This window comes from Saimiri boliviensis, chromosome 10 (assembly GCF_048565385.1).
Source record: "Saimiri boliviensis isolate mSaiBol1 chromosome 10, mSaiBol1.pri, whole genome shotgun sequence".
Lineage (NCBI taxonomy): Eukaryota > Metazoa > Chordata > Mammalia > Primates > Cebidae > Saimiri > Saimiri boliviensis.
This window is the reverse complement of record NC_133458.1, coordinates 73,307,566-73,379,654: the sequence shown is the minus strand read 5'-3', so window position 1 is coordinate 73,379,654 and position 72,089 is coordinate 73,307,566. Positions and strand designations below refer to the sequence as shown.

The 72,089-nt window shown below is 37.4% G+C and overlaps 1 protein-coding gene across 4 annotated transcripts; it reads right to left on the bottom strand.

Annotated features, from left to right (window-relative positions):
- Nucleotides 1-37,317: 37,317 nt before the first annotated feature.
- On the bottom strand, nt 37,318-45,899 carry TAC1 (tachykinin precursor 1). 4 transcript variants are annotated; one of them, XM_003921239.2, is made up of 7 exons: nt 45,635-45,899; nt 45,094-45,225; nt 44,010-44,106; nt 43,512-43,556; nt 42,908-42,931; nt 41,390-41,443; nt 37,318-37,914 (listed from the first exon to the last, which is right to left on the bottom strand). In XM_003921239.2, exons 2-7 carry the CDS (start codon nt 45,214-45,216, stop codon nt 37,865-37,867), a joined length of 393 nt encoding a protein of 130 aa, XP_003921288.1. In that variant the 5' UTR covers nt 45,217-45,225; nt 45,635-45,899; the 3' UTR covers nt 37,318-37,864. The 4 variants fall into 4 exon arrangements, with proteins under 4 accessions (XP_003921288.1, XP_003921290.1, XP_003921289.1 ...); XM_003921241.3 differs by lacking the exon at nt 41,390-41,443; XM_003921240.3 differs by lacking the exon at nt 43,512-43,556.
- Between the last annotated feature and the right edge of the window lie 26,190 nt (nt 45,900-72,089).

Genomic DNA, 72,089 nt, shown 5'->3' with positions numbered 1-72,089 from the left:
AATTAATATAACTGATAGTGAAATTAATGACAAGGAGAAATGAATAATCACAGATAATGTTAATGAAAAAGACCAAAAGATTAAAAGAATTAGAGAAACTAGTAGGCATTAAGGACAGAAAAGTTCCAACATAAGAAAGGCAGACATCTTTTAAGTACAGAACACATGAAAGTAAAATAAGTATCAAAAATATGAGAAAATGTCCTTATAATAAAGAATAAAAATTCTGATTGAAAGTACATAATGAATTATAAGTAAATTTTATCCATAACAACATTAGCATATTCTAGTTATAATGTTGTATCTTAAGGATGAAAAACACTCTAATCATCCAGGCATAACGATTAAATTATCTACAAAGAGAAAAGAAAAGAAGTTGATTATCAGATTTCTCAATTGCACATTGCAAATTTGAGAGGCATTGGAGAAATCTATTCTGAGGGAAATAAGATGTAGCTCAAGGCTACATATTTGTCAAGCAGAAATGCAATCGTCAGATTTCTCAAGCATTGTTAGTAAAGTTCCTGAAGGAGCTGGGATTTGGGAACACCCTGATGATGGGCATTGGGCAGGGTTGGAGGAGAGTAAGGAGTCTTTCTAAGGAAGAGAAGAGATCATTGGCAAAGATGTCAAGGGCGATTCTTGAAGGTAGCAGGAAGACAATGATGACTAGAATTGAGAGCATGTCTTGGTAAGTGAGGGAGACATAGTTACACAGGTAAAGTAGGCCCAAAGCATGGAAGGTTCTTTAAAGGCAGGTTGAAAAATTATTTGTTTCAATGGGTTAAGATTGTGTCAATGGGCTGGGCACTGTGGCTCATGCCTGTAATCCCAGCACTTTGGGAGGCGGAGGTGGCCCCATCACGAGGTCAAGAGATCGAGATCATCCTGGCCAACATGGTGAAACTCCGTCTCTACTAAAAATACAAAAATTAGCTGGGCATGGCGGTGTGCACCTGGAGTCCCGGCTACTTGGGAGGCTGAGGCAGGAGAATCACTTGGACCTGAGAGGCAGATGTTGCAGTGAGCTGAGATTGTGCCACTGCCCTCTAGCCTGGCAACAGAGTAAGACTCTGTCTAAAAAAAAAAAAAAAAAAAAAAAATAGGACATTGGGTCAGTGGAAATTCCTGGGAGGTAGATGACATGTTAGTCATGTATCTCTGGTAGATAGCTATACCTATAGTTGCCATCTCCTGCAGATCTTAGGACTATGATCAATTACTGCTTAGATTATCACAATACCATAATACGACTGGGTGCCCAATAGATTATTTCCCTCAGTGCCTATGTAAACCAATGTAATTACAGTCCTGCTTGTAAATTTGGTGTGTAGATATATTTGTGGACTCTTTCAAGTCATTGGGTGAATTATTGTTCTGTCTTATGTGTGCTTTCTTAAATGCATCATCATTTCATATGTATTTTACTTACTGCTGCAGAATTCTATGTGACCCCTCAGTAACCAGAATATTAATTCATCTTCCTAAATGCTGACTTACTACCAAAGAGATGATTAAGCACTTGACTGTATGGATAAGTCAATTCTCAGTTGGCCAGCTATAATAAAGTCTTTTTGTATGAGTGGATTCCAGAACTTATTTTTTCCCATTATTAATGAGAATAAGTATCAAAACAGAAGAATGAAAAATTTATCCCTTTAATCAACGAATGTATACATAGATAACTTATTCTTCAGAAAGCTCTGTGACAAGATTCCTGCTTTTTTTTTTTTTTTTCTTTTTTTTTTGAGACAGAGTTTTGCTCTTGTTACCCAGGCTGGAGTGCAATGGCACGATCTCGGCTCACTGTAAAACCCCATCTCTACTAAAAATACAAGATTCCTGCTTTTAAGGAACTTGCTACCTAGTGTGTCCACAGCACAAAGAATAGGTAGTGAGGTGAGGAACAAAGGGTTATTGTAGATAGAGGAGGGGCTAGGTACTTCCAAGAGGTTGGAGGTTGCTGGACTGGGAAAAACAGCTGGGATTTTTATAAGCTCAGAGAAGGCTAAGGAGCAGACTAACAGGAACCAAATTTGGTGTCTGTGCAAATTGAGTAAAAAAGAAAAAAGTTACCCTAAATCCCTGGTGAGAGGCTGCTGCAGAGTCCAGGAGAAAGAGAATAACTGAAATAGAGTTGTAGCTGTGGAAATGGACAGATGGGACAGCTGCTAGCAGCAGATTCCACGTTTTGGTCTGTGTAATAAATGCATTTTTTACTGAGTTCAAAAAAGAGGCTTAAGATCATCATAGATGGAGCATTGTAATTGCAGGATGCAAAGCCATTATTTGCCATTTCTTTTATTTTCATGATGAAGGGAAGAATCAGAACACAGCTCTTTTATAGGAAGAACATAATTTTGAATAGTTTATACATATATATATGTGTGTGTGTGTGTGTGTGTGTGTGTGTGTGTGTGTAAAATCTCAAACTAGAAATTATAAAGTGATCCTGTTTCCTTCAATAATCTTATGAAATTTAGTTTTGGTATCTCTCCCTTACATAAGGCTCTGTAAGCCTCTAAGTTTTGTTTAAAATTTGGTGAGTGAGCAAGAACTTCTGTAGCTCATTAATCTCCATGCCTGTAATCTTCATAGCACAGTCTCAGAAATGTGCTGAATCCTGATATGCCTTTTGTTTCAGCTCAATGGAGCTCACAGCTGGGCCAATGCTGTGGCAAGCTGCTGAATTGCCTGGTTTCTATGGTAGGCAAAATTCTAAGATGATCTCCAACCCTTGAGTATAGAAAGAACCTGTAAATATGATGGGTTATCACTCCCATGATTAGGTAATGTAATATGGCACAGCTGGCCTTAAAAGAGGGTGATTACTCTGGGTAAACCAGACCTAACTAATCAAGTTGAGCCTTAAAAGAGACCGGGCTCTTCCTGGAGAGAGATTGGAAGTCTGGGAAATTTGAAGCATGAGAAGATTGAGTTTGAGACAGATTTGGCTTTGTTGATGGCTGTGGACCACGTGGCTAAGAGTGAGCAGCCTTTAGGAGTTCAGAGCATCCCCCAGGTGACAGCCAGCAAGGAAACACAGACTTCAGTCCTAAAACCACAAGGAACTGAATGCTGCCACAACCACATGAGCTTGGAAGAAGCCCTGAGCCCCAGGTGCAAGTACAGCTGACCAAGACCTTGACTGCAGCCTAGAGAGAACCTGAGCTGAGAACCCCTCCATGTTATGCTTGGGCTTCCAACCTATAGAATTGTGAGCTAAGAAATGAGAATTGTTTTCAGCCACTAAGTTGGTGGTAATTGATTATGTTGCAGTAGAAATGAAATCAAATTCTAAACCTGAAATTTGCCCAGGTTTAAAAAAAGCAAGTAAATGATATTCCCACAACTATAACAAAATAATGATCTTGGAAACTAAGAAGATGGCCTTGTCCTTGCTGCTCCAATGTCACTGAGGGGTGGCATGACTTCTCTGGATGTCAGCTTCCTGGGTCATAAATAAAGAAGTTAGGTAAGATGGTATCTAGTTTCTCAAGCCCCAGTAGTCTATGATCGTTTTCTGGCCACTTTACCTATAACTGACCAAAAAACACCACAAAAAAAACCAAAAAAAAAAAAAAAACCAAAAAAAAAAAAACAAAACAAAACAAAAAAACTATTCTGCTTACAACATTGAGTGGGGAGGAGGAAGTTCACAGCTGGAAATAATTCTGCAGGGCTTGCTGAAGATATGGTTTTATTTTTTTAATCCTACTTCCTAGAGATAGACATTGAAACCTATAGGGTCAATACTCTGAGCAAACAAAACCTGTACAGACGGCTTGGTCTTTCTTGGGAGATTTATGAATATAATATTTTGAAAGGTAAATGTGTCATGTTACAGGTCTGTTATCTCAAGAAGTTTCATCTTTACATCACTTTATTTAAAACGAAACAAAGCCGAATTGCACAAAACAAGAAAATAAAAACATGTCATTTGATCCAATGAAGATATGTTGTCTCTGCTTCATTGGCAGATAGAGTATGCAATTTATTTCTAGCGTAAGACCCTTTCCCTGTCACTGTGGGCATAAAAACATGTGGCATGCTCCACACACCAACTCAGTGCTGAGAATGAAGAATGATTAGATGATCATTGTGCCATTTCTAAAGCCAGGCATCCTGATCTTCAATAAACTGGTTTTGTGCTGCAACTTAATAGATGGTAATGATTAAACTGCTTAGTGATTCAAGTTTTCTATAAAGCCTGGCTGATATTCCACATTGTAAAATCTCTGTACTTGTCTCACTGTGATTTGGGACTCCTATTAACACAGAAATCTGAACAAGAGCCTTAGGATTTGTTTTGTTTTTTCTTCTTGTTGTATTTGAAAACCGATTATATTTTTCTCTTTTTTAAACTATAGAACTAATTCAGGTTCATTGTAGAGATACTAATCGTGCAGACAAGCCAAAAAATTCTATGGTCCTAATCAGAGAAAAATTATTGTTAAATTCTGGATATGCCTCCTTCTGTATTTAGAAAATAGACATTTATCTGAATGTCGTGAGGTTGAGCACATGCAGGGCCTGTCTGTGCCATGGTACTAAATTGCCACTGTTCCACCTTCCACTTTCCCTGGGCTATTTCCAGCAGTTTCTGGCGCAGAGCTCAAAATAACCTCATTCACCTTTCCCACCCACTTTTATTCAGCCATGTGCCACCCTAATCACTTTCCTCTTAAGCCAAGAGCTGACCTTCTTACCTGGTCCTTCCTCCCTCCTTTCAGTACCTCAAAGCTTTTTCCTGTTCTCCCCTCCCAGGGCTTTTCTCTGTTCACTGTATATTAAGAACATCAGCCCATGTCTGTAAATACTGACTTGTATCATTATTTTAAGTGGTTGCATATTAATTCTTCAGATGCCTGTAATGCGATTTGTTGAGGTAATCCTATATTGTAAAATAACTTTTAGTTTTCACTATAACAAAAACCACTGTCATAAATGTTTTCTTTGCAAATATTTGCTTTTTTTTTTTTTTTTTTTTTTTTTTTTTTTTTGAGACAGGGTCTTGCTATGTTGACCAGGCTGGCCTTGAACTCCTAGGCCCAAACATCCTCCTGCCTTAGCCTCTGCAGTAGCTGATGTAACCCAGAGTCCCTGATTTTTTGGGTACCACTCTGAAAAACTACTTCCTTATAACTGTTGCACCTGGAGTTCTTGTTTTAGAAAGTTCCAGGAAGAAGCTCGGGCTCTGCAAAAAAACAAAAACAAAAAAACACCTGGATGCAGAGTGGCCTGAATCTAAGAAGAATTTGGCAAACTCTCCTCTTCACCATAGTAAAAATGCCTCCCAGGGAGGAGCTCATTTGCCTCGTTCTATTCATGGGATTATGCCAGTGCTACATGCAATGACTCAGCTAACCAGCCTGTTAAAAATCCCGTTTTCACCTCTCTTCAGGGAGGAATTCCTTCAGGAATTTATCCCTAGTGTCCTTACTTGTTGCAAATGGTAAAATCTTGTGAATTAAATCCTCCTTGGTTGTAGTCATTTGACTGTCACTCACTGAACCCTCCCCTTGTGTGGGTCACACTGGGACTACTGGCACAGGCCACTGCGCCTGGCTGTACTTTCATCTTTGTCCAGTTATTTTCTTGGGATAGCATATTACATATAGAATTGCTGAGTAAACTTCTGTGATGGGTATTTGTCCTTTTTTGATAATTCAGCATCTACTCACTTTCTTGTTTGGAAACAAAACTAAGCACTCTGATTTTTCAGGGGTGCCACCATCCCCTCTTTGTGTGTAGTATTGATAGAATTACAACATAAATTGTCCTGTTCTTGCCAGTCCAGCTAGGCCAATCAGATTACCTATTTTTTTCTTGGTAGTAGTTCTTGAGGGCAGTGATGTAAGAAATTAAAAATGTTGGGGGTTCTTTTGTTCATTCATTCTTTTGTTTCCTGAGGATGCCCTGTCCAGTGTCATTTTTTTTTTCCTGGACTTGGTTTTCCATCTTTCCCTTTGATTCTGTGAACTATCCAACATCCTTCCAAAGAATTTATTTTTCACATAAGTTAGTCAAAGATAGTGTTTGTTAATTGTAACCCTAATAGAAACAAAGGAAACTAAAATTTTAAGATTTTACAATGTAAATCATCAAGCTGACTTTCCAAAATGTGTCACTTTATATTTTTAGCAACAGTATATTAAACTGTCCTTTCTCTCACTCCTTCCTTAAAACAGAATAGTTTAAAATATTTGGATGTTTTGCTGAACTGATGAACACTCTTTTACTTTACTGTGAATTTTTTACTTTATGTATAGATGCTGCTAGTCTTAACGATGGGACTATGTTGTGATACTCCATCATAAATAGAGGAGCATCCTAAATGTATGTCACTTTCACACCATGGCAAAGTAAAAAAATTTAAGCCAAATCATTTGTACATCATGGACCATTTATATTTATCTCTACCTTTAACAGACTTTTTGTATCCCAGGATTACAAAACTCTAAGTTCTTCTTTTTCAAAATAAGTTTTAAAAAATATTTAGATGGTGAATTTATTTGAAATTTTTTGGAATTTTGTTAGACGTAAGGCAGGGCTCTAATTCTTTTGGTGGTATTGTTGGCTAAGGTGTCTGTGCTTTTCTATCAGAAAGCCTGTGTAATTGCTTTTTATCTTTTAGTTTCTGTAACTTCTTGGTCTTCATGTTTCTTTATTGATTTTTTTCATAGGGAACTCTCTCTTTTGAGTTGTATCAATTTCTTGTCATTATGAACAGTGTTTTTACATACATTTTTATACATGCTTCCTGATTTATTTATATAAAATTTTCTCTAGGATATATTATTTTGGAGTAGGATTCCTGAGTTGTATTTTGTGTACATGTTTCACTTTACCAAGTAATGCAAAATTATTTTCCAAAGTGTTTATCCAATTTCCATATAATACCAGCTGCATAAAAGGATTCCTATTGATAGGTCTAGATTCAGGGCAGGAGCAAACATCATTCAAGCAGAGAATAAATGCAGGAGCTTGTGCTCATAAAATCACTGGAGTAACTGGGGAAACAAAAGTTAAGCCTGCCACTGGAATAGTGAATCCAAAAGCACAGTACCATAGCTGAAATGCAAGGGACAGAAGCTACCATTGCTGCACATTGCAACCCTGTCTCTAAATGCTCACACTTCTATGGCCTGGCTTGCAAGCAATAATGACATAAGAAAGATGGCCTCTGCTTCATTTTACCTTACAAAACTCGTTCAATACACCTATACTTAGAAAACTATACTTTTCCTTCTTGTTGTTTTTTCTCTACAGAAGAGGTTTTCTCTTCCTTTCTTTTCCATATACATGTATGTATATGTAGTATATGTATATAAACATATAAATATGACCCAATTCTTGGTTTTAGTTAGGATTGTATCTGGCCCATCTTCCTGCCCTATCAAGGAAGCCCAATGTTTACTCCACCACTTTCTACCCTCCACAATGTACAAAATATCTAAGCTAAAAAATTTTTAATCAAAACAACTGATTAATGGTTTTTTAAAGTTAATTTAGTTTAGCATGACCAGCATGAAAAATAAAATAATCGAGGACATAAATATAACAGTTTGTCATACATAGTGTATTCTTATAGTAAGGGTATTTTTTGACACCAATTATATACACACATGCAGTGCATATGTATGTATATGTATTAGTTTTCTATTACTGCCATAACAAATTACTACAAATTTAGTGGCTTAACATAAAAAGTAATGAATTAATGGCAATCGCAGCAACCTGGATGGAATTGGAGACTATTATCTAAGTAAACTAACTCAGGAACAGAAAATCAAGCATTGTATGTTCTCATTCATAACTGGGAGCTAAGCTATGAGAATGCAAAGGTATAAGAATGATACAATGGACTTTGGAGACTCAGGAGAAAGTGTGGGAGGGAAGTGAGGGATAAAAGACTACAAATTGGGTTCAGTGTATACTGCTTGGGTGATGGGTGCACCAGTATCTTACAAATCACCACTAAAGAACTTACTAATGTAACCAAATACCACCTGTTCCCCCAAAACCTATGGAAATAAAAAATAAAAATAAATTTTAAAAAATTTAGTGGCTTAAAATAGCACCCACTTATCCTACAGCTGTGTAGGCCAAAATTTCCAACTCCCATAAACACCAGCTGCATAAAAGACTTCCTGTCTGTGGGTACAGTGTTGTTCAGTGGAGTCCTCTGCTTAGAGTGCCGCAGTACTGAAATAGAAGTGCCAGGCAGGCTATATTCCTTTCTGGGAGTTCTAAGAATGACTCCACTTCCAAGATCACTCTGATTGTTTGTAGAATTCAGTTCCATGCGGTTGTTCTACTGAGGTCCTTATTTCCTTGCTGGCTGTCAGCTCAGGATATTCTAGCATCCAGAGCCCACCCGCAGTCCTTGGATCATGGCTCCTTTTCTCTGCCTTCAAAGCCAGCAATGGATGAGAATGAGATGAAGTGAGTCAATTAGAGTACAAAATTAAAAGAGGCATTCACTTATGTAAGTGCACGTGTAGGACTCTGAAAGTGAGTTCCTTTTTAAATTTCAAATCCTGGGTATCTAACTCACCTCACTTATGCCTGACCCCACTGCAGAGTGTGTGTGTGTGTGTGTGTGTGTGTGTGTGTGTGTGTGTGTGTGTATTGTGTCACCAAGAACATTTTCTTTGAGTCAAAAAGTTTGCAAGACATTACTCTAGGCCAGTGGTTCTGCATAAGTCACCCCAGAATGTTGTTAAACTGCAGATTCTGATGTGGTAGGTCTGGGGTAGGGCCTAAGATTCTGCATTTCTAACAATGCTGCTGATTCCTAGAATATACACTGAGGAAATTAACAAGCCCTCTAAATAATTCTAATATATGCTGTAATTTCAGAACCACTGTAGTTCTCTTAAAACACTAATTTCTGTGTCCAGCTTCCAAGTTATTGATATCGTGGGTTTAGGAAGAGACTTAGGAAGTTGTTAGAAATACAGTTTCCTAGGTGATGCTGCAGCTACTGGTCCAGGGAACATACTTTGAGAACCACTATAGTGCTCTGGACCTCTGGGCTCCGAACTTATCAGGCTGGAGTTCCTGCATTGCTATCAGCTTCACATGGCTTATTGCAATTTCTCAGCAGTACCTTTCATTGATTTAAAAGCGTATTTTAAAATATTCCTCTTTTAAAATAGTTTAAATGATTTGAGGCTATATGACTTTTGGGCTCTCTGGTATTCCATATTGGTAAAATTGAACAAAATACACATTGCTTTGACTTGATGGTTCAGCATTTGTCTTAATTCATCTTATTGAGGAGTTGCAGGGTTCATTTGAAATTTTTCTTGGTTAGAAAGCTAAGTTGTTTATTTTAGCTGTACACAGAATGCCTCTCTTCCCTCAAGTTCAGTAAGTTTCAGGGAGGTAAAATATAACAGGTGTAAACTGCAGACAGAACACAGAAGATGATAGCCCAAAATATGGTATCTTGGAATACTAAGTGTCTTAAGCTGAAAAATTAAGAAAGCTGCAGCAGCAGGAAGATCTCTTTGACCTTCTCATGCTCCCTTCTCTCCTCAAGCAAGCCGTAGAAACTAGAATACTTTTTTCCTTTTCTCCCCTGAAGTGGGCCATAAAACGAAGCTGACCTTCCCTTGAAGCAGGTTATAAGACCTTCATTCCAAAAGAGCCTTATTCCACAATGTCTTCCCTCTACCTGGATGAAAGGACCATCCTTATCTCTGAAGACACAGACACAGAAAAGAATCTGAACAAACAGTCCTTGCTGAGTTTCCCCCAGTTTATTATCGTTACATCATCTTTCTTTTTGCTAATCACGTTTTTTTACAACCATTAATTTTTTAAAATCAGACTTAGCATAAAATATACAAAGATATTCCTGTTTTTTTTTTTCTGGATCTTCATTTCTGAGGCTTCTGTGTCACATACAATTTATGTTAAATCAATTCATATGCTTTTATTAATCTATTTATGTTACAGGGGTCTCAGCCATGAACCTCCAGATGGTTAAGAAAAAGGTGATGCTTTTTCCCTCCTACACTGCCGTCTTTATCAGAAGTTCATGTCTTAATTTCTGTTGGTATTCCTGAAAACTAAATTTTTCTTTTTAGCTTCCCTGTCAAATAGATAGTAATCAGTAAATGCGCATTAAGTAAAATAGGGAAGGTGTTCAATAATTTTTAAAATTGCAGGGATTCTTAAGATAAAGAATATTTTATAACTCATCAATTATGAAACTCTAACATGAAACAACAGGTCAGTACATTGATAATTCTCAGGCATTCAATGTGTTGAACTTTAGGAGATGAAACTGCGTTCAAAGATTCCTCGTTCATCTCTATAATGCAGCACCTATCACCGACCCTGATAACTCACAGACACTCAATAAATGTGTAGCAAATGGATAATGTTTGGGTGAATGAACTAATGAATGACACAGAATAGAGCAGCAGTAGCGACTGGAATAAAATATTGGTGTATCTGAATCACACATGAGGTAGATCACAACAAATTTGTTAATAGTAAAAATTATAAGATTTTGAAATTGGAAAAGAATAAAAGTAAAAGTTAAGGTTAAAAAATAGAATTTTACCCGGGAGGTACGAGGCAGAAGGCCAGAACGGAATTACCAGCACAGCAGGAGTCGGTCACCACATTCATCCCAGTCTAGAAATCAGTCTCCTCAGAGACTGGCTAGCCAAGCGTCTAGACCCACAAGGTCCCCTAGCGGCAGCGGCTCTAGAAGTAGATCCTCCAGTAGTGATTCAATCAGCAGCAGCAGTAGTACCAGCAGTGACAGCAGTGATTCCAGCAGTAGCTCAAGTGATGATTCTCCAGCTCGATCAGTTCAGTCTGCAGCAGTCCCAGCACCCACTTCCCAGTTGCTTTCATCTCTGGAAAAAGATGAGCCCCGTAAAAGTTTTGGGATCAAGGTCCAGAATCTTCCAGTACGCTCTACAGATACAAGCCTTAAAGATGGCCTTTTCCATGAATTTAAGAAATTTGGAAAAGTAACTTCAGTGCAGATACATGGAGCTTCAGAAGAAAGGTATGGTCTGGTATTCTTTCGACAGCAAGAGGACCAAGAAAAAGCATTGACTGCATCAAAAGGAAAACTTTTCTTTGGCATGCAGATTGAAGTAACAGCATGGATAGGGCCAGAGACAGAAAGTGAAAATGAATTTCGCCCCTTGGATGAAAGGATAGATGAATTTCACCCCAAAGCAACAAGAACTCTCTTTATTGGCAACCTTGAAAAAACCACTACTTACCATGACCTTCGCAACATCTTCCAGTGCTTTGGAGAAATTGTGGATATTGATATTAAGAAAGTGAATGGAGTTCCTCAGTATGCATTCCTGCAATACTGTGATATTGCTAGTGTTTGTAAAGCTATTAAGAAGATGGATGGGGAATATCTTGGAAATAATCGCCTCAAGCTGGGTTTTGGGAAGAGCATGCCTACAAACTGCGTGTGGCTAGATGGGCTTTCTTCGAATGTGTCGGATCAGTATTTAACACGACATTTCTGCCGTTATGGGCCTGTGGTAAAGGTGGTGTTTGACCGCTTAAAAGGCATGGCCCTCGTTCTCTACAACGAAATCGAATATGCACAAGCAGCTGTGAAAGAGACCAAAGGGAGGAAAATCGGTGGGAATAAAATTACACAAAGGCTCAAAATAAAGGGATGGAGGAAGATCTACCAAGCAAATGGAGAGCAAAAAAAGGCAGGAGTTGCAATTCTCATCTCTGATAAAATAGACTTTAAAGCAACAAAGATCAAAAGAGACAAAGAAGGACATTACATAATGGTAAAAGGATCACTGCAACAAGAAGAGCTAACAATCCTAAATATATACGCACCCAATACAGGAGCACCCAGATACATAAGGCAAGTTCTTAATGACTTACAAAGAGACTTAGACTCCCACACAATAATAATGGGAGACTTTAACACCCCATTGTCAATATTAGACAGATCATCCAGACAGAAAATCAACAATGATATCCAGGACCTGAATACAGACCTGGAACAAGCAAACCTAATAGACATTTACAGAACTCTCCACCCCAAATCCATAGAATATACATTCTTCTCAGCACCACATCACACCTACTCTAAAATTGACCACATAATTGGCAATAAATCACTCCTCAGCAAATGCAAAAGAACAGAAATCATAACAAACAGTCTCTCAGACCACAGTGCAATCGAGTTAGAACTCAGAATGCAGAAACTAACTCAGAACCGCACAGCTTCATGGAAACTGAACAACTTGCTCTTGAATGTTGACTGGATAAACAATGAAATGAAGGCAGAAATAAAGATGTTCTTCGAAACCAATGAGAACAAAGACACAACATACCAGAATCTCTGGGACACATTTAAAGCAGTCTCTAGAGGAAAATATATAGCAATGAGTGCCCACATGAGAAGAAAGGAGAGATCTAAAATTGACACCCTATCATCAAAATTGAAAGAGCTAGAGGAGCAAGATCAAAAAAACTCAAAACCTAGCAGAAGACAGGAAATAACTAAGATCTGAGCAGAACTGAAGGAAATAGAGATACAAAAAACTCTTCAAAAAATCAATAAATCCAGGAGCTGGTTTTTTGAAAAGATCAACAAAATAGACAGACCATTAGCCAGATTAATAAAAAAGAAAAGAGAGAATAACCAAATTGATGCAATAAAAAATGATAAAGGGGATATCACCACAGATTCCACAGAAATCCAAACCATCATCAGAGATTATTACAAACAACTCTATGCACATAAACTAGTAAACCTGGAAGAAATGGATAAATTCCTGGACACCTGCATCCTCCCAAGCCTAAACCAGGAAGAAGCCGAAACCCTGAATAGACCAATAACATGGTCTGAAGTCGAGGCAGCAATAAAGAGCCTACCACCCCAAAAAAGCCCAGGTCCAGATGGGTTCACAGCGGAATTCTACCAGACATACAAAGAGGAGCTGATACCATTCCTTCTGAAACTATTCCAGACAATCCAAAAAGAGGGAATCCTTCCCAAATCATTTTACGAGACAAACATCATCCTGATACCAAAACCCGGCAGAGACTCAACAAGAAAAGAAAATTTCAGGCCAATACCATGATGAACATAGATGCAAAAATCTTCAATAAAATACTGGCAAACCGATTGCAACAGCATATCAAAAAGCTCATCCACCATGATCAAGTAGGATTCATCCCGGGGATGCAAGGCTGGTTCAACATACGCAAGTCCATAAACGTAATTCACCACATAAACAGAACCAAAGACAAAAACCACATGATTATCTCAATTGATGCAGAGAAGGCTTTTGACAAAATTCAACAACCCTTTATGCTAAAAACCCGCAATAAACTAGGTATTGACGGAACGTATCTCAAAACAATAAAAGCTATTTACGACAAACCAACAGCCAATATCATACTGAATGGGCAAAAACTGGAAGCATTCCCTTTGAAATCTGGCACTAGACAAGGGTGCCCTCTCTCACCACTCCTATTCAATATAGTACTGGAAGTTCTAGCCAGAGCAATCAGGCAAGAAAAAGAAATAAAGGGTATCCAAATTGGAAAGGAGGAAATCAAATTGTCTCTATTTGCAGATGACATGATTGTATATCTGGAAGACCCCATCATCTCAGCCCAAAATCTCCTGAAACTGATAAACAACTTCAGCAAAGTCTCAGGATACAAAATCAACGTGCAAAAATCACAAGCATTCCTATACACCAGTAATAGACTTCAAGAGAGCCAAATCAAGAACGAACTGCCATTCACAATTGCTACAAAGAGAATAAAGTACCTAGGAATACAACCAGCAAGGAACGTAAAGGACTTCTTCAAGGAGAACTACAAGCCACTGCTCAACAAAATAAGAGAGGATACAAACAGATGGAAAAACATTCCATGTTCATGGTTAGGAAGAATCAACATCGTGAAAATGGCCATACTGCCCAAAGTAATTTACAGGTTCAACGCTATTCCCATCAAGCTACCAATGACCTTCTTCACAGAACTGGAAAAAAACACCTTAAACTTCATATGGAACCAAAAGAGAGCCCGCATAGCCAAGTCAATTCTAAGCAAAAAGAACAAAGCAGGAGGCATCACACTACCGGACTTCAAACTATACTACAAGGCTACAGTAATCAAAACAGCATGGTACTGGTACCAAAACAGAGATATAGACCAATGGAACAGAACAGAGGCCTCACAGGAAATACAACATACCCACAACCATCTGATCTTCGACAAACCTGACAAAAACAAGCAACGGGGAAAGGACTCCCTGTTTAATAAATGGTGTTGGGAAAACTGGCTAGCCATGTGCAGAAAGCAGAAACAGGACCCCTTCCTGACACCTTACACCAAAATTAACTCCAGATGGATTAAAGACTTAAACATCAGACCTAATACCATAAAAACCTTAGAAGAAAATCTAGGCAAAACCATTCAGGACATAGGTGTAGGCAAGGACTTCATGACCAAAACGCCAAAAGCAATGGCAACAAAAGCCAAAATAGACAAATGGGACCTAATCAAACTCCACAGCTTCTGCACGGCAAAAGAAACAGTCAGTAGAGTGAATCGGCAACCAACAGAATTGGAAAAAATTTTTGCAGCCTACCCATCTGACAAGTGGCTGATATCCAGAATTTACAAAGAACTAAAGCAGATCTACAAGAAAAAAACAAACAAGCCCATTCAAAAATGGGCGAAGGATATGAACAGATACTTTACAAAAGAAGACATACAGGAGGCCAACAAACATATGAAAAAATGCTCATCATCACTGGTCATCAGAGAAATGCAAATCAAAACTACATTGAGATACCATCTCACACGAATTAGAATGGCGATCATTAAAAAATCGGGAAACAACAGATGCTGGAGAGGATGTGGAGAAATAGGAACACTTTTACACTGTTGGTGGGAATGTAAATTAATTCAACCATTGTGGAAGACAGTGTGGCGATTCCTCAAGGACCTGAAAATAGAAATCCCATTTGACCCAGCAATCCCATTACTGGGTATATATCCAAAGGATTATAAATCATTCTACTACAAGGACACGTGCACACGAATGTTCATTGCAGCACTGTTTACAATAGCAAAGACCTGGAACCAACCCAAATGCCCAACGATGATAGACTGGATAGGGAAAATGTGGTACATATACACCATGGAATATTATGCAGCCATCAAAAACGAAGAGTTCACGTCCTTTGTAGGGACATGGATGAACCTGGAAACCATCATTCTCAGCAAACTGACACAAGAGCAGAAAATCAAACACCGTATATTCTCACTCATAGGTGGGTGTTGAACAATGAGAACACATGGACACAGGGAGGGGAGCACTACACACTGGGGTCCGTTGGGGGGAAATTGGGGAGGGGCGGGGGGGTGGGGCGGTGGGAAGAGATAGCATGGGGAGAAATGACAGATACAGGTGAGGGGACGGAAGGCAGCAAACCACACTGCCAAGTGTGTACCTATGCAACAATCTTGCATGTTCATCACATGTACCCCAAAACCTAAAATGCAATAAAAAAAAAAGAATTTTAATTCACGTACGTTCTCTTATGTTTTTGAAAGCATAAGGTTTTTAAGGGTCACCCCATTAGGAATTGTTCATAATCTTCATAATCTTTTGTCTCTTCTGCAGCCCTCCATCTAGATATATATCTTGGGATTGCATTACACACGTTTTGTGAATATCGTGCATTGTGGTTCCATCATAATGTCCTTTTTGAGAACTACTGAAATATATCATCCAAATAATGTATTTAATAATTTTAAATAAAATAAATTATCTAATTATTTATAATTAAGGCTTATGGCATTAAATAAAATGATGTTTACATTAAACATTATTTTTTGCCTAATAATTTGTAATATAAATCACACAGGAAAACAGCTACAGTTTATTTAAACATGAGTAGTAATTATTAATCACATTACATAATTACAAATTATTACATAAATGATTTGCTCTTCCAAATAACATTTTCCTTAAGTTTAAATAGCTTCTAAAATATTTGAACAGTTATTTGCTTAGAAATTTTTCTTTCTGTTTCTTCTTCTTAAATCAAGACAATTACATCCACAAGCTTTTGAGAAATTTTTTATAAAGTTTTGGAAGAGTAAGGATATGTGATATTCTCTTCTATATTATTATAGCAATTTTGAGGAAAACCTTTACAATCTAAAAAGCAAAGTGAAAAGAAAAGTGAGATAGGCACATTGTTTTTCTTTCTTTCTTTTCTTTTCTTTTCTTTTTTTTTTTGAGACAGAGTCTTTCTCTGTTGCCAGATGCCAAGCTGGAGTGCAGTGGCGCGATCTCGGCTCACTGCAACCTCCACCTCTTGGGTTCAAGCAATTCTCCTGCCTCAGCCTCCCGAGTAGCTGGGACTACAGGTGTGTGCCAACATGCCCAGCTAATTTTTGTATTTTTAGTAGGGACGGGGTTTCACCATGATGGCCAGGATGGTCTCCATCTCTTGACCTTGTGATCTGCCCATGTTGGCCTCCCAAAGTGCTGGGATTACAGGCGTGAGCCACCGCGCCCGACCAGGCATGTTGTTTAATATACAACAAGCACTTTTTAATATTCTTTATACTATTGTTGGTTAATAGGACTTTTGAAGTTTTCCCCCCACCACCCCCACCCCCCTGTCACTGAAAACCAGGATTTGAAGTGACCCACAAGATTGATTCACTTTCTGGGTCAAATGCAAAGAGGATAGGGTATCTTAGACTATTACTGAATAATAGAAGACATATGTAGTTAATGTACAAAGCATACAAACAATATAGTCTATCCTGGACATTAACGGAAGTACACTGGCATGTCTTCACTGTGTATAACATTGGCACCATCAATAATACTTCACAATGATGTGATGAGATAAAGTATCTTAGCCATCTAGGAGTATAGATAAGAACTCTTTCTGAGTGATCTTTCACTATTAAAAACATAAGGTATTCTTTTGTTTGCTCTGTGGAATATGTCACTGCAGGGTGTTACATTAGAGATGCTCATCCACTCTGAACTTTTGCAAGGCTATTTTCTTGCAAAAAAAAACCTACATGTTTTCACCAATTTAAATAACTCTAGTCCTCTCTATATTCCTGTTTGCTATAAAATGACTCTTGAAAATGATAATTTCAGACTTCCAAGTTTTTCGTCTTATTTTATTGCAAGCTTTTATTGAATTGCTGGCAACTCAGAAGCTCCAGTATATGGTCACTTAGTACTTCAGCCCCATTGATCTTTCAAAAAGTATTCTATTACATGTTAGTGGGTAGTTGAAGATTTGTTTAAATAAAATTGGAAAGCAAGCCATCTAAACAAGTCTCCTTTCCCGTTTATATACTATGCCATTATGTAGAGCAAATATTCTGAGAATGTAATCGGAGTACCTCTTTAAGACATCCAGTAATAATGTTACTAAACTGATTTATTTGTATATTTAAGTAGAGAAAATATCAGGACTCTCAAATATCAAAGCCAGTTTTAAAAGATAAAAAATGTACCCATTGTGGATGTTTAGAGGATCTGATGCAAATTCTGAAGGCAACTTCTATGCATGTATTAAATAATGTTAGTGTCATAGAACTGAGCGCACAACACTCCAAGGCGACTTGTTTGAAATGAACAGCACCCTTTGATGGATGAACCATAGTTCAACAAATTTCCCCTAGTTCTTGGGACTGGCTTTGCCTTTATGTTCATGGATGTTTTCTTAATTTTGTGACAGGACAAGTGTGGAGAGGGAGGTTTAAGGCCATGCTGAGGTAATTATTGCTGAAAAGAACTGAATTTGGTCAAAATAAGACTCGCAAGCATGATCTTGATTTTGGGGGAATTGCCTTATGTATTTTCTGATGATCAGATTATTCCATTATCCAAGCCCAGGTCATGTGTCATCTCTTTTCTTATTCATTCATTTCCCCCGACCCCTATTCAATCAGCATGAGCACCTGCTATGGGTCAAGCACTATTCCAGGCACAAGGGATTACCAAAGAGAAAGAATACAATGATCTGTGCCATCACAGAGGTAATCTTACTTTAAAAAAAAATTCTCTTATGATAATTAACATAGTTTTGTTATTTGGGCATATTTTAATCTCCTATTAGATATGAGGTGTTTTGATGTCAGCCTCATGGTCGAATTCATGAATATTTTTCTCATTGCACTTAACACAAGATCTTACCACTATAAGACAATTGAAGTGTGATAGGTGAATAAATGATTAAATAAAGGATGAATGAATCAGTCTTTCTGGCCTATTATGTCTGAGCAATGCAATATAATTTTCACTCTTCTGAAATACTATGAAACAAGCTCAACCTTTGGATTAGAGTCATATAAAATTTGGTGGCACCAAAAAGTTATTTTAATAACATTTAAAAAGTCATCCAAATGAATTCATTTGAAAATTTAGAATGCATTTTTATAACCTAACATAACCAAATGAGAAAGGGGAGAAAGGCTGCAAATGTAGAATGATATATTTACCTAATAACCTTAACGCCTATTAAGAATAGGCCATTAGTGTATATTATAAAAGAATAGCATTTTATGAAATTGTGGTAGGGAAGTTTTTTATGCTTCCCTAAATATTTCTTTTTGCATAATAATAATGAACAAAGCTTAGAAATTATCTCTGCACTTTGGTTTATTTAGAAAAGTGTTTCCTTTCATGTATATAATTTATCAGTAATAAATTATACAGGTAAATATTTTTAAAAATTGAGATTAATATGAACAAAACTTAGGGAAGACGGGAAAGGAAATGTCTATTGGAAATGTCTTCCATTGAGGCATCTTCCTTCCTTTCTGAGATGTCATTTTGGGTTTGGCTTATTCCACTCTCTTCTTTAGCTTTTAATTTCTTCCTATACTTCCTGTCCCAACATTGTCATTTTATCTTTACTTTTTTATATACCTAAATTCTTTTGGTATAATTTTTTTTTCATGAGCAGACTTAATTACATTTTTTATGCAAGGTATTTCACTTAACTTTGAAAAATGCTCTTCAGTATCAAAAGGCATTGGGCAAGGGAAGGAGAATTTATTTCAAATTTATGGGTTTGTCCAGGAATTCAGAGGCAGGGTTATACAATAGTAGTAAAATGGACCTATAGCTCCTCACATGTGCATACACACTTGCTTCACTCTTCCTTTCAAGAGGCAGGATTGTTAGCATAGGGGAAAGTGAATGTCAGTCACCTACCACTTGTCATCAATTTGTAAGACTGATGTCTAGAGAAAAGTTTCAAATCATAGCGCTATAAAAGATGTTTGTCTTGAATCTTATAACTTTAAAAAATTGTGTGTATGTAGTGCTACTTACATACTAAAAAGTTTATCACACATGTATATATAGTTTGAAGAATGGTTATGATAATAAAGTAAACAGCAATGTATCCCTGATGTTAAGAAATCAAATCTACCCAGTACTTCAGAAATGCCCTGTGTACTTCTCTTTTCTTTCCTTCAGCAAAGGAAAACCACTATCTGGTGTTTTGTGTTAATTATGTCCTTGGTTTTCTTTATGGTTGAGCCACTTATGTATCACTAAACAATACATTGTTTAGTTTATTTTTGTTTTTAACTGAGTAAAACGTGCAAACCTAGCTGTGTAAGGAAAGGGGAATATTGCCACTATTAGATGAAGGTTCCAGAGAAGGTAAGCCAAATAGAACTTCTGGGCCATGAGCTGGTCTCAGCTTCCTTTGGAGTTTACAAGTGTCCCTCCTGAAGAAACTGGAAAAAGCCATGAATTTGTGCTAGAAAGCATAAAGAAATTTAGCAGAAAGGTGGGTTAGACGTGGAACCAGATACCAAGAAGACACATGGCCAGAGGGAGTGGGGTGCTTTCTATTTTCTGTTTACAGCCCACAGAGGCCTAACTTCAGCTCTCAGGAGTATACTGAAGCAGAACCTTTCTATAGGATAAAATTAGAGTCCTCAGCTGATCCAGGCATAAGGCTTAGAAGGGAGAGTGGGAACCTCATTAGCACATGGGCCAGTTCTCCTGAGTGTTCTGTTCTTGGGTTTAAAAGATAGCAGAATTTTAGCAGGGATCTTAGTGATGGCAACCTGCATCATATTGAATAACACTTTTGTAACCTATATTAGAAGCTGAAAGTACAGTGAAGTCTTCATCTCTAGAAAGAGAAGCCTGTTATAACTCTTAAATGACATTTCTCTATCTCTCAAAATACTTAAACATGGAACAGGTACTACATTGGCCTTAATATAGAATTGAGAAAGACCCAGTAAGATCTCATGCAAGTCTGCCTCTCCAACCTCATTTCTCACTACTTTCTCTGCTGTAACCATGCTCAAATATTTGTGCTCCTTGGAACACATCCTGTTTTTTTTATCCTTCTTTGTCTCTGTTCATGTTGTTCTCTTGTTCAGGGCTCCCTTCCTGCATAAATTTCCCTGGCAAACTTCTTATCCTTTAAGACTCATCTCTCTCTTATACAGGAATTATTCCTTGAGCCTCCTTGATGGTACGCATCTCTGTGTTCCCACAACACTTTTCACTTTTCACTGGCATAGCCTTATCAAGTTGTATTTTAATCCTTTTTCAACTTGCATATTCCCCCCTACTTTCTGTGAGCCTCTTAAGATCTATGACTGCAATTCATATATTGCTCAACCATAACTGTATACCATTATCGCATCTAAACGTTAACAATAATTCATTATTGTCATCAAATATCCAGTGTTCAAAGTTCTCTGATTATCTCATGCTTCATTTTTATTGGTTAAAATAGGAATCTTAGAATGTCCATATATTGCAATTGCTTGATATATCTTTTTTTTTTTTTTTTTTTTACATTGTAAATAGATTTAATGTCACTAAATTCTACACTCAAAAATGGTTAATATGACAAATTTTACATGTACCACAATCAAAAATAAACATCAATATTTAAAAGGTTAATATTTTATGATGTCACATACTTATTTCCTTAAAACATCCTCTAACAGGCTGAACATCAGAAATGATATTTTAATTAATAATGTCACTGAAATGTATATAACATTACATAACTCCAAAATTATTCTTTCTACTTTTTTTTTTTTTTTTTTTTTTTTTTTTTTTTTTTTTTCATTGCATTTTAGGTTTTGGGGTACATGTGATGAACATGCAAGATTGTTGCATAGGTACACACATGGCAGTGTGCTTTGCTGCCTTCCGTCCCCTCACCTGTATCTGTCATTTCTCCCCATGCTATCTCTTCCCACCTCCCCACCCCCCGCCCCTCCCCCATTTCCCCCCAACGGACCCCAGTGTGTAGTGCTCCCCTCCCTATGTCCATGTGTTCTCATTGTTCAACACCCGCCTATGAGCGAGAATATACGGTGTTTGATTTTCTGCTCTTGTGTCAGTTTGCTGAGAATGATGGTTTCCAGGTTCATCCATGTCCCTATAAAGGACGTGAACTCATCGTTTTTGATGGCTGCATAATATTCCATGGTGTATATGTACCACATTTTCCCTATCCAGTCTATCATCTTTGGGCATTTGGGTTGGTTCCAGGTCTTTGCTATTGTAAACAGTGCTGCAATGAACATTCGTGTGCACGTGTCCTTGTAGTAGAATGATTTATAATCCTTTGGATATATACCCAGTAATGGGATTGCTGGGTCAAATGGGATTTCTATTTTTAGGTCCTTGAGGAATCGCCACACTGTCTTCCACAATGGTTGAATTAATTTACATTCCCACCAACAGTGTAAAAGTGTTCCTATTTCTCCACATCCTCTCCAGCATCTGTTGTTTCCCGATTTTTTAATGATCGCCATTCTAACTGGTGTGAGATGGTATCTCAATGTGGTTTTGATTTGCATTTCTCTGATGACCAGTGATGATGAGCATTTTTTCATATGTTTGTTGGCCTCCTGTATGTCTTCTTTTGTAAAGTATCTGTTCATATCCTTTGCCCATTTTTGAATGGGCTTGTTTGTTTTTTTCTTGTAGATCTGCTTTAGTTCTTTGTAAATTCTGGATATCAGCCCCTTGTCAGATGGGTAGACTGCAAAAATTTTTTCCCATTCTGTTGGTTGCCGATTCACTCTAATGACTGTTTCTTTTGCCGTGCAGAAGCTGTGGAGTTTGATTAGGTCCCATTTGTCTATTTTGGCTTTTGTTGCCATTGCTTTTGGCGTTTTGGTCATGAAGTCCTTGCCTACACCTATGTCCTGAATGGTTTTGCCTAGATTTTCTTCTAAGGTTTTTATGGTATTAGGTCTGATGTTTAAGTCTTTAATCCATCTGGAGTTAATTTTGGTGTAAGGTGTCAGGAAGGGGTCCTGTTTCTGCTTTCTGCACATGGCTAGCCAGTTTTCCCAACACCATTTATTAAACAGGGAGTCCTTTCCCCATTGCTTGTTTTTGTCAGGTTTGTCGAAGATCAGATGGTTGTGGGTATGTTGTATTTCCTGTGAGGCCTCTGTTCTGTTCCATTGGTCTATATCTCTGTTTTGGTACCAGTACCATGCTGTTTTGATTACTGTAGCCTTGTAGTATAGTTTGAAGTCCGGTAGTGTGATGCCTCCCGCTTTGTTCTTTTTGCTTAGAATTGACTTGGCTATGCGGGCTCTCTTTTGGTTCCATATGAAGTTTAAGGTGTTTTTTTCCAGTTCTGTGAAGAAGGTCATTGGTAGCTTGATGGGAATAGCGTTGAATCTGTAAATTACTTTGGGCAGTATGGCCATTTTCACGATGTTGATTCTTCCTAACCATGAACATGGAATGTTTCTCCATCTGTTTGTATCCTCTCTTATTTCGTTGAGCAATGGCTTGTAGTTCTCCTTGAAGAGGTCCTTTACGTTCCTTGTTAGTTGTATTCCTAGGTACTTTATTCTCTTTGTAGCAATTGTGAATGGCAGTTCGTTCTTGATTTGGCTCTCTTGAAGTCTATTACTGGTGTATAGGAATGCTTGTGATTTTTGCACGTTGATTTTGTATCCTGAGACTTTGCTGAAGTTGTTTATCAGTTTCAGGAGATTTTGGGCTGAGATGATGGGGTCTTCCAGATATACAATCATGTCATCTGCAAATAGAGACAATTTGATTTCCTCCTTTCCAATTTGGATACCCTTTATTTCTTTTTCTTGCCTGATTGCTCTGGCTAGAACTTCCAGTACTATATTGAATAGGAGTGGTGAGAGAGGGCATCCTTGTCTAGTGCCAGATTTCAAAGGGAATGCTTCCAGTTTTTGCCCATTCAGTATGATATTGGCTGTTGGTTTGTCGTAAATAGCTTTTATTGTTTTGAGATACGTTCCGTCAATACCTAGTTTATTGAGGGTTTTTAGCATAAAGGGTTGTTGAATTTTGTCAAAAGCCTTCTCTGCATCAATAGAGATAATCATGTGGTTTTTGTCTTTGGTTCTGTTTATGTGGTGAATTACGTTTATGGACTTGTGTATGTTGAACCAGCCTTGCATCCCCGGGATGAATCCTACTTGATCATGGTGGATGAGCTTTTTGATATGCTGTTGCAATCGGTTTGCCAGTATTTTATTGAAGATTTTTGCATCTATGTTCATCATGGTATTGGCCTGAAATTTTCTTTTCTTGTTGAGTCTCTGCCGGATTTTGCTATCAGGATGATGTTTGTCTCGTAAAATGATTTGGGAAGGATTCCCTCTTTTTGGATTGTCTGGAATAGTTTCAGAAGGAATGGTATCAGCTCCTCCTTGTATGTCTGGTAGAATTCAGCTGTGAACCCATCTGGACCTGGGCTTTTTTTGGGTGGTAGGCTCTTTATTGCTGCCTCGACTTCAGACCATGTTATTGGTCTATTCAGGGTTTCGGCTTCTTCCAGGTTTAGGCTTGGGAGGTTGCAGGTGTCCAGGAATTTATCCATTTCTTCCAGGTTTACTAGTTTATGTGCATAGAGTTGTTTGTAATAATCTCTGATGATGGTTTGGATTTCTGTGGAATCTGTGGTGATATCCCCTTTATCGTTTTTTATTGCATCAATTTGGTTATTCTCTCTTTTCTTTTTTATTAATCTGGCTAGTGGTCTGTCTATTTTGTTGATCTTTTCAAAAAACCAGCTCCTGGATTTATTGATTTTTTGAAGAGTTTTTTGTGTCTCTATTTCCTTCAGTTCTGCTCTGATCTTAGTTATTTCCTGTCTTCTGCTAGGTTTTGAGTTTTTTTGATCTTGCTCCTCTAGCTCTTTCAATTTTGATGATAGGGTGTCAATTTTAGATCTCTCCTTTCTTCTCATGTGGGCACTCATTGCTATATATTTTCCTCTAGAGACTGCTTTAAATGTGTCCCAGAGATTCTGGTATGTTGTGTCTTCGTTCTCATTGGTTTCGAAGAACATCTTTATTTCTGCCTTCATTTCATTGTTTATCCAGTCAACATTCAAGAGCAAGTTGTTCAGTTTCCATGAAGCTGTGCGGTTCTGAGTTAGTTTCTGCATTCTGAGTTCTAACTCGATTGCACTGTGGTCTGAGAGACTGTTTGTTATGATTTCTGTTCTTTTGCATTTGCTGAGGAGTGATTTATTGCCAATTATGTGGTCAATTTTAGAGTAGGTGTGATGTGGTGCTGAGAAGAATGTATATTCTGTGGATTTGGGGTGGAGAGTTCTGTAAATGTCTATTAGGTTTGCTCGTTCCAGGTCTGTGTTCAGGTCCTGGATATCCTTGTTGATTTTCTGTCTGGTTGATCTGTCTAATATTGACAATGGGGTGTTAAAGTCTCCCACTATTATTGTGTGGGAGTCTAAGTCTCTTTGTAAGTCATTAAGAACTTGCCTTATGTATCTGGGTGCTCCTGTATTGGGTGCATATATATTTAGGATCGTTAGCTCTTCTTGTTGCAGTGATCCTTTTACCATTATGTAATGTCCTTCTTTGTCTCTTTTGATCTTTGTTGCTTTAAAGTCTATTTTATCAGAGATGAGAATTGCAACTCCTGCCTTTTTTTGCTCTCCATTTGCTTGGTAGATCTTCCTCCATCCCTTTATTTTGAGCCTTTGTGTATCCTTGCATGTAAGATGGGTTTCCTGGATACAGCACACTGATGGGTTTTGGCTTTTTATCCAATTTGCCAGTCTGTGTCTTTTGATTGGGGCATTTAGTCCATTTACATTTAGGGATAGTATTGTTATGTGTGAATTTGATGCTGTCATTTTGATGCTACCTGGCTGTTTTGTTGGTTAGTTGATGCAGATTCTTGATTGTGTTGCTGCTTTTTTACCATTTGGTGTGTTTTTGGAGTGGCTGGTACTGGTTGTTCCTTTATATGTGTAGAGCCTCTTTCAGGAGTTCTTGTAGAGCAGGTTTGGTGGTGATGAAATCTCTGAGTGCTTGCTTGTTCACAAAGGATTTTATTTTTCCTTCACTTATGAAGCTGAGTTTGGCTGGATAGGAGATTCTGGGTTGAAAGTTCTTTTCTTTAAGGATGTTGAATATTGGCCCCCAGTCTCTTCTGGCTTGTAGGGTTTCTGCTGAGAGATCTGCTGTGAGTCTAATGGGCTTCCCTTTGTGGGTAACCCGACCTTTCTCTCTAGCTGCCCTTAGCATTTTCTCTTTCATTTCAACCCTGGTGAATCTGACGATTATGTGCCTTGGGGTTGCTCTTCTTGAGGAATATCTCTGTGGTGTTCTCTGTATTTCCTGGATTTGAATATTGGCCTGCCTTGCTAGGTTAGGGAAGTTTTCCTGGATAATATCCTGAAGAGTATTTTCCAGCTTGGATTCATTCTCTTCATCACATTCAGGTACACCTATCAGACGTAGATTAGGTCTTTTCACATAGTCCCACATTTCTTGAAGATTTTGTTCATTCCTTTTTGCGCTTTTTTCTCTGTTCTTGCCTTCTCTTTTTATTTCATTGAGTTGGTCTTCGACCTCTGATATCCTTTCTTCTGCTTGGTCAATTCGGCTGTTGAAGCTTGTGCATGCTTCACGAAGTTCTCGTGTTGCGTTTTTCAGCTCCATCAATTCACTTATTCTCCTCTCTATGCTGTCCATTCTCGTCAGCAGTTCGTCCAATCTTTTTTCAAGGTTCCTATTTTCTTTGCGATGGGTTAGAACATGTTCTTTTAGCTCATTGTAGTTTCTTACTACCCACCTTCTGAAGCCTGATTCTGTCATTTCATCACCCTCCTTCTCCATCCGGTCTGGTTCCCTTGCTGGTGAGGAGTTGTGATCACTTTTAGGAGGAGAGGTGTTCTGGTTTCGGGAGTTTTCATCCTTTTTACACTGGTTTCTACCCATTTTTGTGGGTTTATCCACCTGTTGTCTGTCTCTGTCCCAGGGAGTTGGAGCTTTATGAGTTTCCGTTGCACTACTGCCTTTTTTGATTTTTTTTTCAGGTCGGAGCCGCCCAGCTAGCAGCACGCCTAGCCTCTGCCTGCCCGCAGGGGCTTTGCTGAGCTGCTGTGGGCTCCGCCCAGCTGCCCTGAGCTCTTCCCTGTAGTCCTTTTTATATGGGCGTAGTTAGAACTGTCTGGGCAATGGTGGCCCCGCCTCTGTTATGGCGGACTCTCTCTGTTGTGGCAGGTTGCCTCGGCAACGGCGGGTTGCCTCGGCTGTAGTGGTGGAGAGTCTCAGTAATGGCGGAAGCCCCTCCCGCACGGAGCCGGACCCGTCCCGGTTCAGCTGTGCTTGGTTTGAAGGGCTCAACCCAGAGGGTTTCCAATTACTGTTTTTGTTTTCGTTGTTGTTGGGGGTGGAGGGGTGGGACCAACGGAGCCTGATCACCTGGCTCCCTGACTCAGAGTCTTTTCTTTTAAGTTGAACGACCCCGGGTTCCGGTCGCTTGTTGAAAAGGCGCCGGGATCTCCCGTGCTGCGACTCATGGAGTCGGCTCGAACCGCGGCGCCAGCTCCTGGCGGATTTTTTGCCTAGGAATCTCCTGGCCTGACTCGCTATTTCAGATGAATGGGCTATTCTGCCGTCTCAAGGCTCTGCTCGCCAGCTAAGAGGGCTCCCAGACCAGTGGCTTTTGTACGGAGAACCGCAGCAACAGGGAGTGGTCACAGCAGCCGCGCGGGCGGAATCAGCCCCGCGGGGGCCAAAACAGCCGCACCGGCTGGGACTGCGACGCTGGCGACCCCTCTGCCTGGGTATCTCCTGGTCTGTGGGCAATAAGAGTTCGTCTGGAAATGCGGCGTCCACTCACCCTCTGCACTTTCACTGGGAGCTGAAGTCCTGAGCTGTTCTTAGGCGGCCATCTTGAAAGTCGGATCTCTTTCAATTCTAGGATGCAAAGCCAGAACACGACTGATAACCGCTGTGCCTGACAAAACTGTTGCTGCACACATCTGTACTCTTCAATCAACAAAACCTGAGCTCGTGTTTCCTCCAAAGAACTCAAACCAAAGCAGTTACCTCAGGTGTCTCAAAGTATGGTGCATACTTGTCCTTCAGTCTTCTTTGCTCCAAGCATGTCCACACTGGGCCAAAGGCTTGTCAAGTTGCCAGTCTGGGTCTGGAAAGAAAACCTGGCCGCCTTGCCCCGAGGAGTCTGTCGGCCCGCGTCTGCCTCCAAACCCAGTCTGGCCTCTCACGCCCAGTATCCCTCGGGCGAGCGATATGTCTCTTAAGTCTCTTTTCATCTCTAAGTTACTCTTCCATTTCCTTTCCTTTTCTTTAATCTTAAAATGTATTTGTTGAGGAGCTGGGTATTTTTCTTTAGAATTTCTATTGTCTTTCCCATAAAGTCATTTATTATGTGGCTCTGACTTTTATATTTCCTCTAAATTGGTAGTTAGATCTAGAAACTTGATCAAGCTTGAACATTTTGGCAAGATTTCATACATAATATTGTGTAATTCCACTAAGAAACATATATAACCTGTTTATTTCTCATTCGTGATGTTACTTTTGATTGGTGACTATTACCTAGATCTATTAGTTCATAGAAGCTGTGAAATGATGTTCTAATTCTAATATTTTTTCTTCATTTGTTAGGTGGAATACTTCTATATAGAGAAACTTTTAACAGCTTATTTACGAAAGGCAGGATAAATGCTTGGTTCCTTCCCTTTATTCACTAGTTGAAAATAACAAGTTAGTTCTGTGGCAAAAGACCAACATTTGTTTTCTTTGGGTAATTAATGCTTAGTACAATGACTATCACATAAAAGTAATGTCCTAATAACATGTTATATGAATGAACAGAGTCAATAAATTAATACACAAATTAAGTGAATGATTGAATCACACTGATTGTACACAACCTTACACATATAACGCATAGCAGCCCTGTAAATAGCTGCTTCTTAAGACAGAGAGATCTGGAGGTCCTTAGCAGACAGATGTTCAGACATACATACTAGTCGCCAGTCATGTCCACTGAGTCTGCATGGTCCCAAGCAGAACGGGGGAACTGGCTTCTCATAGCCCCACTGCAAGGTTATGTAGCACTGGATTGCTGCCTAATCGGTTCTGCCTTGTGTACTGATAATCATACTCTGCACTGCCTTGTGCACAACTTCTAAGACATTTCTTAGGCATGCCATGGACATGTCAGTGTACAGTGTAAAAGGTTTTTAGTATAGTTACAGAGTTGTGCACCATCTCCACAATTTTGGAACATTATCTCAAAAGGAAACACCATAGTTTTAGCAGTTACCCCCCATTTCCTTTCCACTGGTAACCACTAATCTACTTTCTCCCTCTGTGGATTTGCTTATTCTGGATATTTTGTATAGGTGGAATAATACAATATCTACTCTTTCTTGACTGGATTCTTTCACCTAGAAAAATGTTTTCAAAGTTTATGAATGCTGCAACATTTACCAGTATTTCATTTATTTTTATTGCAGGATAATATTCTATCATATGGATATATTTAATTTTGCTTATTCATTCATCAGTTTATGGACATTTGGGTTGTTTCCACTTTTTGGCTATATAAATAATACTGCTATGAATATTCTTTTACAGGTTATTGTGTAGACATATGTTCTAATTTCTCTTGGGTATATACCTAGAAAGGAAATTTCTGGGTCATATGGTAACTCTTATGTTTAACATTTTGAGGAACTGCTAACTGTTTTACAAAGTGGCTGCACAATTTTGTATTCTCAAATGCAATGTAGAAGGTTCCCAATTTTTCTACGTTTTTACCAACACTTGTTATTATCTGCCTTATATATTATAGCAACCGCAGTGTGGGTGAAGTTTTATCTCATTGTGAGTTATGTTTACCTTTTCCCAAGGGTTAATAATGTTGAGCAACTTTTCATGCACATATTGAGCATTCTTTGGAGAAACATCTATTTAGATGTTTGTCAATATTTGCCCATATTCACCCCTTATCAGATATGTAATTTTCAAATACTTTCTTCTATGGCTTGTGTTTTCACCTTCTTGATAATGCCCTTTGACACAGAAAAGTTTTTAACTTTGGTGAGGTTTAGAAAATTTTATCTAATTTTTGCTTTTGGTGTTATCTCTACGAAGACTTTGCTAACCCAAGCTGCAAAGATTTACTCCTGTGTTTCATAGTTTTGGGTTACACTAAAGGTCTGTAATCTATCAGAGTTAATTTTTATGTGTGGTGTGAGAAAGGAATGCTTCATCATTCCTTCACATGTGGATATCTAGCTGTCACAGTACCATTGAAAAAGAAGACTATTCTTTCCCTCATTGATTGCTTGTGCACACTTGCTAAAAATCAGTTAACCATAAATATGCAGTTTTATTACTGATTCTCAATTTGATCGCAATAATCTGTATGATTAACTTTATACCAGAGTTAGTTAGAGCTGCACTAACTTGATTATTGCAGCTTTATAGTAAGTTTTGACATTGTAAGTATGAGTCCTCCAAGTTTGTTCTTTTTCAAAATTGTTTTGACTATATTGGATCACTTGGTATTTTACAAGAATTTTAGAATCAGTCAATATCTTGAAAAGGCAGCTGGGAGAGACCTTTGAGACCTATCTTCACCTTTAATATGTTATTAAGGTATATTACAATGATAAGCTTTCTAATGTTGCATCTCTGGAAAAGCCTTATCTAATCATTTTGTGTGTGTGTGTGTGTGTGTGTGTGTAATATTTTATAACATATATAACGTGCTTATAATATAATCATATGTTATACATTGTTTACATAGCATATATAATAGCATATACATAGATTTGTTATTTATATTATTTGTTTCTATGGTACAAGTGGGTATGGCTTACAATTTTCTGTTCTAGAGTCCTTTGGTTTTATATCATGGTTAGGCTAGTCTTATTAAGTGAGTTGGGTAGTTCCTTTTAGGTTTAGACTGACCTCATTAAATGTGTTGGGGAGTTAACTCGCCCTTATTTTCCAATATATGAAACAGTTATTAAAGATGGAAAATTTCATTACTTTCATTCTTAGAGTTTTTAGTTGGAATTATCTATTAAATGGTCTGGGCGACTGCCTTTTAGATTTCAGTATGGGTTAGGAGGTGTAGTTAATGTGTACAACTTGTAAATATTTTTGTTGCCATTGGGCTTCTTTTCGTACTCTAATTTTGAACAGTAATACTTTCTAATAACCAAAAATTATACTTTCACACATTCATTGGTGTAGAATTTTGTATAGCAGTATCTTAAACATTTTTCCAACTCCTGTGTATCTATAGCTATTTTTGTCAATGTTGTTTTACCTTGTCTCTTCTTTTTTTTATAGCTTTCCAAAGTTTATCTCTTTAAAATGATTTCTTTTATTTTTTGTCCTATTGTTTAATTATCTGAAAATTCTACATATACATTTTAAAGTATGTCTACTTGGTAAAGATTCTTCCCCCTCCGTTTTATTAAGGTATAATTTACAAAGACTGGATATATTTATGGTATACAACTTGATGTTTTTAATATATGCATACCTTGGAAAATAATAAAATCAAGCTAATTAACATATTTTTTTGTGTGTGATGAGAAAATTTAAGATCTATATTTTTAGTGATTTTCAATATGTAATATGTTATTATTAACTGTAGCCACCATGCTGTATAATCTCAATGCTTCAGACCTTATTCATCCTGTCTAACTGAAACTTTTTTACACTTTGCTCAACATCTTCATATTTCTATTCCCTTCCCCCAGTCCTTGGCAACCACCATTCTATTCTCTGCTTCTATGAGCTTGACTCAGTTAAGTGAGATCATGTAGTATTTGCCTGTGCCTGGCTTATTTTACTTAGCATGATGTCTTCCAGGTTTATCCATGTGGTTACAAATGATCAGATTTCCTTCTTTGAAAAGATTAAATAGTATTCCATTGTGTGTGTGTGTGTGTGTGTGTGTGTGTGTGCACACGCATGCGTGCACTGCATTTTCTTTATCCATTTATCTGTCAATGAATGCTTAGTTTGATTCCCTATGTTGGTATTGTGAAGAATGTTGCAATGAGCATAGGAATGTAGGTATTTATTCAACACATTGGTTTCATTTTTTAAAAATATATATACCAAGAAGTAGGATTGCTGGATCATATAGTAATTCTGTTTTTAAAATTTTGAGGAATCTTCATACTGTTTTCCATAATAGTTATACTAACCTACATTCCCACCAATAGTATACAAAGTTTCCCTTTTCTCCATATCCTTGCAACATTTGCTGTATTTTGTCTTTTTGATAATACCCATGCTAAGAAGTGTGAGGTGATAGTTCACTGTGGTTTTTATTTGCATTTCCCTAATGGTTAGAGATGTTAAGGATTTTTTCATATGTCTGTTGTCCATTCAAAATTGTTCTTTTTTGCCAATGACATGAACTTATGCATAGAAAACTGTAAAGATTCCACCAAAAAACCCTTGGAACTGATAAATTCTGTATAGTTGTATAATACAAGATCAGCTATAAAATCAACAGCATTTCTGTATACTAACCACAAACTATCCAAAGAAAAAATCAAGAAAATATTATATATGATATTTTTTAAATACACAAAATATTAAGAAATAAATTTGACAGGAATTTCTATATTTTTCTACATCAAAAACTATAAAAACTATAAAACATTTTACTGCTTTCTTTTTAATTTGGATCCTTTTTATTTCTTTTTCCTGCCTAATTGCTTGGCTAGGCCTATAGTACTATATTGAATAAAAGTGTTAAGAGTAGGCATCCTTGCTTTGTTACTAATCTTAGAAGGAAAGCTTTCAACTTTTTACTGTGGAGTATAATGTTAACTGTAAACTACTTATTTGTGGGCTTTATCATGTTGAGAAAAATAACAAAAAGAATATTGGTATATTCTTTCTGTAGTTATTTGTTGAGAGTTTTAATCATAAAAGGATGTTGAATTTGTTGAATGCTTTTTTTGCATCTATTGAAATATTAATATAATTTTCATCCTTCCATGAAATCACACCAATAATTTGCATATATTTAATCATCTTTGCAACCCAAAGATAAATACCACTTAATCGTGGTTCCTTTAATGTGCTGTGGAATTTGGCTTGCTAGTATTTTTTGAGGATTTTTGGGGTTCATTAGGGATGAAGATTCTTGATTGCAAATGTCTTAATTATCTATATGTCTATTTCATAAAAATTCTTATGTTATTTAATTACTGTTATCCTTGCTTTTTGACTCAAAATGTGTGACATTTTTTATAGCTATTTTATATATATATATATATATATATATATATATATATATATATATATATATTTTTTTTTTTTTTTGAGACGGAGTTTCGCTCTTGTTACCCAGGCTGGAGTGCAATGGCGTGATCTCGGCTCACCGCAACCTCCGCCTCCTGGGCTCAGGCAATTCTCCTGCCTCAGCCTCCTAAGTAGCTGGGATTACAGGCACGCACCACCATGCCCAGCTAACTTTTTGTATTTTTAGTAGAGACGGGGTTTCACCTTGTTGACCAGGATGGTCTCGATCTCTCGACCTCGTGATCCACCCGCCTCGGCCTCCCAAAGTGCTGGGATTACAGGCTTGAGCCACCGCGCCCGGCCTTATTTATATATTTTTAATACTTTAAAATATTTTGATTGGCGTATCTATATAAAAACTTTTTGTAACAGAATGGCTATAATCAAAAAGACAAAATACAAGTGCTGCAAGGATATGGAGGAAAAGGAAACTTTGTACGCTACTGGTGGGAATGTAGATTAGTACGATTATTATGGAAAACAATATGGAGATTCCTCAAAAATTTAAAAATGGAACTATATGATCCAGCAATCCCACTTCTGGATATACACGTATTTTAAAAAATAAAATCAGTACTTTGAAGGGATACCTGCATTCCTGTGTTCATTGCAGTATTCTTCACAATTACCAGTAAAAATATGCTATATATATAAATTTTTGAAGTTCTTTTTGGTAAAGGTGAGATCTCACTATATTTCCTGTACTGGTCTCAAACTCCTGGATTCAGCTAATCCTTCTTTGTTGGCTTCCCAGAGTGCTGGGATTACAGGTGTGAGCCACTGTGCCCAGCCTGCTTTATATATTTTGAATATGCCTCATATTCATAAAGGTTCAATGCTGTTGTGTATTCTTAGTAGATTATTTCTTTTTTTAGTATTAATAATTATTTTTGATTTCCTAGCATTTTTACCAGGAAAATACTGACTTGTATGACAGTAAAATTGCTATATAATCATGTTAATATTTGACAGATTTTTAAAATATCCTTTTATTTTTTAACACTTTTCTATTTTTTTCAGGTTTGTCTTTTGGTAAATAATAAATAGCAACCTGACATCTCTGTCTTTTAATAGGTCTAATAAAATTACTCATATTTATGTAAATATACATGTTTAGTTAGTTTTTTTAAACCAAGAGTTTCTAAAAGCTTTCTTTCCTTCGGTTGATTAGATTGTGTTTTGCAACAGTTTCCTTATTCTGTTTTAATAGCTATTCATCTATTTAATTTTAGCCTGCGTGTATTTTTAACTCACACACAGAAACTTACACATTCTTTGAAAAACAAAGTCTGGACTATATTCTAGCCTTCTCAATAACACAATAAATTTAGCATGTATTCATTTCCTTTTATACTATCCTTCCTTCTCCCCCAGCTAATTCCCATGCTGACATCTTATTGGATTTTATTTCTAGATTGTTTATTTAACACACATACACATGTATAACTACTTCAATTTAGCAATATTTTTAAAATGATTACTTCACTCACCGTATTTCTTGTAATTATTTCCTCCCAGATTTAGTTTTCTTCTTGCTGAAATATGTCCTTAGTAATTTTTTCAAAGAAGGTGCGTGTAAACTTTCTAAGGTCTTATCTGTGTGAATATGCCCTTAATTTGTGAAAGAAGATGAATGACTAAATTTATTTCACTGACCCTAGTCAGATCCAGACCCACACCTCTTTCTCCTCACTTTTCCTCCCAGACCCAAATTGCATAACAGCTGCTAGAACCTTAGCTTCAGTCTTGCAGTACCTGAATCCTGTCTCACTATTAATACAGCCCCATATCTTCTCTGAATTGGAACAATTCTTTGTATAAAAATCTTTCCTATGTTTTGCACAAATCCCGGCATGCTTATTGACTTCCCTAAACATATACCTTTAAAAATCATTTGTAAGGATTTTGGGTTAGAAGGGGAGATTTCAGCATGTGCTCAAATTGAAGTAAGATACTCTTATTTTCTGTTTGGTTGGACCCATGTGACAGTATATCCCTGGGGATATAGAGAAGGACTTTTATTGTTACTCTGTACTTTCCTTTGTTTGAATTACTGCTTATTAATTTCCCTTTGATTCAAGATAAGAGAGTACACTTGTGTTGAATATTATCCTTCCTCCTCCCCTGCCCCACCCACCAATGCACCTGTCAGCTTTCTCTCTCTGCTTAAGAGCCCTGATGCTGCTTACCTGTGTAGACAGCATTCAAGGGCTTCTACTCTTCTGTTTTCCAGTTAGGTTTGCCCAGTGGGAGGTACTGACAGGAGATCAGACAGCTGAGTGGCAATGAGGATGGAATATTTATTCCCTGGTCATTCCATTCTCCTCCTCCCACCCATAACTGAACACCTTGTTTTAGCTCCACCCTTTTACTGAAGACAACTGCTGTCAGGCAGCCTTTTGAATACAAGGACCCTCACTTCCTCACCTTAATCCTTCTGGCCTAGGGGTAGCATGGAGAACCGTATACCATTACTAGCTTCTCTGCATGCTGCCTGTATCTTTGTAATTAGTCCCTTTATTAGCCCCTCCTCAAATTAGCTTGAGAGTAATTTATTTTTGACCTGGGCCCTGATCAATACAAAAATAAAACAAAAACCAAAACAATAATGCGTACAGGTAACTTTATATAGTTCGGTCTTTTTGCTGTTTCATAACAATAAAATACTTAAGAAAGAATATAGGTGAAAAGAATTTCCTTTAGCTAAGGTAAGTTAGAGAAAGTAATAATAATTTTTTGAGCAGAAACTTAAACCGAAGTTTCTCTCCTTTTTCTATTTGCATTGCTGCTGGGTTTCTGGGCCTAGAGGGAAAGCAGGCAGGAGTGAAGTCTCGCCAATGCATGTCTTTATGTAGCACTGTGGGATCAGGCCATGGAGATTTACGGAATTTCTCAGTAGGAAGGGGCCATGGGGACTATCTAGTGCAGCAGTGAACAGCACAAAGCACTGCAAATTTGTGATAGAGTCTGGATTTATATATTTGTGAGGCAAAGATTTAAATACCACCCCATGCTGTTGCTTGTTCAGTGTGTCTGGTGCCTATAACAATTTTTTATGGCTAAAATATAGAACTAACTTTCACACTGGCATTTTGAACAGTAGCTTACAATGGGAACAGGTAACATTCACTGAACACTCACTGTGTGTGAGAGATTGTGTTCAAAGCTTTACTTGCATTATCTGACTCAACCATCAGCTAAATGCCATGTCGTGAGTACTAGTGTTATTCTAATCTTACTGATGAGGAAAATGAGGCAAAGAAATTTAAGGGACTCGCCCATCTTTACAAGGCAATTCATAACATGATAGAGCCAAGATTCAAACCTGAGTAGTATGACACTGAGTCCCATGTGCTTGTCCACTAAAAGTGTTCCTCTTGCTACACGAGCTATGCAGAAAAACTGCAGCATACATGTATATAACACAAATGCTGCTTTGTGTCTAACAACATACCATACATGTTGTTCCACATTATTAAATACACCATGATGCCACTTTAAATGACTGTATAATATTCTGTTGTTTTAATATATATTTGTTTAATCAATGTCATTGTTGGATAGTAATTTGCTCTATTTCCTTCTCAGTTCATTTCCAGTCCTGACTCCTATTATATTTTAATCTCTGACCCCAGCATTTCTTCAACCTCATCTGTAAAATGATAATAATGATGATAGTATTTCTGTCATTGAGCGATTAAGTACATATGTAATTTTAGGTAATGATAATAGAATATTAAACATTGCTGTTGGGGAGTGGGGCTCTAGGGGATGACTCTGGTTTTTCCCCTTTTGCTTGCCATTACATATTCTTTTAATATTTAGATATATTGTATAATAAGGAATATGACTTGGAACTTTTAAAAAACTATTTAATTGAAAATATAAATGTCAAAATATGCTTTAGCTCTTCTATCCTACAAACAGTTCTGTTGCTCCCAGTCACCCATCCAGGCTAAATTCATTTTTTTTACTTCACTGAACAGTGCTTGTCTGTATTGTTTTACCCCTGGTCAATACTTCACATGCTCTATGCAATCAGAAAATGATTCCAAGGACACTTATCAATAAAAATGCATGAGCCTCCCTCTCAATGCTCAGTATTTATTCCTGATGCATGTGCTTCTGCCAGACAGAGAGAGTGTTATGGGTGTTAGCAATTCAAAGGCACTCCTTAGAAATGCTGGAAAGGAGTTCTTATTTTTGCTGTGAGGGTGATCCCCTATTATCAGCACCTCATCTTCTGTATCATCTTCTGACAATCTTTGTGAGCATTTGATTTGCTATCTTAATTCTAGTGAGCCTCATACACTGATGCATTTATACCTAGGCTCTGCACAGGGCTAAAATGGTAGTGAGCTGATGTTTTACTCAACAAGAAAATAATCAGTGAAATACATCTTTGAAATAGATTATTATCCTATTTGTAAAAATGAATCAAAGATGTATAAAACCAGAACTTAGCCTTTACTCTTTGGATTTCAAAATGCAATTATGTTTTTCATAAATGATCTCATGACAAATGATTTAGCAAAAAAGTATGTGTGAGAGAGAGAAATTTTAGACAAAACTGCTTGGAATATATTTTATCTATTAAAGGAAAGATTGCTAATTGGATATAAATTTTAATAAAATAATATGACAAAAATCTTCAAGATATTTTTTCTTTTATTTAAAATGTTAGCTATCACAACACATCATACAATGAAATGAAGACCTTAGAATCACATTAAAACTTTTAAAAAACATCTCTATATAGTCACAAAACATGATACATGCTTCAGAGATACAAATATAGTGTAATACCAAAATCTCAGTACATTTTCACCATGAAAACAAGTAGGAAAAGCACAAAACTATCAGGAGTTTCCTTCTGTTTCCACAGTAGCTGACACAACTGCTTCAAAGCAATGATTTCTTTCTTTAGGGACTGTATCACTGACAGGGTTTTACAATTTCATTGAACACTGTGCTTTGTTGAGAAGTAACCACTTATTTCTATTTTAAGGGAGTTATACTGGAATTAAAGCACATGTTTACAACACATATTGGCACAATATGAAAAATAAACAGTTTTTGAATTTTCAATGCCAAACAATTGTTGTTAAATAAATAATTATTCCTCATTGTGCATGTCTTATTTTACCTTTCATTGCCCACTGACACAAATGAAGCTGAATAAATAACATTAGGTAGTTTATTTACGTCTTCTTTCATAATTCTGCATGGCACTCCTTTCATAAGCCACTGAAAACAAAGAGAAGGTAAAATGTTTTTTAAGTGATTCACTGAGGGAGTTAAACAACTAAAGTCAGGGCATATAGTAATTTATTTTAAACTCATAATGACATTTTTCCCCTCTGTGGAAGTATTTCTAGGAATGTTATTTGCACATCTTCCAATCCTGCCCCGGTCTCTATTCTGATTGGAAGTGATCTAACCACCAGAACTCAGTTTCTTTTGTCATTCATCATATAGTTGGTGCCCCCAAAGCTTATTTCCACAATATATTCCAGTGTTGATTCTCAGCAGCTTTCTCAAGCAGTGGCAAATACCCACAGTGAATTATAGAAAGGAAAAATGCCTAAAATAACCAGGAATATTAGTAGGATAAAAACAAAATGTGGGACTTTTATTCTAGCAGAGACCGTGGGCCAAATCCAGACTACCATTTGCTCTTGTAAATAGGTTTATAGGAATACAGACATACTCATTCACTTACATATTGTCTATGGCCGCTTTGGCCTAAAATAACAGATTTGGGTAGTTGCAACAGAGATTACGTGGCTCACAAAGCCTAAAATATTTATGATCTGTTTATTTTCAGAAAAAGTTTGCTGATCTCTGTTCAAGGGACATCTAATTGTGTGGGAGTCTCTTCCTCCCTTGTGGCTACCTCCCAGTGATGAATTGTCCTCCAGATTAAAAACAGCTCATGTACCACAGGTAAGTCAGTTGAGCCATGTAAATCCTACACTGTTTAACTTTTCACGAGCACCTGAATGGCCTACAAGGATTAATTATTGCTTCTAAAGGTATTTAACATATAGCTAGCAAGTAATTTAAACATATTATCTGGAAAAAAATGCCGAAATTGTGCATTATATATAACTTCAAAGGAATCTGTAACCACAAAGTTGTAAAAATCAGACTATTGTTATCAAAATATCTAGGGATATTTTTCATCATCTTAACCTTATAGACTTAGATGTATGTTATAGTAGAAATACTATGCTTTTTGAAATTTAGTATGGCTTGTATAAAATACTGAATTTAAACAGAAACAGTGGAAAGATCTGTGAAGAATCTGTAGGAATAATAGGTAGCTACTATGAGAAGTTTCTCCAGTGAGAAGAGGTTTGTTGACAGAGAAGGCAGGTAAAGGCACCAGTGTTTTCACTTCCCTCTTTTAATTCTGGTCTTAAACACCCAACTATCCTTTAAGTGAGGTTAACAATAAGCTGAATATTTTATATCAATTAAATATGCACTTGTGAGGCAGAACACTCTGAGCCCCACACTGGACAGGCTCGAAGGAAGGAAAGAGTTTATTTCTCATTCTGGTTTGATTATGTTAGGAACAGGATGAATAGCCCAAGTTCAGTCTCTGACAAGCTTTAGGTAACATGACTCTGTGCCTCAGAAAAATGAGATGAAAGCTAATGTCAACTAAGGAAAGACAGACTAGTGATTTAGCTGGAACATAATGTCCTCTTACCTGGTCTTTGAATCCTCTGAAGCCTGATATAAATTTTTGAGTGTATGAGCTGATGGTTTCTCTGTGAGAGAACATCTAGATTTATCAGATTGTCAAAGAGGTCTCTGACCATGAGTGGGTAAGGATCAGATGGCTGTAGATTAAGGCTGTGATAACCTAGCCGCAATGAGGTATATGAAAAGATCCCTGATTCACTGTGAATCAGATCACATTTTTGCTCATTTTTCATCTATTTATATTTTCTTAACTAAAATGGAGGAACAAAGATTTAGTTACAAATTGATCCTGATTCATTACAGGTGATTCTATTTATCATTACCTATGATTCTTTATTATTTTAAGTACATTTAATAGCACTCAATCTGTTCTAATTTGTACAACATCTATATTATTTGTAAAGTTAAGCATGTTCGGAAACCTATACCAATTCTGGAAATGGAAAGTTGATGACTAATATGATTATCAAGAAAACTACAGTTAAGTGATGACTAGTATGTACTGATACAAATAAAAGCCATTGTGGTTTATATTTATACTTCATTTCCAAAAGTGGGAAGATAATACATATTAATAAAACAATTACAAGTTTTTCATGAAGGTGCATTCATAATTTCTTTCACTTCACTTACACTTCAGCAGCCCAAAATGACTGGTGACAAAATGCAAAGGTAGTGTCTATGTAGAAATTGGAGAACCAATAAAAACACTAGGCTAGCTTGTCCTGTGGACTTCAAAACCAAGAACTATAAATTCCAAATTTATTGGTTATTTTCTATGAAAAGGTCAATTATGAAGCACCTAGAACTTTTCAATTATATGAATATATTATCTGGCTTCTGTGGTAGCCCAGATTGTGTTAACATTTTTTTTCTATTATGGGTTTTAATGTTTGCCCCACAGAAATCAGTTTTATTTGATGTACCCAAGTCTTATATTTCCCAATAAAGAAAAAAATGTCTATTAAAAAACACTAGAATAATTATTTTTGCTAGGCTTCAGACAATTAAGAATTAAGCCACAATATCTTATAGATTGTCTAGAAACTAGAAATAGTCTAAATGGGTAAGACAGCTGGTGATTACTTTCTAATTAATTACATATTTAGTATTTTAATTCTATTTTCACTGAAGGCAAAATAGAATTTGAATAGCTTTTCCAAGAAGCCCAAGAGCTAAGAGCTATAAGGTCTTAGCAAAAAGTGAGCTTCTATTAAAATGATATAGGGGTTATTTATCTTGAAATCAGTGTAATGATTTAGTTAACTAATAATGGTTTTCAGATATACATATGTGATATTTACAAAAAAGGTGGAAACTGAAGAGAAGGAAATGTGCAGTCTTTAAATCATATGAAAGAGTTGTCAGAATTAAAATGAGAATTGTGGCTTCCTTTCTCTCTAAGGGGTTTACAGCCAGAACACTCAAGGATATTTACTTCTGTTCCTTTTGAAAGTAGTGAAATAAACCATTATCACTCTCATCCTCTCCAACATCCATTAGGATGTTTAGATTTTGAATTTCTACAACTTCATAAAGATCAAGTAATTTGTATAAAGAATTTGTTTTGTGAATTTATTTATTTGTTTATTTTTGTGTTGGAAGAGTGCCAGATGTAATGTCTTGTAAAACTTTCAAATTACTTTGATAACAAGTGAAAATTAGCCTCATTCTTCCCTGTACTCCCCACTCCACCGTAGTTCAGTAAGGTTAAACAAGACTTATTTAACAGATCTACAGGAAAGAGGATAGGACTAACCCAAAGATTCAGAAAGGATAATGATTAAATGAGGCAGACACTTGTAAGGATGGTGATTTGAGAGAAATAGATAGTAGCTTAATCAGCTATAAATCCATTTGTGGTTACAACAATTGAATTTTTTTTACCATAAATACCCATTTTTATATCTACTACTCCTTTTTAATATTTTAAAAACTATGTCTTAGAAAAAAATAGTAGAAGTAGATTTGAGATACTGTTCATTTTCAGCCATGATTTCATACATACCAGAATTTAAAGCTCTTTTGCCCATTAGTCCAACAAAGGAATCTGTTTTATGCCCTGGAAAAATACATTTAGGGGTATTTTAATATGTATATCTTTGAGTAAACAAACTATTATAACTAGAACAAAGCAAGCTTCTGAATATATGTCTGTATAACAAATATGCATCTACTTTAAGTTTTGATGAGCCTTAATAAAGATTCCTTAAAAGTTTTATAAATTACACTAAATATAGTGAAAGCACTTTTCTCAATTCAACATTTAATATTAGCAAGAACTTTTTATTCATATTATATTTTATCTGTTATATAAGGTTTTAAAAACTATTTTTTTTTTTGTTATTTGACCTAGCTTTCATTTTTTAGGAAGTCAATTTCACATTTATGTGAGAGTGAAATGTTCAAGCATATTTCCTTACGTTATTGAAAAGTTGTACTTCTCAGCAAGTAGACCTTAATTAAATCAGATTCCTTTGCTTGATAATTAGAACCTTCTAAAAGGTCAATGTTTTTATTTTATTGGATATAAAAGGATACTGCTTTCAGAAAAGTACATTAGTTTTGACATGAATAGAGTACATTTTTTTTTATCATACAGAAGTTTTTATATATAATTCCCTTCAAAGTCAAATCCTTGGAAAGTAAATATGATTACTATTTATTTATTTTTCAAAGATTAACTCTTGGGAAAAGGCTACTATTTTAATGCTAGGGAGAGAATTTATCTTGTTTTTTTTTTATTTTAATGTTTGAGAATAGAGCTGCTATGTTAATGTGGCCTGCTCTGCCACACAATGAACCAAATCCAAGACAGGGTACATGCATGGACAGTATGATGAAGATGGACCCTTAACAACTTCTTGTCAACTCTGGTTCCATTGAGAAACAAATTTAATGATCTTTAGGTACCACAATTCTGCCATCTTTTCTTCCCTAAGAAATGTTTTACTAATTGAGTTTTCCCATTCAGTTGTGGGATTAAAAAACTGCATCTCCACCCATCTTTATTTTTAGTATGGATTCTCTACTCATATTCACTCACTCATTCCATTTAGTTGACTGCTGGATGACCCTAATTAAATGACATCATTGTTGGAGCAAGCATATTAACATGAGTTAGAAGATGCCTATAAACGCTTGTGGGGTTTTCCTGGTTTTTGTTTGTTTGTTTGTTTCTTTAACAATGAAGGTAAGCTTAGTGGGTGGGAAGAAATCTGTATGGAGGATTTCTAATCTTAGGGTTGAAATTCTTATCTAAAACTAACAATTTAAGGGATCTAAAAGAATTTTTTCTTTTTTTTTAATGCAATGCATCTTTTTGGTAAGTACAATATGTCTAAACAACACAGCTTTAAACAATCATGTTCTGGATGTAATATGAATCTCCCCCATTCTTATATTGTCTTCATTAAACCTATTAAGTCCTAAGGTTATGGTAGAAAATAAGGTAAGATAAATAAAGTGGAATTCAATCTAATTTTACATTTAAATTTGATAAATGTCAAAAAAATTTTGAACTTACTTTTGTGAGAGATCTGGCCATGGCCTAGAAGAAAGATAAAATTAGCAAACACATATAGATTTGTTTTTAAAGATGCTACATTATATCTTTTATAAAATAATTTGATTCTCAAAATATGTAACATTTTCTATTATCCTGAGGAATAAAGCAGAATCGTAAATGCTAAACAAATTATTAATCATAAAAACTAAATATTTAAACAAACTAATGAAATTTTATTAAGTGCCCTCTATGGGATTCAACCTAGGACTATGAGACTTTTGAGGCCTCTTATTAATTGTAAGACTGTAACATCTCCCACCTTCGAGGCTGAGCACCCATTCAGAGGGAGGGAGGGAGGGAGGGGGGAGAGAGAGAGAGAGAGAGAGAGAAAGAGAGAGAGAAAGAAAGAGAGAGAGGAGGGAGGGAGAAGAGAAGAGAGGGAAAGGGAGAGAGGGAGAGGGAGGGGGGAGAGAGACAGACTGAGACATAGAGGGAGGGTATGCAAATCCATCTCTTTATTAGGTATAATCCAGATCTTGTATTTCAGCCCACAAAATATTTTATTTCACTTTCCTACATGTGCTTTCACAATAGTAAAATAAAGATTTATAGGAATGTTTACCATAAAGAGCCTTTAACAGGGCCACTTGTTTTTCAATTGAGGAATCTGACAAGAGACGAATTGTCATTAACTACATGTTCCACTGATGGTGCGATGAATTCAAGGAAACAGTATTTCTATCCCAAGACAAATCTACTCTCACCTCAGAGAATGCTATAAAATCCTGTTCCACATGCACTTGGATCATTCGCAGTACTTTCTCCCGGAGGCCCGTGCCTTCCCTTTGTCAGTTTGGATCTTTAGTCAAGGGAGCGCTTCACTCGAATAGAGTGAGGCTTGCGAACCAGATCTTTCCCTCCCTCCGAGGGCCCTGCGTGCCTTGGCGCGGTGTGGGCCAGTGTGGCACCTGGGGGATTACACCTCTTTGGAGTGGAAATCTCTACTCAGAGAGAGAGAGAGAGAGAGAGAGAGAGAGAGAGAGACCCTAGGGTACCCCGGGAGGGAGTGAGCATACAGGGCGGAATGCCCAAGAGACCTAGGGACGATCGCCCATCTCACCAGCATCCCGTTTGCCCATTAATCCAAAGAACTGCTGCGGCTTGGGTCTCCGGGCGATTCTCTGCAGAAGATGCTCAAAGGGCTCCGGCAGTTCCTCCTGGGGGACATAAGCACAGACAAAAGGCGTATAAGGCAAACGGAGTGAGGCGCCCAGCAAACCGAGCCCTTCCCGCAGTACTCCGGCCCCGGAGGGGGAGGGGAGGGCAACCTTCCCCACGCTGGGGCTGAGCTGGGTCCCTCCCGAGGCGCTCCCTCTCTCCGCCCCTCTTCTCCGAACTCGCGTCCTGCTCCCCCAAGCCTGCCAGGCCGAGTTAGCAGCTGGCGCGGCGTCTTCAAGCCTCGAGCGCTTTCAGCTCTTTCCTCGCAGCCCGGAGACCTGCGCTCATCTGTCGCGCAGCCACCTGACTCCGTCTTGTCTCGGTACCGGCTTTGGAGAGTCCCCACCACCCTAAATGCACACAGGTGTGTGTGATCTGGGGTTGGGGTTGCGATGGGGAAGGGTGATGATGCTTTACAGACGACTTTCGACTTTCGCCGTTTTCCCGAGGCGCGCTTCCCAGCGCGAGTAGCCTACAAGTTTCTAAACGGAAACTTGAAGCTACCAAGTCCGCAAAACAAATACAAAGGCAGGAAATTAACTTCCCTCCCGCCTCCAGCCCTCCAATGCCCCTGCAGCTCGCGCGTGTGCCCGCTGCTGCCTGCGACCAAGGCGCCCTCCTCTGCCGGTGCCCAGACGCTCGGGCAGTGCAGTTGGACAGGAGCCCCCGAAATCTCCGTTCCTGGGGATGAAAGCTCATGAGATTTCCTGCCTTGTTAGGATCTCGGGCTCATCCGGGAGGGCGTCCCTGCTGCAGGGAGTTTCTGGGCCAGACGGTGCAGCCCTCGGGAAGAAACTTGAATAGTGGGCGCAAAATCCCGTGAGGAACCCGGCAAATAGCGCCCCTTTCTATCCTCCCTCACGCATCCGTTGCCTCTCATCGCGGTTGCGGTGCCTGCCAGGCTAACTAGGGTGCTGTTGCGTGGGAAGGTGACAGCTCCCGAGCCCAGCGAGAAGGCCGCGGGCCGTCCTGGGAAGGGGCCTCACCTTGATCTGGTCGCTGTCGGACCAGTCCGACCAGTAATTCAGATCATCATTGGTTCCTATTTCTTCTGCAAACAGCTGAGTGGAGACGAGAAAAAAGACTGCCAAGGCCACGAGGATTTTCATGTTGGATATCTGGGAAGGGGTAGGGAGAAGAGACCAAAGAGAGAAAAAATGTATCTATTAGGGGTGGTTATCCAAGAGTTAGGGCAGCAGAATTTTCTGCCCCACAACGGATGAGCCAAGATCAAAAGCATAAGGACTAAAGTCTCGCCTGTACCCGTTAGGCAAGATAATCGTGTCCCAAAGATTCTCCAACCTTCTTCTCCCTGAAACCCAGCTCCCCCAGCCTCCCAACCCACCAACCCACACCTTCAAACCGGGAGGCTCTGCAGGTGGAAGACAAAGAGGGGCGTTGGCGTTTGGGAAGCCAGTCTCCCCACTGCCCCTCGCCGCAGCGGCGCACCCAGAGCGGCCACCTCGGACATATGGGCGGCGGGGTGAGCCGGGCAGCCGCGGCCGGCACGGCGGCGCGGGCACTTACTGCAACGGACAGTCCCACGGGGTACCGGGTTCCTCCGAGCGCACGCTGGTCGCTCCGCACTCTAGGTGGCTGCGGCGGGAAAGGAGGAGGTCCGAGCGCGCTCTTTTGCCTGCTCAGTGCCTTGCGGTATTTATCCCAGGCTCCTGGAGCCTCCAGACCCACGTGACACTCTCCCCACGCGACTTTCTGCTCAATATTTAATTAGCCGCCTCCTCTCCTTTCGCTTGCGTGATTGAGAGTTTCCGAGACAGTAACTCGTCGATGCCCATAACATCTGGACCCAATTGGGTTCTAAATGACGCAATTTTAGGAAAATCGAGGTCTCGCCATCCAATCCAGAGCGGCCTGCTTCCGTCTGCAGATCTGATACCCCCTCCTCTCTCCTTCTGAACTGGTTTCAAGACACCTGAGATTACTCATCAAGTTTGAGCAAAGTGACTCATTCCTTGGACTTCCGTAACTTTTCCGTCCCTTTAGACGTCAGGATAAGTTGCACTTTTGAGGATGGCCAAATAACTGTAGGCATTAAGACATTTCGTAGAAATCAGGCTAAGAAAGGAGGACTTCAGTGGAGGGGGGATGGGGAAGCGTTGTTTTCCCCTCTATTTCTAGCTTAAGAATATATAAGTGTTTCTGAGACACAGCATCTTTTTATGACCAGAGCATCCCTCTCCCAAATCAACGTGAATTTCCTTAGCATTACAAAAGGATGTTTAGTCTCAGTATTTTAGAAGATGGAAGCAGATTGATTTTACATTTTGGAGAAAGGGGAATTTAAACATGGCATCGTGTGTACGATTTCTTTCCTTCCAAGCTGGCTAAGTCTTCTTCCTTGCCATATCCAGGAGCAGGGGTTGGAACAGGACATTTTTTTTTTTTCTGCTTCTCTCCTACGCTTTCTTAATGAAGACTAGGAAACGAGCAACATAGTGTATAGGATCCTCACTCTTGTCACTAAAGGGCTCTACAAATCATATGTTTCTCCTTTCTATGAAAGTAAGTGTAGTGAAGATGCTAACGGGGCCATCATTAACAACATGAAATTATTAGACAAATAGCATTTGTACAGAAACCACAGCTTTCCATGAGCCTGTGGTTTCCATGCAGACACTGATCTCTAAATGAATTAGCATCTTTGGTGGAGTTATTTTCTTCCCCTTACTTGTAAAGTATTATTTTTTCAATTATGATTTTTTTAGTACATTGCATAAAGGAAATACATTTTTGCAACTCAAACAAGTAATTTTTTTTCTCTAATATATGTTGTTCTTTCTTAAATAACCCTGATTTTGGAAATTCTCATGCATCTCTCATTTCTTTAGGCCTTAGCCTCACAATGTGAGCATTTTATTTTTTATTTTCTAAACTTTTTATATGGAAAACTATAAGCATATCCAAAAGTAGAGAGAATCATCCACTTGAAACAATTTCCATGTTTCATCTACAACCCTTCCAGTTTCTTCTGCACTCAGATTATTTTGAAAAAAAAAAAATCCCAAATATTTCATTATTTCAACCGTAAATATTTCAGCATGTCTGTATAAAAGGTAAGGATTAAAGAAACAAAAACATAACCATGCCATTATCCCACCTAAAACAACATAAAATAATTCCTTATGTTAAATCTCCAGTTAGCATTCCAATGTTTCTCATTGCCTCCTAATTCCTCCCGACACAATTTACCAGTTGAAATCAGAATTATAATGATGTCCATATATTACAATTGGTTTTGTTAGTTCAAGCTGCTGTAAGACTGCGTGACATAAACAACATAAATTTATTTCTCACAGTTTTGAAGGTTGGAAGTCTGAGATTATGGTGTCCACATGACCTGGTTCTGGTTAAGGCCCTCTTCCAGGTTACAGACTGTCATATTGTCTCCTTGTTGTAACCTCACATGACAGAAAAGAGTGAGAGAGCTCTTTAAGGCCCCTTTTATCAGGACACTGATTCCATTCATAGGAGCTTCACCCTCATGACATAATTACCTTCCAAAGATCCTGCTTCCTAATACCATAACCTTAGGGGTTAGAATTTCAACACATGCATTTTGGAGGGATACAAACATCCAGTGTATTGCATGTTTCTTAAATCTCTCTGAATCTATAATTCACTCTTCTCTTTCTCTCTCTATTGTAGTTTATTGATAAAACAGATCAAGAGAGTATACTGTATTCTGGAGTTTGCTGATTGTCTTTTAATTTGTTTATATGTTTTGATTATTTTCTATTAATTAGTAGTTGGAACTAGAAGTTTGATCCTCTATATGCTTTTCTTTCTTTCTTTTCTTTTTTTTTTTTGATGAGGCTACTTTACATGTGTTGTGTCATTCTAGTAGGAAGTGCGTGATATGTGGTTGTTTCTTCTTTTGAGTTGTTAGCAGCCACTGACTATCATTTTCTAAATCTATTAATTCATTAATATTTTCAAAACAGTACTGTTTTGATTTTATCATTTATTATTGGTTTGGTAGCTGGACCATTTCTTTCATGTTTTCTCAACAACTATTTAGTTATTCTAAGGCATTATTAATACAAGAAAGATGGAACAAATGCTTGATTATGTCTCTCTGCCAATTTTAAAAACAATGAATTGGTAAATTAGCATCTTTAAATAAGACCCACTTAAAAAATTAGGATTATTATGACTTCATGGATTTAAACACATTTGACGTAGAGTCATAGGTCAGTAAGCATAGGGAATTCATTGTAGGACCCCCTGTAGGTATCAAAATCTGTGGATACTCAAGTACTTGGTATAAAATGGTGTGGTATTTAATATAGCCTATGCACATCATCTCATCTATTTTAAATCATCTTTAGATTACTTATGATACTTAATATAATATAAATGCAGTGTAAATAGTTGTTATACTGTATTGTATGGAGAATAATGCAAAGCGAAAAAGTCTGCATGTGTTTAGTACAGATGCACTTTTTTCTGAAAATTTATGAACCATATTTGGTTAAATCTACAGATGTAGGACCCATGGATGCAGAGGGCTGACTATATTTCAACTGATGGCAGGCATTCTTCTAATTGAAGTTCAGACCTATTCTTGGTCAGCAGGTGACACTTCAAGGCGACTCCTGAGACTTTATGCCAACAGACTTTGATGGCCTTTTTTTTTTTTTTTTTGGTATGACAAAATGTTTCAGGTCCAAGTTGTGTACATTTTGCTTCAGACCTGAAATCTTCCTTTAAGAGGCCCTAATTTTAGAATTGAGAATGATCATTAGAGTTCATAAACTGGGCTTTATTGGTGCACATTGTTAGTGAGTTCTGCATTCCTTCAAGACCCTTTCAGTGGACAGAGCTGAGAAAAATGTGTGTGTGTGTGTGTGTGTGTGTGTGTGTGTGTGTGTTTCTAAAGTCATGAATGTATACGGAATTTCTTTTCAAATCAGGATCTCATAGAGTTTTTAATTAACCTAATCTATTTTGCATCTATTTTTCCATACCCCAAATCTCCATTCCCAATGACATCATCATGATTATTCATTAGCTTTATCGCAATACATGATGCCAATATGATCAACAATATCATTACTGGAAACAGATTAAGAGTTTTTGTTTCCAATTTTGTTCTTTTTTTTTTTTAACTCTTTAGGGCATATCACACCAGGTATATTCAATCATATTACTGTGTTATAAAATCACTTTAAAAGTGCTTTGTATGGTTATGCTACCAACTCGTACACAGGTAGATTCATTCGCTCATTTTGCTCAAGTTATAGAGATCCCAAGTTATAGGGATCACGTAAATTTAGAATTATGTCAAATACATGGTTCTAAACTCAAATATTAAAAACATGTGGCCCATGTGGTGGTTCATGCTTGCAATCCCAGCACTTTGGGATGCCAGGGCTGGTGGATCACCAGCTCAGGAGTTTGAGACCAGCCTGGCCAACACAGTGAAACCCCATCTCTACTAAAAATACAAAAAATTAGCTGGGCATGGTGGCATGCACCTGTAATCCCAGCTACTCAGGAGGCTGAGGTAGGTTAATCACTTGAACCCAGGAGGTGGAGGTTGCAGTGAGCCGAGATCATGCCACTGTTCTCCTGCCTGGGTGACAGAGCTAGACTCTGTCTCAAAAATCAAACAAAAAACCACCATCAACAAAAAATCAACAATAACAAAAAACCATTATGTATTCAAACAAGTGTAGCTTCAGTCCCTATCTCTCTACTTTCTTACATCTAGTAGTATTTCTTTTTAGGTTTTTGGTTTAGCCTTCTATTGTTATTGTTTTTATTTTAATATAAAAAAAGATGTAATAATGTCCCCCTAAATCTTGTAAAATTCTATACCTAAAGTAGGACATTTTAGAAATAATATTATGTACTTTTTCTTTAAATTATCATGTATATAATACTATGATATATCTCATATCTATAATATTCTCCCAAATTGCTTTAATTCTTTGTCTTTTTTATCCACATTCATTCAGATTATCTAAGTTCTTTTCTGCCAGTAACAACTTTTGTCTATTCTGTGCCTTGCTCTTTCTAATTTAGTTATCATTTCCATAATCATGTTGCATAGTCCACAATTTGTTCTCTAGACTGGTAATTTCCTTTATCATCTCATTTAATTTTTAAATTATTCTATTAGTATGTTCTTATTTTATTGAACTAATGTTCCTAAGACTTTCTTAGAGTGAAGTGAGGGAATTGCTTTCTGTTTCCTGAGTTATATTTTCTTCTATTTCAATGGTAAAATGCATGAATTTTGAGCAAACTCTGCCGATTTTAATACTTAGCCATTTGCTGGCATATAGTCTTGGATAAATTACTCAAGCACTCCTTGCCTCAATTTTCTAGTCTGTTAAATACAAAAATAAATGGTTTTTACCTCATAAATTTTGCTGTGGGGATTAAATGAGTAAATACATGTGAAACGTCAAGAACAGCACCTAGCACATGCATTGACTATTAACTGTTATTATTCTAGATGAGTGTGTGTATGTGCACACTCATGTTTGTATGTAATACTTAATATTTTATGTCCATTTTATTAGGCTATAATGCTAAATTATTTGGTTATATACATCTACATGTTGTTGTGAAGTTGTTTTTTTTAGATGTTACTAATATTTCAATCAATAGACTGTGAGGAAAGTCATTACCTTCCATGATGTGGGTGGGCTTCATTCAATCAGTTGAGGGTCTTATGAGAAAAAGATTGAGGTCCCCTGAGGATGAAGGAATTCTGCTTCCAGACTACCATGGGACTTAAGATCTGAAGACATCAACTTGCTGGAATTTTTAGCCTGCCGGACACCTGTGTGCATTTTACATTTGTCAGCCCCCATAATTTCTGAGCCAGTTGCTTAAAATCAGTCCCTCTTTCTCCACACACATCCTGTCAGTTCTGTTTCCCTGGAAAACCCTAACTAATAATACAGTATCTAATATATTTGTGTAGTCTCTAGGACATTTTCTCTATCTTGATGTTGTTTGGGTGACTCTGGGCAGATAGAGTGGGAGTGACTACCTGTATTCCAACAATATCTGAGATTTATTCCTCCCCCTCTGAGAGCTAAGAATTTTGGATTCAGCTTGCTTTCTTAGCCTTAGGGAATGACAAAGGGAGTGGAGAACTTGACCTGTAGTCTAAATAACTTGTCTCTGCTCTTTCCTCTGAGATTTAGTGCAATGTCTTGTTCCATGTTAATTCCCTGATTGAAGAGTCTGTATTCCTCCTGCAGGAGATCCCATTAGACTGATCTCTGGGTGGCCTGGGAGCCTCCCCGCTACCCTTTTTTTTGAGACAGAGTTGCTCTGTTGCTAGGCTGGAGTGCAGTGGCATGAACTTGGCTCACTGCAACCTCTTCCTCCTGGGTTCAAGTGATTCTCCTGCCTCAGCCTCTCAAGTAGCTGGGATTACAGGCACGCACCACCACGCCCAGCTAATTTTTGTAATTTTAGTAGAGATGGGGTTTCACCACTTTGCCCAGGATGGTATCGATGTCTTGACCTTGTGATCCACCTGCCTCGGCCTCCCAAAGTGCTGGGATTACAGCCATGAACCCCCGCTCCTGGCCCCTCCATTCTTAAAGAGTCAGCACTCGGGTGCTCTTCCCTGGCATCACTTGTATCCATTGTGTTTAGGAAGAAAATAATGACCTGTCTACTGAGTTTTCTTTTCTCTATGTGTCACATCATTGATAATTCTCAGAATTTTGTCAACTCAGAGTAAAACCTTTGGAGGGTGATGGTGGGGTTTGAAGGAAAGGGGCTCTTTTAAGCCAGGCAGTAATGAGCCTCTGTGCTTAGCTACAGATTTTTTTTTTTTTTTTCCCCCGCACTGGTTAATATTGTTGAAAAGTATTGCATCAATTAGATGTGATTCTTATTTGTTTTGTTGGTGATTACACATTTTAGTTTTTTTTGAATTAACCATTTTTACTATATTTTGCAGATATGGAGGAGTGTCCTAGGATAGTGCCACATTTATATTATTTAACTAGTAAATGTTTGAAAAATTGTTGGCTATCATCTATACCCAGTTAGTGCACCATTTCTTCACTGTTTTGTTACCCCAGACTCCAGAACTTTAGAAAGTCTTCTGGAACATAGCTGCTGCTGCAAATATTACATTGAAATAATATATTGTATGCAAGGCAAAGTCCCTTCTGTCCTTCCTGATACACTGAGTTACCTTTTCACATTATTTACCTAGGAAATCCTGCTGCTATAATCATCTAAATTTTTTTAATGCCTCATGGAAATTCAAACTTGCTTTATTAATTTTAGTCATATTTATATTTTCAATTTTAATTCTTTTGTAGCAAATGTGACATAAAATTTGCCATCTTAAGCATTTTAAGGGTACAGTTCAGTGGTATTGTTGTGCAATCATCTTATTATTGTGTAACCATCACCACCATTTATCTCCAGAACTCTTTTCATCTTGTAAAACTAAAATTCTATGACCATTAAACAATAACTTCCAATTACTCCTTTCTCACAGCAACCACTATTCTACTTTCTCTCTTTGATGATGATGACTCTAGGTAGCTCATGCAACTGGAGTCATACAGTATTTGTCTTTTTGTGAGTGGCATATTTCGTCTAGCATAATGTCGATCAAATTCATTCTTGTCAGAATTTCCTACCTTTTTAAGGCTGAATGATATTCCATCATATGTATGTACTACATTTTGCTTATCCATTCAGTTGTCAGTGGACACTTGGATTGCTTACATGTTTTAGCAATTGTGAGTAATGCTGCTATAAACATGAGTATACAAGTATCTTTTTGAGACCTTGCTTTCAATTCTTTTGATTTTATATCAAAAAGTGGAATTGCTGGATCATATGCTAATTCTATTTTTAATTTTTTGAGGAACTGCTATACAGTTTTCCACAGTGGCTGTGCCCTTTTACATTCCTACCAACAGTGCACAGGGGTTCTATTTTTTCTGCATCTTTGCCAACACTTGCTACTTTTTGTTTTGTGATTTTTTTGATGGTAGCCATCCTAATGTGTATGAGATGGTATCTCATGTGATTTTGATTTGCATTTCTCTAATGATTAGTGATGTTGGGCATTTTTTCAATTTGACCATTTGTTTATTTTATTTGGAAAAATGTCTCTTTGGGTTCTTTGTCTATTGGTGAAAAGTTGGTTGTTTTTTGTTGTTGAGTTTAAGAGTTGTATTTATATTCTAGGTATTATACCTTATCAGATATCTAATTTGCACATATTTCTGCCTGGTTTGTGGTTTGCCTTTTTACTCTGTTAATAGTGTGTTTTTATGCACAACATTTAAAAATTGTTCATAAAGTCTAGTTTGTCTATTTTGTTTATTTTGTTGTCTATGCCTTGGTATCATATTTAAGAAATCATTGCCAAATCATAGCTTTTGCTTTATGTTTTCTTTTAAGAGTTTTATAGTTTCAAGTCTTTATGTTTAGGTCTTTGATCCATTTTGAGTTAATTATTTTCTGGGGAGTTAGGTAAAGATCCAAATTCATCCTTTTGCATGTAGATATCCAGTTTTCCCAATACATTTTTTGTTGAAAAAAATGTCCTTTCCCCATGGAGTGGTCTTGGCATCCTTGTGAAATATTGATCGACCCTATGCATTGAACTAAATGTTTATGTCCCCCCCCTTCCTCAAATTCATATGTTGAAATCATAACCCCCAAGGTGATAGCATTAAGAGTTGAGCATTTGGAAAGTGATTGGGTCATGAGGATAGAGCCTTCATGGATGAGATTAATGCTTTTATAAAAGAGATCCCTTGTCTTTTCCACTATGTGAGGACATAGCAAAAGGATGGCCATCTCTGAACCAGGTAAAAAGCACTCACCAGATACCAAATCTGGTGACACCTTGATCTTGGACTTCCCAGATTCCAGAACTGTGAAAAATAATTTCTGTTGTTTATAAGCCACCCTCTCTATGGTATTTTGTTAACTAAAACATGTATATGTGAGGGCATATTTCTGATCCAATTTTCTCTATTCTTTTCCATTGGTCTATATGTTTGTTGTTACCATACTGTTTTGACACTTCTTCCATTAACATGTTTAGCAAAAGGGTTTAGACTCAGGCTATCTGCTTCTCAAGTTCATGCTTCTAGTTCTTACACCCGCCATATTGTCTGTAGCACTGTGGAGTCGATGTTAACATCACTGGGTATTTGGGTGGGCATTTTGATTACTGTAGCTTTGTATTAAGAGACCTCTAGCTTTTTGTTTTTCCTTCATTTCACTAATGTTTATTACATTGATCAGTTTTCATATGTTGAACCATTGTCATATTCCAGAAATAAATCTCACTTGGTCATGGTACGTGATCCTCTCCATAGGCTGGTGAATTGAGTTTGCTAGTATTTTGTGTAAGGCTTTTGCGATAATGCTTATAAGGGATATTGGTCTGTAGTGTTATTTCCTTTTAGTGTCTTTGTCTGGCTTTGGTATCAGGGAAATGCTAGCCTTATAGAATGAGTTAGAACATGTTTTCTCTTCAAAGTTTTGGAAAATTTTGAGAAGAATTGGTGATAGTTCTTTAAATGTGTGGTAGAATTAACCAGTGAAGCCATCAGGTTTATGGCTTTCCTTTGGTTGGAAAAGTTATTATTGAATCAATCCCCTTACTAAATAGGTCAATTTGGATTTTATATTTCTTCTTGGTTTAGCCTTAGTAGGTTGTGTGTTTCTAGAAACTTTTCCCTTTAACGTGGGTTATCCAAATTTTGGCATAGTATTACTCATAGTATTTTCTTATTTTCCTTTGGATTCCTGTGGTATCAAATATAATGACCTTTCTTATGTCATTTCTGATTAGATTTCTGTTAGTCTTCTCCTTTTTTTCTTAGTCACTCTAGCTAGAGATTTTTCAACTATGTTCATCTTTTTGAAAAACTGGCTTTTTGTTTCATTGGTTTTCACAATTGTTTTTCTATTCTTTTATTTCTCTCTCTCTAATCTTTACTATTTCTTTCTTTCTTCTGGCTTTGGGTTTAGTTATTTCTTCTTTATTAGCTCCTTAAGTCGTAAGTTAGATTGTTGTTTTGAGGTTTTTCTTGTTTCTAAATGCATACATTTATAGCTATATGTTTCACCCTTAGCATTGCCTTTGCTATCCCATAAGTTTTGCTATGTTGCTTTTTTTGTTTTCATGAATTCTCAAATACTTACTTTTTTTTGAACTTTTATTTTTTATTTAGGGGTACATGTGAAGGTTTGTTACATAGGTAAACTAATGTCATGGGGGTTCATTGTACAGATTATGTCATCAGCCACCTATTAAGTCCAGTACCCAATAGTTATCTTTTCTGCTCCTCTTCCTCCTCCTACCCTCCACCTTTATGTAGACCCCAGTTGTCTGTTGTTTCCTTCTTTGGGATCATAAATTCTCATCATTTAGCTCTCACTTATAAGTGAGAACATGTGGTACTTGGTTTTCTGTTCCTATGTTTGTTTGCTAAGAATAATAACCTCCAGCTCTATCCAGGTTCCCACAAAAGACATGATCTTGTTCTTTTTAATGGATGGATAGTATTCCAAGGTGTGTATGTACCACATTTTCTTTATCCACTGTGTCACTGATGGTCATTTAGGTTGATTCTATGTCTTTGCTGTTGTGAACAGTGCTGCAATGAATGACTGTGCACATGTGTCTTTATGTAGAATAATTTATATTCCTCTGGGTATATGCCCAGTAATGGGATCACTGGGTCAAATGGTAGTTCTGCTTTTAGTTATCTGAGGAATCACCATACTGCTTTTCACAGTGATTGAACTATTAGTTATCTGAGGAATCACCATACTGCTTTTCACAGTGATTGAACTAATTTACACTCTGACCTATGGTATATAAGTGTTCCCTTTTTCATGCAACCTCACCAGCATCTGTTATATTTTGAGTTTTTAGTAGCCATTCTGACTAGCATAAGATGATATCTCATTGCATTTTCGATTTACATTTCTCTAATGATCAATAATGTTGATCTCTTTTTTGTATGTTTGTTTGGTCACATGCATGTCTTCTTTGGAAATATGTTTGTTCATAATCTTTGCTCATTTTTAAATGGGGTTGTTTTTCTCTTGTGACTTAAGTTCCTTGCAAATGCTGGATATTAGACATTTGTCAGATGCATAGTTTGCAAAAATTTTCTCCCATTCTGCAAGTTGTCTATTTACTCTTTACAGTGTTTTTTGTTTGTTTGTTTTTTGCTTTTGCTCTGCAGAAGCTCTTTTCTTTTTTGAAAACTCAAGTTTGTTGTGTAATTTAATACCTGCAAGAACATCACAGCCTAACTATTAATACGAGATTTTTCTGTAAGAGCCAAAATTTTAATCAATGAGAAGAGCTGATTGCCATGCATTTTGGAAGAGGAGGGGTCAGAATTTCGAGGGCTGCATTGTTCACTAACATCTAATTCAATGACAACCGCTCAACCTGAGCCAATCTTTTCTTAAATCCTTTTGCATTTTCTTTTTACTGTCAATTTACACCTAACAAAATAAAGAAGTTTCAGTATAAGATAGAATCTTAGAGTTTCAATACTCATTTTACAAATGAGTTTGCTGGGGACTCCCTGCTCTAAAATATTATTCTATTCTTGCCTCTGGCATCCCTGGTTTTACCTTCATCTCCCTATTCTCCCCCCACCTCCTTCCATTTTACCCCCTATTCTTTATTTATTTGTTTATTTTTTTTGAGGCACAGTCTTGCTCTGTTGCCCAGGTTGAGTGCAGTGGCGTGCTCTCTGCTCACTGCAACCTTTGCCTCCCAGGTTCAAGCAATTCAGCTTTAGCCTCCCAAGTGGCTGGGATTACAGAAATGCACCACCATGCCCAGATAATTTTTGCACCTTTAGTAGAGGTGGAGTTTCACCCTGTTGGCCAGGCTTGTCTTGAACTCCTGGCCTCAAGTGATCCTCCCACCTCGGCCTCCTAAAGTGCTGGGATTACAGGTGTGAACCACCGTGCCCAGTGCACCCTCTAATACTTACCCTTTACTTCCTGTCCCTCACTTGTCCCTCTTTGTGGGCCACTTCATTCTTGGAATAGCCTGTTTTTATTATTAGTTACGGGCATATTTCCCTTACTATGTACAATTTTAAAATTATAAAATAGTTTTTCTTCAGATGTTAAAAACTGTGTTTATATTTAACTAAATAAGATACTTGTTATTAAGGGCAGATGTTCAAAAACATTTTCACTTGTTTTCTCTATGACAGACATAGAAAGTGATATAATATCTTATATATTATTAAGCTATAGTTGATCTGAGACTGCCTCTGTTCCTTCAATCCCTACCTGATTGCAGCTTAGTTTAGTATGTCAACAAACTGAAAACCTAATTAATGGTGGCTAGGTTCTTAGATACTGCGACTTTAAGTATAAGGAAACCAATTCCACCACAGGCTAATTGATATAAAGAGGAATTAATTTTCTATGGCATACTTCTAGACATAAAATCATCACCAGACTTCTACATAATGATGGAAACACTTCAAATACTAAACATTGAAATAAATTCCCGGTCTCGTCCAGGAGATCCTGGCATGTCAGCTTCCCAAGTAGCTGGGACTACATGGATCTTCTTTCTTTATTCTCTATCCCCATTTTGAGTTTGTTTCCACAGTACTTACAGTGAGTCACTACTGTTTTATTTCTTTGGTCTTTTCTCTCTTTTTTCAATGTTTCTTTTTAAATATGCTTTCCAGAGATTTTTGGGGAACAGGTGGTATTTGGTTACATTAGTAAGTTCTTTAGTGGTGATTTGTGAGATTTTGGTGCACCCATTACCCAAACAGAATACACTGAACCCAATTTGTAGCCTTTTATCTCATACCCCCTTCCCACTTTTTTCCCTGCCCCCGAGTCCTCAAAGTCCATTGCATTATTCGTATGCCTTGGCATCCTCATAGCTTGGCTCCCACTTATGAGTGAGAACATATGTTTGTTTGGTTTTCCATTCCTGAGTTACTTCACTTAGAAAAGTAGTTTCCAATCCCATCCGGGTTGCTGCAAATACCATTAATTCATTCCTTTTTATGATTGAGTAGTATTCGATGATGTGTGTGTGTGTGTGTGTGTGTGTGTGTGCACGTGTGTGTATCTCACAGTATTTGTATTCACTTGTTGAATGATAGGCATTTGTGCTGGTTCCGTATTTTTGCAATTGCAAATTGTGCTACTATAAACGTGTGTACAAGTATCTTTTATGAGTAATGGCTTCTTTTCCTCTGAGTAGAAACCCAGTAGTAGGATTGCTGGATCAAATGGTAGTTCTACTTTTAGTTCTTTAAGGAATCTCCACACTGCTTTTCATAGTGGTTGTACTAGTTTGCATTCCCACCAGCAGTGTAGAAGTGTTTCCTTGTCGCTGAATCCATGGCAAAATACACTGTTTTTTTATTATGGCCATTCTTGCAGGAGTAAGGTGGTATTGCATTGTGGTTTTGATTTGTATTTCCCTGATCATTAGTGATGTTGAGCATTTTTTCATATGTTTGTTGGTGTTTTGTATATGTTCTTTTGAGAATTGTCTGTTCATGTCCTTAGCCCACTTTTTGATGGGATTGTTTGTTTTTTCTTGCTAAGTTTATTGAGTTCATTGTAGATTCCGGATATTAGTCCTTTGTATGTATGGATTGTGAAGATTTTCTCCCACTCTGTGGGTTGGTTGTTTACTCTGCTGTTTCTTTTGCTGTGCAAAAGCGCTTTAACTGAGTCCCATGTATGTATGTATGTATGTATGTATGTATGTATTTATTTATTTATTTTTGCATTTGTTTTTGGGTTCTTGGTCATGAAATCTTTGCCTAAGTCAATGTCTAGAAGGGATTTTAAAAAATATTATCTTCTAGAATTTTTATAGTTTCAGGTCTTAGATTTAAATTCTTGATCCATCTTGAGTTGATTTTTGTATAAGGTGAGAGATGAGGATCCAGTTTCATTCTCCTACATGTGGCTAGCCAAGTATCACAGCACCATTCGTTAAATAGGGTGTCCCTCCTCCAATTTATATTTTTGTTTGCTTTGTTGAAGAACTGTTGGCTGTAAGTATTTGGGTTTATTTCTGAGTTCTCTATTCTGTTCCATTAGTGTATGTGCCTATTTTTTATATCAGCACCATGTTGTTTTGGATATTATGGGCTTTTAGTATAGTTTGAAATTGGGTAATGTGATGCCTCCAGATTTGTGGGGTTTTGTTTGTTTTTCTTAGTCTTGTTTTGGTTATGTGGGCTCTTTTTTGTTTCAATATAAATTTTAGAATTATTTTTTCTAAATCTGTGAAGAATGATGGTGGTATTTTGATGTGATTGCATTGAATTTGTAGATTGCTTTTGGAAGTGCGGTCATTTTCTCAATATTGACTCTATGCATCCATAAGCATGGGATGTGTTTCCATTTTTTTGAGTTGTCTATGATTTATTTCAGCAATGTTTTGTAGTTTTCCTTTTAGAGGTTTATCACCGCCTTGGTTAGGTATATTCCCAAGTATTTTAATTTTTTTTGTAGCAATTGTAAAAGTGGATTAGTTCTTGATTGGTTTCTTAGCTTGGTCACTATTGGTGTACAGCAGAGCTACTGATTTGTGTACATTAATTTTGCATCCTAAACCTTCACTGAATTAATTTACCAGTTCTAGGGGTTTTTTGCAGGTGTCTTTAGGGTTTTCTAGGTATACAATCATATCATCAGCAAACATTGACAGTTTGGCTTCCTTCCTCTTTACAGGTTTGGATAGTCTATTTCTTTCTCTTGTCTGATTGCTCTGGCTAGGACTTCCAGTACTATGTTGAATAGAAGTGGTAAGAGTGGGCATCCTTGTCTTGTTCTAGTCCTCAGAGGGGATACTTTCAACTTTTCCCCATTCAGAATTATTTTGGCTGTATGTTTGTCATTGATGGCTTTCATTACATTGAGGTATGTCTCTTGTGTGCTGATTTTGCTGAGGATTTTAATCATAAAGTGATGCCGGATTTTGTCAAACGCTTTTTCTGCATCTCTTGAGATGCTTATGTGATTTTTGTTTTTAATTCTGTTTATGTGGTGTATCACATTATTGACTTGTGTATGTTAAACCATTCCTGCATCCCTGTTATGAAACCCTCTTGATCATAGTGGATTAGTTTTTTAATATGCTGCTGGATTTGGTTAGCTAGTAATTTGTTACAGAATTCTAGATCTATGTTCATCAGAAATATTGAACTGTAGTTTTCTTTTTTGGTTATGTCCTTTCCTGGTTTTGGTATTAGGATGATACTGGCTTCATAGAATGATTTAGGGAGGATTTTCTCTTTCTCTATCTTGTGAAATAGTGTCAATAGATTGATACCAGTTCTTCTTTAAATGTCTGATAGAATTCAGTTATGAATACCTCTGGTCCTGGACTTTTTTTGTTGGTACCGTTTTTATTGCCATTTCAATCTCACTGGTTGTTATTTGTCCATTCAGGGTTGTTAATTTTTTCTGATTTAATCTAGGAGGATTGTATCTTTCCAGAAATTATCCATCTCCTCTAGGTTTTTTAGTTTATGCATATAAAAGTGTTCATAATAGCCTTGAATAATCTTTTGTATTTCTGTGGTGTCGGTATAATATCTCCCATTTTATTTCTAATTGAACTTATTTGAACCTTCTCTCTTCTTTTTTGGCTAATCTTGCTAATGATCTATCACTTTTACTTATCTTTTCAAAGTACCAGCCTTTTCTTTCCTTTATCTTTCAGAGTTTTTTTGTTTGTTTTAATTTCATTTAGTTGTGCTCTGATCTTGGTTATTTTCTTTCTTCTCCTGGGTTTGAGTTTGGGTTTGTTTTTTTCTTGTTTCTGTAGTTCCTTGAGGTGTTATATTAGATTGTCTACGTGTGCTCTTTCAGACTTTTTGATGAAGGCATTTAAGGGTGTGAACTTTCTTTTTAGCACTGCCTTTGCTGTATCTCAGATGTTTTGATAGATTGTGTCAATACTATTGTTCAGTTCAAAGAACTTTCTAATTTTCCTTTTGATTTCATTGTTGACCCAATGATCATTCAGGAGCAGGTTATTTAATTTTCTTATATTTGCATTGTTTTGAAGATTCCTTTTGGAGTTAATTTCCAATTTTATTCCACTGTGGTCAGAGAGAATATTTCATATAATTTCAGTTTTCTTAAATTTATTGAGAGTTTTGTGATCTATCTTGGAGAAAGTTTCCTGTGCTGATAAGTAAAATGTATATTCTGTGGTTGTTGGATGGAATGTTCTGTAAATATCTGTTAGGTCCATTTGTTTCAGGCTGTATTTTAAATCCATTGTTTCTTTGTTGACTTTGTCATGATGACCTGTCTAGTGCTGTTAGTGGAGTATTGAAGCCCACCACTGTTATTGTGTTGCTGTGTATCTCATTTCTTTGGTCTAGTAGTAATTATTTTATAAATTTGGGAACTCCAATGTTAGGTGCATATATATTTAGGATTGTGATATTTTCCTGTTGGACAAGGCCTTTTATCATTACATAATGTCCCTCTTTGTTTTGTTTTTTAACTGCTGTTGCTTTAAAGTTTGTTTTGTCTGATATAAGAATAGCTACTTTTGCTCATTCTTGGTGTCTCTTTGCATGGTATATCCTTTCCATTCATTTACCTTAAGTTTATGTGAGTCTTCACGTGTTAGCTGAGTTTCTTGAAGGCAGTAAATACTTGGTTGGTGAATTCTTATCCATTTTGCTGTTCTGTATCTTTTAAGTGGAGCATTTAGGCTATTTACATTCAATGTTAGTATGGAGATGTGAGATACTATTCTATTTATCATGCTATTTGTTGGGTTTGTTGTATTTTTGTTTTATAGTTCTTATGAGATTTATGCTTTAACAACGTTCTGTTTTGATATGTTTCCAGAATTTCTTTCAAGATTTAGAGCTCCTTTTAGCAGTTCTTGTAGGGCTGGCTTGGTGGTGGTGACTTCTCTCATCATTTGTTTGCCTGAAAAAGACTGTATCTTTCCTTCATTTATGAAGTTTAGTTTTGCTGGATACAAATTCTTAGCTGATAATTGTTTTGTTTAAGGAGGCTGAAGGTAGGACCCCGGTCCCTTCTAGCTTGTAAGGTTTCTGCTGATATATCTGCTGTTAATATAACAGATTTTTGTTTATAGGTTATCTGGTGCTTTTGCCTCATAGCTCTTAAAATTCTTTCCTTTGTTTTGACTTTAGATAACCAGAAGACAGTGTGCCTAGGTGTGCCTAGGTGAAGCTCTTTTTGTGATGAATTTCTCAGGCATTTTGAGCTTCTTATATTTGGATGTCTAGTTCTCTAGCAAGGCCAGGGAAGTTTTTCTTGATTATTCCCCCAATTATATTTTCCAAACTTTTAGATTTGTCTTCTTCCTCAGGAACACCAATTATTCTTAGGTTTGGTCATTTAACATACTCCCAAACTTCTTGGAGGCTTTATTTATTTTTTAACATTCTTTTTTTCTTTGTCTTTGTTGGATTGGATTAATTTAAAATCCTTGTCCTTGTGCTCTGAAGTTCTTTATTCTGCTGTTTAATTCTATTGCTGAGACTTTCCAGTATATTTTGCATTTCTCTAAGTGTGTCCTTTATTTCCTGAAGTTGTGATTGTTTTTTATGCATGCTATCTATTTCATTGAAGATTTCTCCCCTTTTATTTTGTACTTTTTAAAAATTTCATTAAATTGACTTCTCCTTTCTCTGGTGCCTCTTTGATTAGCTTAGTACTTGACATTCTGAATACTTTTTCAGGTAAATCAGGGATTTCTTCTGGGTTTGGATCCATTGCTTGTGAGCTAATGTGATTTTTGGGTGATATTAAAAACATTGTTTTGTCCTATTACCAGAATTACTTTTCTGGTTTCTTCTCCTTTGGGTAGGCTATGTCAGAGGGAGAAGTTGGGGCTCAGGCCTGCCATTCAGATTCTTTTGTTCCATAAGGGTATTCCCTTGATGTAGTACTCCCTCCCTTTTCATAATATGTGGCTTTCTGACAGCCAAACTGTAGTGATTGTTATTTCTCTTCTGGATCTAGCCACGTAGCAGGGCTACCAGGCTGATACTGGGGGTTGTCTGTACAGACTCCTGTGATGTGACTCATCTTCAGGTCTCTCAGCTATGAGTAACAGCACAGTATTTGGGCTGTCTCCCAGGTCCTACAGGAGCAATCCACTTCCTTCAGAGGGCCTGTGGATTCTCTAAGCTTTTCTGATATTTCTGTAGTAGTTCTAGAGCGAAAGTTTATGATGTGAGTCTCCACATAGTGATAATTTGACTTCTTCTTTTCCTATTTGTATGCCCTTTTTTTTTTCTCTTGCCTGATTGCTTTGGCCTAGAACGTCTAACACTATGTTGAATAGGAGTGGTGAGAGAGAACATTCTTTTCTTGTGCCAGTTTTCAAGGGGAATGCTTCCAGCTTCTGCCCATTCAGTATGATGTTATAGATGGCTCTTATTATTTTGAGGTATGTTCCTTTAATACCTAGTTTATTGAGAGTTTTCAACATGAAGGGGTATTGAATTTTGTTGAAGGCCTTTTTTGCATCTGTTGAGATAATCATGTGGTTTTAGCCTTTGGTTCTATTTATGTGATGAATCACATTTATTGATTTGTGTATGTTGAGCCAACCTTGCATCTTGGGCATGTAGTTTACTTGATCATTGTGGATTTGCTTTTTTATGTGCTGCTGGATTCAGTTGGCCAGCATTTTATTGAGGATTTTGCATCAATGCTCATCAAAGATATTGGGCTGAAGTTTTCTTTGTGGTTTCTTTGCCAGGTTTTGGTATCAGGAAGATGCTGGCCTCATAGAATGAATTAGGGAGGAGTCCTTCCTCCTTAATTTTTTGGAATAGTTACAGTAGGAATGGTAGCAGCTCTTCTTTGAACATCTGGTAGAATTCAGCTGTGAATCCATCAGGTCCTGGGCTTTTGTTTTGTTTTGTTTTGTCTTGTTGGTAAACTACTTATTACTGATTCATTTTTAAATCTTGTCATTGGTCTCTTCAGGGAATCAGTTTCTCCCTGGTTCAGTTTTGAGAGGGTGTAAGTGTCCAAAAATTTATCCATCTCTTCTAGGTTTTCTAGTTTGTGTGCATAGAGGTGTTCACAGTACTTTTTGATGATTGTTTAAATTTCTGTGGGATCAGTGGTAACATTTTCTTCACTATTTCTCATTGTGTTTATTTGGATCTTCTTTCTTCTTTATTACTCTAGCTAGTGGCCTATCTACCTATCTTTTTTTCCCCCAAAAAACAAAACAAAGCTACTGGATTCTTCAGTTTGGATTCAATTTTCTTCAGTTTGGATTTGATTTTGGTTATTTCTTGTGTTCTGCTAGCTCTTCCTAACATCGGTCATGACGTTAGGTTGTTAATTTGAGATAGTTTTAACTTTTTAATGTGTATTTAGTGCTATGAATTTCTCTTAACACTGTTTTAGCTGTGTCCCAGAGATTCTGATATATTGTATCTTTGTTCTTACCAGTTTCAAAGAAAATCTTAATCTCTGCTTTAATTTCATTATTTCCCCAAAAGTTACTCAGGAGCATGTTGTTCAATTTCCCTGTAGTTGCATGGTTTGAGCAAGTTTTTTACTCTTCACTTTTATTTTTATTGCGCTGTGTGGTCTTAAAGTGTGTTCAGCACAATTTGTTTCTTTTGCATTTGCTGAGGATTGTTTTATGTCCAATTACATGGTTGTTTTGAGTGTGTTCCATGTGGTGAGGAGATAAACATATATTCTGTTTTTTTTTTTTTTTCTGGGTGAGAGTTCTGTAGAGGTCTATCAGATTTATTTGGTCCAATGTTGAACTGAGGTCTTGAATATCTTTGTTAATTTTCTGCCTTGATGATCTGTCTGAAACTGTCAATGGAGTGTTGAAGTGTCCCACTATTATTGTGTGAGAGTCTCTTTGTAGGTCTCTAAGAACTTGCTTTATAAATCTGGGTGTGCCCATGTTGAGTGCATATATATTTAAGATGGTTAGATCCTCTTGTTGAATTGAACCCTTTGCCATTATGTAATGTCCTTTTTTGTCTTTTTTGATCTTCATTTGCTTGAAGTCTGCTTTGTCTGAAATTAGGATTTCAACAGCTGCTTTCTTCTGTTTTTCATTTGCTTGATAGATTTTCCCCCATCCCTTTACTTTGAGCCTCTGGGTGTCATTACATGTGAGATAGGTCTCTTGAAGACAGTAAATCATTGGGTTTTACACTTTTTTCAGCTTGCTGCTCTGTGGGTTTGAACTGGGGCATTTAGACTGGGCATGGTAGCTCATTCCTATAATCCTAGTACTTTGGGAGGCCGAGGCAAGAGTTTGAGACAACATGGCCTGCATGGTGAAACCTCATTTCTACTAAAAATACAAAAATTAGCCAGGTGTGGTGATGTGCACATGTAGTCTCAGCTACTTGGGAGATTGAGGCATGAGAAGTGCTTGAACTCAGGAGATGGAGGCTGCAGTGAACAAAGATTATGCCACTGCACTCCACCCTGGGTGACAGAGTGAGACTCTGTCTCAAAAAAAAGTTGGGGCATTTAGCCCATTTACATTCAAGGTTAGTATTGATATGTGTGGATTTGATCCTGTCATTGTGTTTTTAGCTGGTTATTATGCTGGCTTCCTTGTGTGGCTGCTTTATTAGTGACACTGGTCTGTGTGTTTGTGTGTTTTTGTATTAGCTGGTAACAGTCTTTCCTTTCTATATTTAGTGCTCCTTTCAAGATCTCTTGTAAGACAGTTCTGGTGGTAATGAACTCCCTAAACATTTGCTTATGTGAAAAGAATCTTATTTCTCCTTCATTTAGGAAGCTCAGTTTGGCTGGATGTGAAATTATTGACTGAAGAATTTTTCTTTAGGTATATTGAATATAGGTCCTTATTCTCTTCTGGCTCATAGGGTTTCAGCTAAGAGGTCCACTGTTAGCCTGTTGAGGTTCCCTTTGTAGGTGATCTGCTCTTTCTCTCTAGTTGCTTTGAACATTCTTTCATTTCAACCTTGGAAAATCTGATGATGATGTGTCGTGGGGATGATCTTCCTGTGTAGAATCTTGCAGGAGTTTTCTGTATTTCCTAAAACTGCTGGCTTCTCTAGCAAGGTTGGCAACGTTTTCATGGACAGTATCCTAAAATATGTTTTCCAAGTTGTTTTCTTTCTCCCCATCCCTTTCAGGGGTACCAATAATTCACAGATTTGGCCTTTTTAACATAATCCCATATTTCTAGGAGATTCTGTTCATTCCTTTTAATTTTTTCTTTATTTTTATCTGTCTTGTTTCAGAGAGCCAATCTTCAAGTTCTGAAATTCTTTCTTCATCTTGGTCTATTCTGCTGTTAATGCTTATTAATATTTTGCTGTTAGTACTCATGATTGCATTGTGAAATTCTTATATTGGATTACAAAGCTCTGTCAGCTCCATTAGGTTCTTTCTTATAGTGACTATTTTATCCTTCAGCTCCTGTATCACTTTATTGTGATTCTTAGTTCTTGGATTGGGTTTTGCCATCCTTTTGAATCTCAATGACCTTTGTTCCTATCCATATTCTGAATTCTATTTCCGTCATTTCAGCCAGCTCAGCCTTATTAAGAACTCTTTCTGGAGAATTGATGTGGTTGTTTGGAGGACATATGACACTCTGGCCACTTGAATTACTGTAGTTCCTGTGAGAGTTCTTTCTTATCTTTTAGTGTGGGTGTTTCTTTAACTGCAGTGTAGAGTATAGTCAATATACTTCTTTTCTGAATGTTTTCAGAGGGCCAAGGCTTTGTGCAGGGTCTTTATGGAAAGCTGATTTATTGTCTTTGTTTTCAGAGAGGGATACATTAGTGAGGTATTTTTCATGTTGAAGCTTTGAGGTGTGATCCACTAGGTGGCACTTATGTGTATTGATTAGTTGGTAGACTTTTGCTCAGTTGTGTGGTTCCCTTATATTTTCTCATGCTTGCAACCATGTTCTCCCTCAATACTCTGAAAGTGTAAGTTCATCTCCCCCTTGAGTGCTGGCCGTAGATCATGGCTTGGTATTCCCAGTTGCCCATGCAGCTCTGGGGCAATCTGAGTGTTTATGTTTCTTCCCCAATTTTGAGGCAGAAGAGGAAGGGACCTTAGTTGTAGGTGTGGCCAACGGTCTTTTGCTTGTCTCCTGAGGGAGACATCCCAAAGAGACGCAAGTCAGTAATTACCCAGTATCATCAGCTCAGGCTAGAAGGTCTGTTCTATGGACCCAAACTGGAGGTTTCCTGACTGGTGATGAGAAGTAGGGGGCTGGAAGGTGGGACCCATGGAAAACAAACTGGCCTTCTCTATTTAGGTCAACTGCAGCTTGTTGGAGGTGTGAATAAGGAACTTAAGGTCTCTGCTCCTTTATTAGTCTGAGGGTGACAAGGGTAGTTCCACTGCAGAGGCAGTGGCAGAGAGGCTTTCAGTTGCCTTGGGTGGGGGGCTCTGTCTAGGGAGTTGCAGAACAGCTACTGGCTCAGTACTCTGGTGGAGGGTGGTTGGAGGCCCAGGGCTGGACACCCTGCCCATTAGGAGATATGGGAATAAGCACCCCTGTAACAGTCTGGCCACTTTTCTGTAGGGCTGCTATGATATGCTGCAGGCCCATTCTAGTCCCTAGTCACCTCGGATTTTCCATTACCTGGAGGTATCAACAGTGAAGGCTGGGAAATAACTAAGATGGTTGCTTGCACCTCTCTCTGGGAGTTTCATCCCAAGGAGGTACAGACTTGTTACTGGCCCAAACACATTTGTAGGAGATGGCTGGAGACCCCAGTTGAAAGGTCCCACTCAGTAGGGAGAAACAGGATCAGGGACCCACTTAAAAAAGCAGTGTGGCCACTTTTTCATAGAGCAGCTGTGCTGTGCTGTGCTGGGGGTTCACTTCAGCCCCCTCTTCAAAGCTCAAAGGCCAGAGCAACTAAGTCACCTAACAGCAAAGGTGGCAACCCACCCCTCTCTCTGGGAGTTCTGTCCAATGGAGGTTTCAAATCTCTGTGGGCCAGGGAACACCTGTGGTGATGGCTGAAGGCCCTGGTTGGGTGGTCCTGTCCAGTGAGGAGGAACAGGATTGGGAACCTGCTTCAAAAAGCAGTCTGGCTATGTTTTTAAGGATGCAGCTGTGCTGTGGGTGGGGATTGCTTCTGTCCCTGGTCAGCTGAGACTCTTAAAAAGCCCAAAGGCTGGAACAGCTTTGCTCTTTCACCCTAACTGCAAAAATAGTAGCCTGCCCCTTTCCACTTGGAACTCTGCCTCAGGGATGTCTAACACTGCTACCCATGGCTGGCTAGAATTCCAAGCCAATGGGTCTTATCCTGTGGGTTGTCATGGAAGCAGGGCCTGGAAACTGTCACTGCCTAGCCCCCTGGATTCTGTGTCTTTCCTAGGGGTATGTGCCAGGGTCTAACTTGCCACTTTGCCAGAGTTGCAGCTACTTTTGCTGGGAAGGCTGGTTATCTAAGACTCCTGGGTCTCCATTTTTGCCTGAATGGCTGTTCTGCCCAGATTCCATATAGCTCTGTGTGTCATACTGCAGGTCCTGGTCGGGTAGGTTCATGACGAGAATCTCCTGACCCAGAGTTGCAAAGACCTGTGGGAGAAGCCTGGGTTCCCAGAGTCACACATTCATTCACTGCTTCCCTGGGCAGGGAAGGTTCCTCTGGCTCTGTGTTGCTCCTGGGTAGGCCATCATCCTGCCTTGCTTTTCTCTGTTCTCTGTGCTTTGAGTTGTTTCCTTGATTACTCTCAATGCGTGTACCTGGAGATTTCAATTGAAGGTGCCGTATTTACTCACCCTTTCTTTCTCTTCATGACAGATGCACACACTAGCTGTTTTTAGTCTGCCATGTTGGCCCTAAAGTCTTAAATACTTTCTAATTCTCCTTTGGATTTATTTTTCAATCCATTGACTGTTTAAGAGTGTGCTATGCCATTTTTAGGCATTTTTAAATTTTCCAATTTTCTATCATTAATTTCTAACTTCATCCCATTGTGGCTGGAGAAGATAGTTTATATGATATACACATCTTTTTACCAAGCTATTGAGACTTAATTTGTGCTCCATTATATGGTCTATCCTGGAAAATGTCCCATGTACCCTTGAGAAGAATGTGAATTCGGTTGTTGGGTAAAAGTATTCTAAATGTCTGTTAGATCTCATTCCTCCTTTATGGTGTTACTCAAGTCATCTATTTTCTTATTTATCTTTGTCTAGTTATTCTATCTGTTGTTGAGAGTGGGATACTGAAGTTACCCACTGTTATTTCTCCCTTAATTTCTGCCCATTTTTGCTTTATATGTCTTGATGGTCTGTTATTAGGTGTGTAAATGTAAATGTTATAATCTTATATCTTGCTGTATTGAACCTCTTATTAATACATAATGCCTTTCTTTGTTTCACAAACTATTTTGGTGTAAAGTGTACTTTTTCTGACATTCATATAGCCACCTCTGCTTTCTTTTAGTTACTAATTGCATGGAGTATCTTTTTCCATCCCTTTATTTTCAACTGCCATGTGTGTATCTGGATCTAAAGTGAGTCTCTTGCAGTTACCATATAGTTAGAATCATATTTTAAAATCTATTCTACCAAGCTCTGTATTTTGCTTGAAGAGTTTAATTTATTTACATTAAAGTAATTAACTGATAAGGAGGGACTTACTTCTGTTATTTTGCTATTTGTTTTCTGCATGCCTCATAGCTGTTTTTTGCTCCTCATTTCCTGTATTATTGTGTTCTTTTGTGTTTTTGATTTTTTTTTGTAGTGAAATGTTCTAATTTCCTTTTGTGTATAACTTTATTTTTAAATTTTATTTTATATATATTTATTGTCTATTTTTCATTTTAGCACATTTCGTGTCAATTATTTTTTCAAATCCTTCCAGGCCACATTGTTACCAGGCTCTGAATTATTTGCTACATTTCCCATGGTGTGAGAAGAGACAGTATTAGAAAGGCAAAGCCAGAGTGACAAGGTTCTGTACCATCTGGGGTAGGCTAGATTTTAAGCAAAACTAATCAAAACCAAGTAACACTATAACATAGTTACTAGTAACACATACTATTAACTATATGTGACTCTAATACTGCCTTCATTACCTTATGATGCTGCTTCTTCAAGAGTTTAACCTTTGTGTTGGCGTCTCTTTGTCCAGAGTCACTTCTTATGGGAAGCCACTTTAGTTCCTGAGATAGTAGTCAGAAATGGCCATGACCCTCCAACACTCTGCACAAGTGAAAAGGAGAATTAATTTAATACTTTTTATTTTATTTTCTATTTGCCAAACAAACATGGTGCTGGGAATACAGAGATGAATGAGTCACAGCCTTCACCCCGGCAGGGTTCAAGAAAGTTGGAAAGGCAGGAAATGTAATAGATGCTGTAACAGAGAGCATTGTGTTACTGAAGCAGAGAGTGGAATTTCCTTAGCTGGGAAGGACTGAAGCAGAAGGTGTTCCAGGAAGAGGGAACCGCTTTAGCAAAGGCAGAGAGGTAAGGATGTACGTTGAACATCCATTGGAGAAGCCAGAATCAAGGTGGCAAGTGTTGGAGGGAGACAGCGATTGGGAGAGGTAAAACAAGATAAAGTCAATTGACATCAACTATTTGTTTAGACTAAACATAAGCAAATTCTATTATCAATCAAATATAACTTGCTCTGAAGGAAGAACAAAGACCACAGCTGTTGTTTTTCACCTTATCAACTCCTAGTCACATAAACTCATAAACTCCAATCAAAAGACAAGTAGTCTGGTGTTTTTTTTGAACTGTGTACATATAGTCAAGGAGAACAGTCTTTAAAAATCTTTCATAAATGTATTCTCTTTCCATTGCTTCTGTATGCAATTAAGAAATACTCATTGTATATACTTGCCAAGATACTGAATATAATCTCCTTATTCAACATGACTCTGCAATCTTAAAGTAATAACCCAGACTAATAAGTCTACTGAAAATACTCCTAATCAGATATCAGTTTGGCCAAAATGAATCCTTAAAGGTCAAAAATTCAATTAAAATTAGATACAGCCAGCCCAATTGTCTTTGCAAAATGACAAGTTTGTAATGCGTCATAGAAACACTATTTAAAAATTAGGAAATAAACCATTTTGAACTAGATTAATAATGAGAATGATCATATTTAAATTTATTGAGGAGCATATTTTTCAAACTGAGAAACTCCACTGGGGAAGTATACCTTATTTATTTTTTTCTCTAGGCATTATTAATTTAATAGTTGATATATCTAACAAGTAACTTTAACTTTTGCTAGCCTGATGTACATTGGAACTTTTTCTTTCTAATTATGCCAGCCTCACTGTAACCCCTTGACATGTGGTGTCTATAGACACTCTGCTAAAACAGTTAATGTCTATAGCACATGGGTTTTGAACTCAGGCTATCTTTTCCCAGAGTCCATGACACTAGCTTTTGCCCCCTATGTTGTTTGTACTGCTCTAGAGTTAATCTCATTAATGTTCTGGGTGTTTGGTGGAAGAAATATCTCTGGGGACCACTAACTATGTATTCCTATGTTGTAAGCATTATTTCAGAATCAAATCAAGTCACTGTAAAACTCATTATCTCTACTTCATTGTTCTTACTTTTTGTCAATATGCTATAATAGGTCTATGATATAACATTTTTACCAAATAGCTATTATGGCATACTTTATTGTGGTAATTGATGTTCCATATTTAAAAGACTCTGAGAGATTTATTTCTTTTACAATTTAGTGTATCTCTTGGGGAAAGTGATATGTCTCCTTATGTAAGATGGAAGCTGTTTAATTCAGCATATTTACCTCTTCTCCCTTGTTTTTATTTTATTTTTTGGTTGTCAGAGAACTCAGAACTAATTTGGGGGCTCAATTGTACTAACTTTATAATCTAGTCTAATTACCCACATTTCCCTGTAAAGCTTGGCTTTTATTTTTCTTGTGTTTTAATTTGTAAAAATTATTTCATATTGTTCATTTATTGT

Bases quoted from the DNA above. Each gene is read 5' to 3' on its own strand.
- TAC1 (XM_003921239.2), bottom strand. From the start codon at position 45,216: ATGAAAATCCTCGTGGCCTTGGCAGTCTTTTTTCTCGTCTCCACTCAG. The intron at 42,932-43,511 runs GTAAACATTCCT...TCTTTCTTCTAG, and splicing joins CCTGTTAAAGGCTCTTTATG to GCCATGGCCAGATCTCTCAC. The intron at 37,915-41,389 runs GTATGTATGAAA...CTTTGTTTTCAG, and splicing joins CAAAAGAGCTTTAAATTCTG to TGGCTTATGAAAGGAGTGCC.